The sequence below is a fragment of the Pinus tabuliformis genome, chromosome 6 (genome assembly GCF_031772625.1).
Source record: "Pinus tabuliformis cultivar Carrire ecotype Pingquan chromosome 6, CPIR1, whole genome shotgun sequence".
NCBI lineage: Eukaryota > Viridiplantae > Streptophyta > Pinopsida > Pinales > Pinaceae > Pinus > Pinus tabuliformis.
Window position 1 is genome coordinate 1,785,870,999 of NC_142292.1, and position 72,089 is coordinate 1,785,943,087.

The 72,089-nt window shown below is 33.9% G+C and overlaps 2 protein-coding genes and 2 pseudogenes across 2 annotated transcripts in view; 2 read left to right on the forward strand and 2 right to left on the reverse strand.

Moving 5' to 3' along the window:
- LOC149266151 (WUSCHEL-related homeobox 4-like) overlaps positions 1 to 7,076 on the reverse strand; it is a 10,438-nt gene extending 3,362 nt beyond the window's left edge. Inside the window, exons 1-3 of the mRNA XM_089407300.1 lie at positions 6,803 to 7,076; positions 6,573 to 6,637; positions 6,326 to 6,487 (exon numbers count right to left, since the gene is read on the reverse strand). Coding sequence (XP_089263426.1) covers positions 6,326 to 6,487; positions 6,573 to 6,637; positions 6,803 to 7,076 — 501 coding nt within the window. The remainder of the gene's footprint in view (positions 1 to 6,325; positions 6,488 to 6,572; positions 6,638 to 6,802) is intronic.
- A 23,486-nt stretch (positions 7,077 to 30,562) lies between these two features.
- On the reverse strand, positions 30,563 to 34,821 carry LOC149266152 (pentatricopeptide repeat-containing protein At4g02750 pseudogene; annotated as a pseudogene).
- Positions 34,822 to 48,766: 13,945 nt separating this feature from the next.
- On the forward strand, positions 48,767 to 51,526 carry LOC149266153 (ABC transporter C family member 10-like). Its single transcript, XM_089407311.1, has 8 exons — positions 48,767 to 48,811; positions 48,939 to 49,103; positions 49,207 to 49,501; positions 49,609 to 49,823; positions 49,920 to 50,222; positions 50,321 to 50,384; positions 50,501 to 50,740; positions 50,890 to 51,526. The coding sequence occupies exons 1-8, from the start codon at positions 48,767 to 48,769 to the stop codon at positions 51,018 to 51,020; spliced, it is 1,458 nt and encodes a 485-aa protein (XP_089263437.1). The 3' UTR covers positions 51,021 to 51,526.
- LOC149266154 (uncharacterized) lies at positions 51,114 to 53,352 on the forward strand (annotated as a pseudogene).
- Positions 53,353 to 72,089: the final 18,737 nt, after the last annotated feature.

The window sequence follows — 72,089 nt, forward strand, 5'->3', positions numbered from 1 at the left end:
CATCTTGACCTGAGTTTTTCAAAGTTTGCAAGGTTCAATTCCCTCGAGGTTTTTCAGGATGAGAAGGGCTCAATTCTGGTACAATATTTTTCCTGTTCTTGGAGACGTTTTCAGGATTAGCAAGGTTCAATTACGATGCAACCGTTTTTATGCTCTTGGAGGCAAAGTTCATGTTAAGGTACTAGTAGAATATGAAACTGTTCACTAGTAAATGTGGTATTCAAACAGGTAAATAGAAAGATTATATTAAATGTTCTAATAACCTGCAGAATCATAATCCATTTCTATTTCAACAACTTTAAAAATTTCAATCAAATAAATGAGTACACTTGTTTATAGTCATACATGATCTCAAACTTCAAATTGTTATAAGAAAAGTCTCTGATTTTTCTTTTACAGGCCCACTTTTGTGAATGTTAGAGAGGCAACAGGTTCTTGTCAGCAATCAATAGCTTCAACAAGCCAGCCACCCACTTTTCACCTCAGGCTTGACTGTTTCTTCCTACCTAAGGTCTTGTGTGTACTGATATATAAAAAGAAACAATCATGATGCCTTAATATTTATTTTCGATGTTAATGTGGATCAGTTATTCATTACTAGATAGAATGTACTTCTCATCTGCTCTGGATCTTGACCTGAATGTGGTCGCAATTCATTGAGTGTAGTGGGAAAGCCCTTATTGTCTATGGGGGATGTGTGCACCTTTGTTTATGGGCATGAGCTAGCTGTCATGATTGTAGTTGGTCCGTGCCCAGGATGTCTTAAGATTTGTTTTTCATGTTAATGTGGATCAATAATTATTTATCAGATAGATTTTATTTCTCATCTTCTATGCATTTTGACAATAATGCACTTGCAATTATTGAGTGTAGTGGGCAGGGAGCCTGGCAAGACTTCATTGCCTATGAGACCTGTGTGTGTCTTTGTCTCCGGGCATGGGCCAGTGGTCGCATGGAAGCTCCTGAATTCCTTCATAATGAGTGCATTGTTTTGCGTAATGCCTTTGGGTAGGTTATTAACAAAATTGTCTTTGTTGATTTCTTTTAATTGTCATGTAGTTCGGAAAATGCAAATTGTTTCACACTAAAGGTAATACTCTGCATATTATTAAGTAATTGTGTAAATTGAAATGTCTGAAATTTGTATAGACTATAGAAAATATTGTTGCAACCAGAGGAAGAACTGTTGAGAAATGATTCTGCAGATGTTGCCTTGGAAGGAATGGCTCCTAAGCCAAAGAAAACTATTGGAAAAATTAAGGTTCAAGGTATAGTACCATGGCACAGGTACCAACATAAGAGTTGGAACAATCATTTTATGGGATTATTCTGGTTTGCACAACAAAAGAAACTAAAGAGCTGAAGCAATCGTTTTAGGGGATTATTCTGGTTTGCACAGCCAAAGAAACTAAACTAAATAAACTGTCTATATATCTATAGTGATTCCAAATCTCTCATAGATAATTAAGCTACCTTGGAGCCAGACAAATTGTCAAAAGATAGCATTAGAGACAAATTGTCAAAAGATAGCATTAGAGAGCCCTACTGAATTATGAAATTGAGATACCCGGTGGACAACATTACATGGGACGAGGGACTGCCTTGAGTTACACTTTTGGTCATACCAACGTTCCCTTTCTGTTTTTTGGTATTTTTCCAAACAACATAATTATATGTTAATGAAAGTATATGGATAGATAATATTAGAGACTGTTTATGCATATCAGAAGATAGACTATAAGTATGACTGATATTTTAAAGAGGATTGTTGTTTCATAGTTTTGACATATATAGCAATTTTTACATGCTGAACCAATTTCTGGAAATTGCATGAAAATACAATGCACATATACTGGTTTTATCATTTATAATAAAATAGCATTTTTTTCTTATGAAAAAAAAAATATTGCCTTATTGTGCTGCAATTATTTCCCACTGTTCTAAAATCAACATTTTTTCTTATGAGAAAAAAAGATTGCCCTGTTGTGCTGCAATTATTTCCCACTATTCCAAAATTGATTTCCCAACCTCCGTTTTTGTTTTATTTCAAGTGCCCGTAATCTTGTTTGTTATAAATGACACCAAGCTTTCCGTGTTCTCAATCATTAACATTCTTTACATGAGGCTTTTATGAGATACATTTCTTTATCTGAATCATCAAAGCTCATGGTTATTGATATGCACAATGACAACTTGTTACATGAAATTGCATAATTATATCAACTGGCTTGTGCATTTCTCCTTATGCTAAACACATGTTCCGTTATAGGCTCATTCATAAATGATGGGGCTTATTATGTTCAAGGATTATAAAAGTGTTGAATTTCTAATATGAAACCATAGATGAAATGTGAGAGGATACATCCTTGATGAAGGGGTTTTTCTCTCTCTTGAATTTTTACATGCTGAACCAATTTCTGCAAATTGCATGAAAATACAATGCACATATACTAGTTTTATCATTTATAATAAAATAGCATTCTTTTCTTATGAAAAGAAGATTGTCCTATTGTGCTGCAATTATTTCCCACTTTTCTAAAATCAACATTTTTTCCTTATGAAAAAAAGATTGCCCTGTTGTGCTGCAATTATTTTCCACTGTTCCAAAATTGATTTCCCCATACAATGACCATGACTAAAGATTGTGCTACAATTATTTCCTGCTCTTCCAAAACTGATTTCCCCATACAGTGATCACGACTAAAGACTGTGATGCAATTATTTCCCACTCTTCCAAAATTGATTTCCCCATACAATGACCACGACTATAGATGCTTTCCTATTCTATTTCTTCATGTGAGGCATGGTTTGTGAAATTTGAGGATAACATGACCTTAATTTCTAAATTTGAAGATAAAGTGATCGTGATATTGATTTAAATCAAAGCATGCACGTAAGAGGCTGTAAGCTATAACATAACAATGTAGATTGATTTTAAAGTATTCAAGACCTCTCCCATCCCAGATATAGAATTTATTGGAAATATTTGTTAAAAGAATGACTACAATTACAAGCCATGGTTCCTATCATTTTGGAGTTTAGGATTTGCTCATCTATTGTTTTTTTAGACTTTACCCTACTCTGCTAACTAGCACACCCTTCACATGCTAGGTTGCATTACAAATAAGTCAGTGCAAAGGATAAATTGAGGAAGTAGTCTGCAATCCCTTGGTGACTGTTTTTAGCTGTCCAGAGTGGAGTTTCACCATTTGATGATAAGAATTGGGCTGGATTCATAGCCAACTGGAATCAATGCTCTGCATAATTATTCAATTCTATGCTCCGATCTTCCTCATTAGTTCTATTTCCCCTCAGTGGATAGGGATAGCCGTAGTGCAACCTAATTTGAATGACAGTAAGGCAGCAAAACAGGACACTTTGTAGAGGGTTAGTGATGTTTGGTCTCAAGAATTTTTCTTCCTTATTTGAATGAGTGACTACTCAGGCAGTAAAGCATGACACTTTGCACAGGGTTAGTGATGTTTTGTCTCAAGAATGGTTCTTCCTTATTTGAATGACACTGCTTAGGTAGAAAAACATGACATTTTGCAGAGAGTTAGTGGTGTTTTGTCTCAAGAATGGTTCTTCCTTATTTGAATGACATTACTCAGGCAACAAAACAGGACAATTTGCACACGATTAGTGATGTTTTGTCACAATAATGATTACAACAGTATCTAGAGTGAGCATAGCTGGTATTAGGCTTTTATATGGATATCTTGCAGGGATGCTTGTCATATAGCCTTTATATGTTCAATGACTGCTCATGAATGAGGTGGGTGTTTTGTTATCATCTCTTGTTTCAGATATTTGACAAGAGATGTAACCCTGTATTAATCTATTTTTGTCAACTTATAAATTGTTATCTTGGAATTGGAACCCTTAGTGATGTTTTGTTTGATGTTTTGTTATGACCCTTGCTTTCAAAAATGCCCATTCACATTTCAATATTGTTCCACGCTCTATGCATTATAGCGTTTGCTTTGCAACATTAGGTGAAAATGCTAGTATTTAATGAAATTAATTATTTTCCTTCTAAAAAGAAACTATAGCAACAACATTAGGTGCAAATGCTAGTATTTAATGAAATTAATTATTTTCCTTCTAAAAAGAAACTATAGCAACAACGGTGCAGTTTCTCCATCGACAATTTTCAAAAAGGATAGTTAAATGAATACGAGACTGCGGTTTTCGTAAAATCATAGTGATGATATGTAATTTTATATCCTTTTAAATTTAATTAATTTTGCTACATGGACCAAATTCAATTATTTTTATTTATTATATGGTGTTCAACCATTTTTATTTACCTTATGGTAAAGGAATAAAGCATTGACCCATTGAACCAAAATTTTAGTGGTAAGTTTCTCTCTAATTTACAATTCCAAATATCAATACATGAATTTATTGGAGTTGGTTGGTTATAAATTTTGTGTTTTTGGTATATTTTTTATTGTTGAATTTGTTTAAATTTGATAAATATTTATTGAAATTATAAGACAGGGTTGTACACTTTATACGATTATAGTATCTTAATTTTTTTTTAGAGTAATAAATTTATATATATCATCATAGATCTATTTTAATCATAGATCTAATATGAGCTGCGGGGCTGCGGGGATCAGATTCCTTTACAGGCAAAATTACTTGAGAATGCAAAAAATAATTTATACTTTTTTTCTTATTTAAAGTGTATTTGAATGTGATATAGATTACATAACATGTGCATTGAGCCATTTTATCAATACATATTAAATTGATTTTTTTATTATTAATATAGTTTTACGTATACATGAATATTAATTCATTAAAATATTCTATACAACATTAAAATATTTTCTTTTAACATTTTATATATATATATATATATATGAGGTTGATGTCACTCTTTGATGTCAAGTTACCGGTTCAATTCCCCCCTTCGATAAACCATGATTAGGTGCTCTGTTAAAACACTCCTTGATGTCAAGTCACCAGTTTAATTCTCTGTCTCCATAGAAATGATCTATTAACCATGATGAAAATATAATCCTTCCATACTTACGAAAATACATCTATATATCTACATATACTTATAATTACTTTAAATAAAATTATATTAAATTATATAAATAACTATTTAAATATACATAACTCATAATCCTTTTTTGCTTAATAATAAAAAATTCATTTTAAATAAAAAAAATTCAACTAAAAACATAACTTATTTTAAAATTAAAAAGTTCCTAACTCTGAATAGATGAAACCGTTATTGTAAAGTAACGAATCGACCCATTATTTCACACCAATTTTTGAGAAATTCAAAAATGAATTTCCATTTGGTATGATGAAAACCACAATAAATTTATAAATTAGGAGCGCGGGTCGGAATGTTAAGCTGATCACTGAAAATCATATGCTTAGACGAAAATTATAATTATTAGCCATTGGAAATTATAATAAATATATAAATCTGTCATGCTCATAGAAATGTTAAGCTAAATACTGAAAATCATATGCTTAAACTAAAAATATAATTATTAGTCTCTGAAAATCATAATAAATATATAAATCTATGGGTGCTCATAGAAATGTTTAGCTAATTACTGAAAATCATATATTTTAACTAAAAATATAATTATTAGTTATTAAAAATAATAATAAGAAATATGTCAATAATAGTATTGATTTAAATGTAAATGTAATTTAGCAAAAAAATCATATATTTAAAAAAATAATATAATGATCTTAAAATGTATATTTTTGTTATTTATAATATCTATCTATATATATAAAAGTCAGATAGTTTTTATAAAAACTTTGAATAAGATTGGTACAATTTTTTGGAGAATATATATATGGAAGACTATCTTACATTATTAGGCTGACAAAAAAATCCTGGAGGATTTGAATCTTATTTTTATATTGGAAATGTATTCAGTATTATGAAAAAAAACTCTAGGATACTCTAAATCTTTAAACTTGACGAGTGTGATTGGGATTTTCTAAAATTTGTGACGGGGATTTTCCAAATTTTTTTAAATTTGAAACCTCATTAAACTAAAAAAACATAGCTAAATTATATAAAAAATATTTCAACATGACTGTTGGTAGATACATAGTCCAGCAAAATGAATAAGAGTTCTGTGGTTTCATGGAACATAGCTAAATTATATAAAAAATATTTCAACATGACTGTTAGTAGATACATAGTCCAGCAAAATGAATAAGAGTTCTATGGTTTCCTTCCATGAATAAATAAAAATGGAAACCATGATTATTGACATCGACATTTCAAACCATTTTGTTAAATTAGCTTGATTTGTCCATATTTCTTGGAACAAACTTTTTGGTCATCCCCAGCAACCAGGCAAGTGTTTGGCAGCTGTTCAAGTCCACCTCGATCCGGACGGAGTGGAAACAACTCCAGTGTTTGAAAGGTATTGCTACAACTACTCAAATCCTCCATAACGGCAAAATTCTGTCTGTCCTCCCCTCGATCTGCAATCTACATATCATATGAAACATGTAAAGTGCGAATATAATAGTGAAGCTTTTAGTCAATGCCAGTGGAAGAAAGAAAATATACTTACAGCTGAATCGGTTGTTCTTTTTATCTGCTTGCCTTTGGAATCGGAAAGAGTGGTGTCCGCTGAATCTGAAATTTAGTTTTAGTCACAAGAATTAGAGAAGAGAAATAAATAAACAGTTAAACGTTTAGTGTTAAAATATCTGTTCCTTTACTATTTCATATACAAATTTTATTTACCAAATACTTCCATACATACTCTATCACATATCTCTTACATATTTGATCACATACCTATTTCACTTAGCGAGTGTGATAATTCTAATGCCCTCTTGCGTTGCTGGGTCTCTCCAAATGTAGGTGTTTTGGTTTCAGATCTGTGTCTGGAGTTAAAGTTCTGAAACCAATAAAATACATTTTTCGCTTCAATTTCTCCATGTCGTTTTAGAACCGCTGTAATCCTCTCTATTTCTTTCACTTTGGGTGTATGAATACCGAGCTTGTATATATGCTCTAGTATTTCCCTCTGTTCAGTGGTCGGCTTCCATCTTTTAGTCCCACCGGTCATATTGTTCTCTGGACACCCATATCAAGAATCACACAAGATCATATTAAAAAAATCAAACAAAATCTAAGAAACGAAAGAATTTAGGCATAGATTTATGGAATTATGACCATAATAAAAATACCAAATCAAACTCCTAGGTGTTTAAAATATAGCATTAACAAAGATCTAGTCTACTTTATTAGGCGGGACATATCTCATATATATGTGGCACTGAAAGCACCTCCATTGGATTGTTAAAAATAAATAAAATTTGATATAAATACCCCCAGTTTTTCTCTCTATTCCTGGTTTCCTGTCACTTTCTATAATCGTTGATAGAAAAGAATGAATTTGACACCAAGACAACACAAGAGTGATGAACTTGAGATCAGAGTGAAAGTGAAACAACCATTTATATAAACATAGAACTTGTAGTTGTAGACAGAGGAGTAGGTTACAGCTCATTACACTGTGTTAAGATAACTAGGGAGACGAAAAAAACACATCAAATGTGTTTATCACTGCTGACATTTTTGATAAAAGTTTCTTGGGATTTTGTACGGATTTTGTTGATTTTTCAAGATTTCGATTTTCATGTTTTAGTATTTGCACAATGTTTGGGAAAGATTTATTGTTGATTTGTATGGAAAAAGTTTCTGAAATTAATTTATTAACTTTTTTTGGGAATTAATATTTTTGTATTTTAATATTATAATGTTAATGGGTTATTTTAAATATATAACTAATTTTTTTTTAATAAATATAGTTTAAAATTTTAGTTTTCTAAAGTTAAGATAGTAAAATATTATTTTAATGTGTAAAAGATGAAGAAGAAAAATTAATAACATTGTAATTAGATAAGATTATATTGGAAAATTCATGTTTAATAATTTTTTTTTATTTTTTTCACTAAAAGTTGAGGCATTGGTTGTCTTGCCTATTAATATTAAAGATTAATATCTTATTATTTAATGTGTACTTAAATGTCTAAATATAAAAATGTTCTAATAACATTCTCAACCTAATATTATTTTATACTTTTTATGCTAAAATTTAACATTTCCAACATCACCATGATAATATATAAAATTGAATATTTCCATGTTAAAATCTAGCTAAATAATGATGTTAATATATTGATGCAATTTATAGTTGAGATTGTAAGATTGTTTTAATTTATTAAACAATCTTAAGCTAAAATTTTAGTATTTCAAGGTTATGATGCTAATGAAGTTGGTTAGTTATAATTTATAATAGTTTTTCAATGTTACCATGTTATTATATACATTTTAATGTGTGAAAATTGATTTGTTAATACTTATAGGTTAAAATGTCTAGCCCTTGAATGTTATGTGAAAATGCATATTCTAATATGTGAAAAAGGTTTTTTAATCATGTTAATGATTATTTAGCACATTGTCTTGCCCAAGTTCTATTGGAGAATGTATTATGTACCTTTAAGGCCACATTTAACTCTCATTGGTGTTTGTAGTCTTGGTAATATCTATTGTGACAAAGATCTATATCATATAATGATCAATCCTCATGACAATTCTACAGTATATTGTGTGGGAAACCATGCTCTATTCTCAATACCAAGTATGGATATGTATACCTGGGGGTGTATTCTAAACATATTTGACTTTGAATTTTGTATCCCTTTCGAAGTTTCGTGTGCTTCATTCCTTCCATCTACCTGGATCACTAAAATTATTATAATTTATTTTGGCCATTGGCTCTCCTTTGACCTCATACATTATGTGGCATCTAATATAGCTTGAAATGTCACCCATAGGGTCTATCATAGCTCAAAATGACACCCATTTGGGTCTACTAGGGACACATCTAAAAAATCAAGGTTGCAATGCAAAAGAAACTCCATGGAAACCCTCTCAAACTCTTTTCCTCTCCAATGCCCCTAAAACACTAGTAGCGAGAGTTGCAACACTCTAGTTGGCCTACTAAGGAGAGTTGCAATGCTTTATTTACTTAGCAAAAGAGAGTTGGAGTAGATAGGATTGGCTAAGCGAATGGATAAGGATGGAAATGGTAAGAAATGATTATATATAGAAGATAATGATGATAAGATCATATTAAGGATGATCAAAAAAGTGTCTACATACATATGATAACTCCTCAAAGGAATCTACATAAGTAATGGTCTCCATGGAGCAAGAGGAGAATAGTTAGATATAATAAAATGATGTCAAATTGAGAACCCATTTTTCTTCATGATATTCTATAGAACATAGTGAGCTTGATTGTGAGCTATGGTGAGAGGAGGACCCAAGGACAAGGAACATGAAGGGAGCAAGATTATAATAGCTATTGGTATAGTAAAATGATAATGTTTTTCCTGTTAACAACATTTTTTTCTATGTTGTTATTAATGTATGTTTCTAGGTTATTATCATGGTAATGCTATCTTGGTTTGTGGGGATATATATATATATATATATATCGTGCATTATATGTGTAAGGATCATGTATGGAGTGATCGAGCCAATATTTATGGGAGCTTCATCACCAAAAGCACCAAGCATCCACCTTCCATGATAAGGTGCACTCCCTTTATATTATTTATTTACTTTTATCATGCATGCATGTGTCATTTTCTTTATAGGTTAATTAGATATTACACACACTGTATGTAATAGGAATTGGGAAGGTCTGTGGGTCAAAACTACTTTTTTACTGTATACTAATTTCTGTATAAACATCATTTTTCATATATTTATCTTCTTTTCATCACCTATATCTCCCGTATATCTCTCCTATTTATGACCCCTGCATAGTTTCCTCTTAACAAATGGTTAGAATGCTAAAATATCATAATGGATCAGTTTCATCATTCTTGGGCAATGAATGTAGAAATTCCCATTGTAGATCAACAGATTATGTAATATACTAAAACACAATACAAGATCTACTTCTATAACACTTTGCGGAAGCTTAATTGAATTGAGCAAGGTCAAGAGAACACATATAACTGAGAATAAGAAATCAATCACACATCGCATAGAAGAAATAACCTGGGGAAAGCCTTAGCTTAAAACCCCAATCTCTGCATTATCATACAAGTGGAAATATAGTCTGGATTACAAAAAGAATTAGCTCACAAGCTATCTTGCTCTCTCTGCAATCTATCTACTGCTCATAGATAGTCAAAGGCCTCTCTCAAACCTTCTCCTCTGCCCTCCAAGCCTCTTATTTCCTTGTGCAGTTTTTCCTAGGGTCCAGTGCTTCCACAAGTGTCAATTCCCACCTCACATTGCTCACTTGGCTCAGAAATCACTGCACAAACCTGAAGGAGATAATTCCTTCTACATGGATGAGTTTCCTTTATAGGAAAAATCCATCCAACTGATAGTAAACTATCCCTCCTCTGATCTCAACTAGGTCTTTCTTTGAACTGACATGCATGAGTTATTTATGAGAGAATATTCAGTTATCTAAAGTGTAACAGTTATATGCAAGCATGCATTAGCTAACTGAACTCACACTAATTCAACAAATTGTTTGAATTAATATAAATGGACTTGACTTAGTTAACTGAGCCAACTAATTACAACTCAATATTACAACTCATCGTTATCTCTTTAACTGATGGATAAATTCCTCAATCAATGGAGAAACTGTTGTGTGTCCTCACATAGACTTCAGGTTTGATTTCTTACAACTGATTAACTCATGGTGAATTAATTAATTATTTTTCAAACAGTTGGTAAGATCAAATTCGAATTTTACTTCTCAATTTTAGTCCAGGGATTGACTAAAATTGGAATCCATCCCGAATTGCTAAAAATAGCAATGCTATTTTTAGCACTTCCATTTTCATTCCTTGTTGCTCAGTCCAGCATTGGTACCTGTTGCTATTTTTTGCACTTCCATTTTCATTCCTTGTTGCTCAGTCTAGCATTGGTACCTAAACTACTATTTATAGTAGTTATATTTTTATCACTTCTATTTTTAGCACTTCTTGTTGCTATTTTCAACATTGAATAGCCATGATGTTTAGACTCCCTATACAATCATCGCATTTTTTCCTAGTTCCGTAGCTAATCATTAATTATTTATTAGTTCATACATACCTTTACTCATAGGTAGTCAATTAGTTCATAACGATCTCCTTGAAACCCATGGAACAAATATAAGTCATGCTTAAGAATCATTCAGTAGAGTTGTAGGACCAATAAATGTGTTACAGAAGCACACAACAAAATAATATTCTATCAGAGCCATTAAATCAATAATGTTGCAAAAATGTGCAAAAGGTGGTGGTGCAACATGACTTTTACAACCAAAAAACTATTGGAATATGTTGTAGCATGGTCATTTCATATCCTAAGCTATTAACTAAAATCAGTTGATGCGAATAGCTTTTGGGAAAGGACACTCCTACATTATACATACTTGGTACGAAAACATGGGATTCTATTTTTTGTGCATATGCCTATACCTATCCTAGTAAAGGAAAGTCCTCATAGATGTTATAACTCTTCTTTAGAAACATGATGCACTCTTAGGAGCTTTGTTCTTCCACTTGACAAAATAATCATTGTAATCTTTGTTTCAGTTGCTTCTCTTAACTCTATTCACTAAAAACTACTCTAGTTATTTAGTTGGCTTGATGGGAAACAGTTTCTTCTACCATTTAGGGTAGCTACATCATCTCTTTATCCTTTATGAAACTTATATAGGTAAAAATAATTGAAGATTAAGTAAAAATAAAGCTACTCTTGTAACTCCAACTTATAATCATCACTAGGAATTGGTTGTTGGGTATAATCTTTTAATTGGTGACAACCAATGTCATGTCATTGATGTTAAAGGTACGATGTATTGGATGTAAAATAAGGTACAATGGATTGGAATATCACTGATAATTTTTTGACTTATTAGTGATGTCAAAGGAGGTATAATTTATTGGATGTTAAAGGAGGTATGGTGCCTTTGAATCTCATTGACCATTTCTTGACACATTAGTGATGTCAAAGGAGAAATGATAACTTCAATATTATTAATAATTTTGTTGAAGTTATGGAAATGTAGTGAGTATGTAGAAAGTATGGTTTTATACTCATATTAGATGGATTTCCAATAGTATATTGCACTTGGTTAAACTCCTCTAGAATAAGAAAAAAATCTAGCTTGAACATGATATCCTAGAAATCATGATAGCCTGAAGATGACTCAGCATTTGTTATAGTTATGTCAATAAATGTCTTTTGCAAATGTTGTTGTTGGATAGTTCTCTCCATGAACTTTTCGTTGATATATGACACTTGATCAAAATCCCATTGGTTAACGACGAACATTGGTTTAAAGTCAAACATGTTTATAATGGAGAAAAATGGGTCAAACCCCAAATTCTCTAACCATCTTCCAGTGGATCTCTCTAGTTCAGGTGATTAATATTGATGACCATCATATTTGGAAGGGTTTTGTTTTGGTTCCACATGGGAACCATGTAGATACAACACCCATCCCACATGCCTTACAATAAATGGATCAAGATAATATATATTATACACAAAGGATATTGCATATATCTCGGGGGTTCAACAATTGATATGGAAGGTCTAACATCATTGGGAGTCCAACAATCTAGTGTGATATACATTGATGTGGCATAATATATATTTGACATGGTAGGTTTAATGCCACATTTGACATGGTTGACCTAACATAATATATGTTTTGATATGGGAGGACCACCTAAAATGGTTGAATAATAGACACACGTCATCTTCAAAATATGCAATATAACCTAGACAAATGGCATGGATGATGTAGTAAAATGGGTGACGTGTAAGCATGATGCCATGGATGCGTGGCATATTAATCATATGCTTTTGAGTGGCTAACATGGCCAATTTTACGTGACACATAGAACCACCCAAAGGGTGCCACATGGCGCAATGAAATCACCTTGAGGTCAGTAATCGATTAACTATGGACAGCTAGGGTTAGGTCATATGGCATAGTCACATGGGATTTTTTAGGTTTGAATCACATTTTGGTTGGCTCCATTGATAGTGATGGCATGGATTTTCCCCATAAGTCCCCCTTCCTACTATATATATATATATATATATATATATATATATATAGAGAGAGAGAGAGAGAGAGAGAGAGAGAGAGAGAGAGAGAGAGATATGTGGCATCATATTTTGGTAATGGTGTTACCATCATTGACCATGGTTGATTTTCATATTGACAATGATTGACCATGATTTATTTTAACATTGAGACAAGATTTGTCACAATGTGATGTTGGCCTATGGTCGACCAAGGTTGACCATGATTGTATATGGTTGAAAATGGTTGATTTTTATATTGAGAAAATATTTGTCACAATGTGACATTGAACCATGATTATAAACTGAAGAGATTTATACTAAAGCCAAGACATTTATATTAAACCCTAGGATTAATATTATAAACCCTATGAATAATAATATGCCCTAAGAATATTGACCTTTATATTAATACACCCAAGGGATTGATATATATAAACCCAAGGTCTAATAATAATAATAATTGATCCATTCTTTATAAATAAATATTTTTAATTAATAATAGTAAAAAATTGTGAATTAAAAGTGTCTTTTTGTTTTGGTAAGTGGATTAGTAATTATAAATGTCATATTATGTCTTTATTACTAGTGATTATAGAAATATCTACAATCCAATCGGAAATCATTAAAGAAAACTCTCAAATTGGTTTTGTGTAAGTCCAAATCTATTTTTTACAATACTTTGAATACCATCATCACACTAATTCCATGACATAGAAGGTTTTAGAATATATTCAATTTTGATATTTAATTACATAAATTTGAATTATCTTATTATTATTATTTTAATGAAAATATCAAATAAAAATTAAAGAACAAAATATTAAACCTTAGGAATATGAATCCTTAGATTAATAATCCCAAGGGATAAAAAATATCAAACCAAGGTATATAAACCCTAAAATAAATATTATAAATCCTAAAGTAAAAATGGTTGACCATGGTTGATTTCCATATTGGGACAATCTTTATCACAATGAGACATTGGACCATAGTTAACCATGCGTGACCATGATTGATTTTCATATCGAGACAACCCTTGCCACAATGTGACATTGGACAATGGTTGATTTTCATATCGAGACAATCTTTGTCACCATGCAATGTTCAACCATCGTATAAACATGGTTAACCATGGGTGACCATGGCTGGCCATGATTGTTCATGGTTGACCATCATAGTTATCATGATGAAAGCAATTTGAATCAAGATTGATCATGGTTGATGAAACTAAGCCATGGTTAATCATTGTTGACCATCACTAACAATGGCTAATCATGATTGACTTTTATATGAAGACAATTTTTGTCACAATGCAATTTTTGACCATAATTAATGATCAACCATTTTATGGTGGAAGAACATTTTATTAATATTTATTTAATTAATTAACAATATTTATATTAATAAATATTTATTTAAATAACGATATTTACATTAATAAAACATTATTAATAAATATTTATTTAAATAAAAAGGAAATATGATAACATTTTTCTTGGAAACATTTAATGTATAGTTAAATAACAAGTTTTCGGTTAGTAAAATTTTAAATTTTAATAAATAATATTAACAAGAAAGGAGTCACTAGTCAATTGACCATTAAATATTCCACGTTGGTAATTGTAGAAAATAATTTAAAACATTCAGAAAATGTGAGCGAAAAGTGTTGGGTTTCATTACAGGTTATTTAAGGTGGACACCTTGCAAGAGGACCCAAACCCGTTTGAGTGCTTTGGTTACAGATCCAAATGTGTAGGAATCCATTGATTTGATGGGGAAAGGAAAATAAAATAAAATAAAGTTATTTAAAAGGGTGGTGCTTACAGGGATCGGTGGGACGAGAGGACAAGATCATAATAAATATATAAATTAGTATTGCGGATCATAATGTTACGCTAATGACTGAAAATTATATGTTTAAACGAAAGATTTAATTATTTAGTCACTGATAATAAATATATAAATCTACAGTCCAGATCGAAATGTTAAGCTAATTGCTGACAATCATAATAAATATATAAATCTACAGTCCAGATCGAAATGTTAAGCTAATTGCTGACAATCATATGGTTAAATTAAAAATATAATCATTAGTCATTGAAAATAATGGTAAATATATAAATAGTAGTGCTTATCGAAATGTTAATCTAATTACTGAAATCTTATACTTTAAACGAAAAATATAATTACCTCAATAAAAAATTCATGAAACGTTGGCACTAACTTTCATGTTGGCACTAACTTTTGGAGAATATATATAAATGGGAGTGTTTGAATTATGTTTTGATTTTAGAATGAAAATGAATTGAATATTATAATATTTTTTTATTATTTTTAATCACAATTATTTAGATTTTTTAAAATTTCTAACCAATTTCTAACCAATTTTTATTATAATTTTTTCTATTTCTTTCACCTTGCATGTATGAATATAGCGTTTTATAGATATGTTGTTCAGTGATTAGCTTCCATCTTTTGATCCCACCGGTCATATTTCCCTCCATTCAATGATTGGCCTCAATCTTTTGGACCCACCAGTCATATTTGTCTCTAGACACCCACATTAAAAATCACAGAAAATCTAAGAGACGAAGCAATTTTCCATAGATTTATGGAATTATGACCATTATAAAAATTCCAAATCTAAACTCCTAGGTGTTTAAAATATAGTATTAACAAAGATCTAGTCTACTTTAATAGGCGGGACACATCTCATATATATGTGGCACTGAAAGCACCTCCGTTGGATTGTTAAAAATAAATAAAATTTCATATAAAGTGAAACAACCATTTATATAAACATAGAACTTGTAGTAGTAGACAGAGAACGAGATTACAGCTCAGTAGACCTTGTCAAGATAACTAGGGAGGAGAAAATCACATCAAATGGGTTTATCATTGCTGACATTTTTGATAAAAGGTTCTTTGTATTTTGCACGGATTTTGTTGATTTTTCAATATTTTGATGCTCATATTTTAGTGTTTCCACTATATTTGGGAAACATTTATTGTTGATTGGTATGGAGAAAGTTTTTTAAATTAATTTATTAACCATTTTTTTGTTATTAATATTTATTTTTGTATTTTAATATTAATGTATTTTTTCTTACAAAATAAATATAGTATTAAATTTAAGTCTTCAAAATTAAGATATTAAAATATTATTTTAATGACTAAGTGATGAAAAAGAGAAATTAATAAAATTGCGATTCCATAAAAATATGTTAGAAATTCATGTTTATTATTTTTTTGGGGGCTAAAAGCCATTGCATTGGTTGTCTGTGACATATTTAATATCAAGGAGTTAATATCTTCGTATTTAATATATTTAAATGTGTAAATATAAAAATGTTCTAATAATATTTTTAAGTTAATATTATTTTACAATTTTTTCAAGTTAATATTATTTTACAATTTTTTTAAATGTTAAAATCGAAGGAGTTAATATTTTTGTATTTAATATATATATCTATATATATATATGTAATTATAAAATTGTTTTAATAATATTTTATATTTTTTATATTAAAATTGAAGTTTTCCAACATCACTATAATAATATATAAAATTGAATATTTCCTAAGCTAAAATTTAACTAAAATCTACCTAAATAATGATGTTAATATATTGATGCAATTTATACTTGAGAATGTAGGGATTGTTTTGATTTATTAAACACTTTAAGTTAATATTTTAGTATTTCAAGGTTATGATGTAAATGAAGGTGTTTGGTTATAAATTAAAATTTTAGCTTTTCAATGTTTCCATGCTATAATATATTTTTTAATATGTGAAAATTTATTTGTTAATATTTATAGGTTAAAATGTCTATATCTTCAATGTTATGTTAATATTTATATTCTAATTTGTGGAGAATGATTTTTAATAATATTAATGATTTTTTTAGCACATTGAATCCCCCAAGTTTTGTTGGAGAAAGTATTATGTATCTATAGGGACAAATTTGAGTACTCTCATTAGTGTTCGTAGCTTTTCTAATATCTACTATGACAATTATCTATATCATATCATGACAATCCTGATGACGTTTCTATGGTATATTGTGTGGGAAACCATGCCGCATTCTATGAGTACCAAGTATGTGTACGTATACCTCGGGGATGCATTTTATATGTATTTGATTATGAATTTTCTAGGCCTTTTAAGTTCACTATCCTTCATTCCCTCCATCTACATCGATCACAAAAATTATTATAATTTTTTTCATCCATTGACTTCTCTTCTGACCTTATACATTAGGTTCCATTTGATATAGCTCAAAATGTCACCCCTAAGGTCTATCATAGCTCAAAATGAAGCCCCTTTGGGTCCACTAACGGGTCATCTCAAAATGAGGGCTGCAATGCAAGAGAAACTCCATGGAAACCCTCTAAAAAATTATTCCTCTCCAACGCCCTTAAAATACCAGTAGCGAGAGTTGCAATGCACTAGTTGGCTTACCAAGGACAATTGCAATAGTTTATTTAGTTAGAAAAAGAGAGTTGGAGTAGCTAGGGTTGGCAGAGAAAATGTATGAGGATGGAAATGGTAAAAAATGATTATATATAGAAGATAATGATGATAGGATCATATTAAGGATGGTAAAAAAGTGTCAACACGCATCTGATAACTCCTCAAAGCCATCTATGTAAGTAATGGTGTCCATGAAAGAAGCAAAGAAAAGTTAGATGTCAAATTAAGAACCCATTTCTCTTTGTGATAATCTTTAGAACATAGTGAGCTTCATTACGAGCTATGTTGAGAGGAGGAGTCAAGGGAAAGGACAATGAAGGGAGGAACATTCTAATTGCTATCGTTATAGTAAAAGGATCATGTTTTTCCCATCGACAACATGTTTTCTCTATGTTATTGTTAATGTATGTTCATGGGCTATCTATATATATATTATTTTCTCTAGATTATAGGTATAAGGAGTGAATGGTCCAAGATCTATAGGAGCTTCATCACCAAAAGCATCAAGAATCCACCTTCCATGATAAGCAACACTCCCTTTCTTTTATCTATTTACTTTTATTTTTCATGCATGTGTCATTTTCTTTCTATGTTAAGTAAATATCACACACACTATCCATGATATGCCTTGGGAAGGCCTATGGATCAAAAGTACTATATTATTGTAGAGTAAATTCCATATAAACATCATTCTTCATATATTTATCTTATGTTCATAACTGATATCTCCCCTGTACCTGTCCTATTGATGAACCCTACATAGTTTCCTCTTAAGAAATGATTCGAATGTTAAAATATCATGAAGGATTACTTTCATCATTCTTGGACATTAAGCATCAATGATGTTTAGACTCCCTTGACACTCGTTAATTTTTTGTCCGGTTCCATAAATAATCAATAATTATTTGTTAGGTGATCATTAACTTTACTCATAGGTAGTCCATTGATTCATCATAAGACCCTTCAGATCGTTGGAACAAATATAAGTCATGATCAAGAATCATTCAAGAGAGTTGTAGCACCAAAATAACATCTGGTTCATAGAAACATAACTTGAACAATGTTCTTATAAAAATGGTGTTGTATTAGGGGTGTGTTGTATCCACTGCAATAACCAATCCAAAATTTCAAGCTCCTCAAAATTTAGGATCCCCTTTACCCTGCAAGAGTTTTCACATCCTTCGAATCTATTTAAGAGCTAGAGAGCCCAAAAAAGCCTCATAAGGGCCGAAGGTTTTCTTTGAGGTGAAGCTAAGTCGCAATCTAGTCCAAGTCACACATTCATATCTTCATAATGTGTCATTTCTTGCATGTGACTAGTGCAACCCATGTAACCCGACCAACCTAATTCACAGAGGTCACATAGGTCAGATCTATAAAGCTTGCAAGTTGTCCGACTCTTGCGACCACGTGACCAATAAGTCCTTGGGTCGCAAGGTCAATTAGGTCACAATGCACATCTATCACGTCCATACGACCCTTGCGACCTTCAGATCTTTAGAGGTCACAAGGTCACATAGGTTAGGAGGTCTCACTCCTTCCCTACTCAGGGACTTGCGACCCATGCAACCCCCACACATGTGACCAAAACTATATATAGCAAGTCTCCAAGGGCTCATTTGTAATGGTTCTTTGGTCACATGAGAGACAAGGGAGACTTGTGACTAGGGCACGTGCGCATTTTCTCCATGTAGGTGACCTTTCCCCTCCCCTTGTAGTCATTTTCTCCATCCTAGTGTCATCCTCTTCTATCCCGACCCTACACATTACACCCTGGGGGGTTTTATCTTCATTTTGACCTAAGTCTTCACCTCAAGCATCAAATCAATGCCTCTAGCCTCATGCAATCCCTTTTGCCTCCCTCACAGCCATTCCTTTCCCTTCACCACCCCTCTTTTCTCCTGTGAGCCTGACCATTTGGCCTTGTGGAATGCCAAACATCTCCTTCAGTCTTAAGCATCCATTTTAGCTTACTTAATGATAGGTCGCATGACCTACAGTCGGGATAGCCTAAATCTTGTGACTATCCCAACCTCGTGACCCTTGCAGCCTCGAGACTGGCACGACCATATGACTGGTGTCACCTTGCAACCCCATGACTGGTGCAACCTTGCGACCAGTGTGACCTCACTACCAGTGTGACCCCTGTGACCCGTGACTCCTATACATAGTCGCTAAGTCACTCTCCTACCCTTGCAACGCTTGTGACTATTTTCCCTTCTGACTTGCCTAAAGCCCTCCTCACCACATCTAGAACCGATTTTATTTAAAAAGTCTCTGTTATTATTCTTTTTCATGCCGTCACTCTCATTGTGGGATTGTTTGTTCGACATGCCAAGTGATGTGGATCTTGAGTGCATCTCCATCTCCTCTTTTGAACACAAGATAGCATCCCCAACTACAAATATCACTCGTAGAAGCTCAAGAAGCAGTTCGCTAGAGATCTATCAGTATGAGCAACCACCCATCTATGGAGACATGACCTGCAATATCAGTAAGAATACAATGCTCTCCTAGTACAACATCTATCAAGAGTTCGCCAAGCTGGACATACTAGAAACCCAAGAAGATTACCAATGTACCTGAATGTTAAGAGGTCTGAAATCCACAAGATAACATCGAACCATCCTATCTTTCCATGTGTTGAAACTATCGATTGGGTCCTACAAAACACAAACACAGATTCATGGATGGCAAGGGACCATACTGGTGCACCCTTAGCAGTGATCTCTTCTGCAGATATTGCCACTTACTACAGGCTCCCTCAGAAGAAAGACACCTTAAATACCTGGTGGCTCTTTGGCTTTGTAACATTGACTAAAGACATCATGATGGAATGGTGGCAAGACCTATCTAAATTATAGGTTGGAGAATATCAAATGTACAGGACAAAAGGGATAAGAAAAGTCTACCAACTGATTGTCGCCATGATGTGTTGCATGTATGGAAAAGCAGGTTGTGATGTATTTCACAGTATGTGGGTCCCTCTCATGTGTGATGTCGCCACCCGTGGAATATTCTTCAACTGGACAAGTATTCTAATGTTAGCCGTAAAGACAAACATCATTTTAGGAAAGGATGCATAGCCAGAGAAGCCACCAGAATTTTACATGGCTTCATACCTCTTAGATGTCATTTGTGCAAGATACCAGTTCGATAACTGGAGATATAACTAGGATACATTAGCAGCCAGTCCCATGTACCACCACTACAAAGTATTTTGGGACACTACCTAAGAGGGTATGATAGATGTTATATCTCAATCTTTTATCGACCCACTATACCAACGAATATTTGGGGAAGAGCCCCCATGCATTTTGGAAAGGGCTATGGAAACTGTTGTCTAGGTGGCACATTGGTTCCCAATCCAGGAGGGTGTGTTCATCATAGTTTTTGGTACCCATAAGGTCCCTCATGGCCTACCTAGGTTTGTCACAGATAAAGTACTTTTGTGAGAAGTATACTACTACGTGGCGCAAGGTTTTTCGAAGGTACTAAGAAAAGGAAAGAAGAAACCATGGCCTGCCTTCCCACTTGTCATGGGGGCATATGTAGTTGAGAACTTTAAACAAGTGGAATAAAAAGCTAAATCTTTGAAGGGCAGTCACTTTGTAAACCTCAACTATCAGACATATGATCCTGAGAAATTCGTGGCTACCCACTGCAAGAAGGAAAAAGTTAACTGGTCATATTCACACACTAGACACGATCATGAAGACTGGGTAAAGAACTGGTATAACTCCACTACGGAACTTAGCTCTAGTGAGAAAAAGGCAAGGTATGAGGAGCTCCTCGAGCACTCCTAGGAAAATGTCAGTCTTCAAGCGAGAGCCTCCACCCTGAAGTGGAAACAACAGGAAACACAGAAATCCACCGGGAAATATGAGAAGCAAAGCAAGAAAGAGGTCGAAGATATTCCAAGTGACCGAGAAATGAAATACAATAACCAAATACTGGAACAAAGGAATGTCACCCTCGAAAAGAAGAAACTAGAGCTTAAGCAATCTCAAGAGTCTAGTGACCAGGGCCAGCTCAAAAAGAAGAGGCGACAGGAGGAGGAGGAAAATAAGAAACAACTAGAACAAAAGTAGTAGGAGGAACGAAGGGCCCAGGAAGAAGCAGAGAATAAAAGACAGTAAGAGGAACAAATGGCCAAAGAGGAGGAAGAGAAGAAGAGGCTAGAACAAGAGTTTAAGGAGAAAGAAGAAAAGCTTAAGCACGCCAAAGTGCTCAAGAGGCAACAGGAACTATCAGAACAAGAGAGGAAGTGGCTGGAAGAAGAACTAAAGAAGAGTAAGGATGAATAAAGTAGGAGAGTTGAACAGAGAGAGACTAGTAATATGTTTTAACTAGACACAAAACAAGATGAACTACCCCCATTACATGTTCCTCCTTCTACTCCCTCACTAGAGGGCACCTCCCCTTACAATATCTGGGCTTCTCAAAGGAGCAAGAAGAGGAGGTCCTAGATCTCACTAAGCTCACCTTTGACTAAGTCAACTGCAAAATTATGTAGGAAAGGAAGAAGTATTATGCTAGAAACCCAACAGAGCCCTTATCTGTCACCAAAACCAAGGAGATTGTGCTGGACACTACTATGAATCTAGAGATGATAGCCTCAGTTGGGATTACTTTTGTAACAACCACAAAACACAATGTGGCATAGATGATAAAACATATTACAGGCCTTCAGAATTGGCTTTATGCATCAGAACAAAGGTCTGCTAGATCAAAGCAGGAGAGAAAGAGAGAAAAAGAAGAAAATGCAACCCTCTATCTAATTCACTCTAGCACAAAGGAATTATAGGCAACAATCAAAGGAGAGGCAGAGACCCTTCGGGAAGCCATGGAGATGGTCTACTAGGAGATTTCAAAGCTACACCATACAGTGGCCCCAATCTTGGCTATACAGGCTCACACAAAAGAGAAATTTGTGATGCTAAAGGAAGTCGTGGTTGCTCTAGATAGTATGCATGAGTGGTCGGTCAAATACCTAGGAGCACCAGTGGTAGTCCCGAAGAAGAATTGGATCACCATGAAAAATGCCAAGGTTCATCTCCACATCAAGATCAAGTCAAAAGACAAACTAGCCAAATACGTGGACAACGTGTTAGCTTCATACAAACACCTTTTTAGTGACATAGAGTCTATGATGAAAATTCATTTAGTTCCATCCATTGGGGAAGTCGAACATGTAAGGAAGGATCATGATATCTCAAGGTAAGTACATGCCTTCATTGATACATATAAACATGCATCTCTTATAGAAGATATGCCCGTTACCAAAGATAATATCACACGCTGTGTGGTGGAATCGATAAGGATGTACACCAAACTCGTAACTTTGAGTAATCAAGTGAACGCCAAAAGGACCACCCTCATACTAGATGCACTCGAATTCCTGCATAGACATGATGAAGAGTAGCCACAAGTCACCCCCATTGCAACTGAGTACAAGTTGTGGCACACATACCTAACGGAGCAGCTCAACCTAGATATCCATGAACTTACTATTGTTAAATTGATAGATTAGATTAATAAATTATTTTGTGATTTTTTGTAATTAGATAGGATAAGACATTTTTGGAATATGGAGGGTGATAAGGAAGTCCAAGAGTCACCAGGTAGTTGAAAGTTCATGACGAAGCCCAAGAATCAGGGGTAGGCAAAGAGACATCGTGATTCTATAAATACACCCTCATCACACATTGGAAAGGAGTTTTAGCTGAGGACATTTTGGGACATATTGTTTGAGATAACTTATGCTCTTCTAATTGATGCAAGGAGTAATTGTTGTGTTCCACTATTGGATTCCACAAATATTTTGTGTTGTAATTCCATGAGTATTTTTGCTTGATGGATCAGATGTTCTTGAGAACTCTTTGATGTACGGTCTGTTCATGTGTTGGCTCATACTAAAAACCTTGTTTTGGTATGCATGGATGGTATATGATTTTCTAATTCTATGCTTATGTTGGTGAACTGCTTCATTGAGATTGGCATAATCTATCTAACTCTATGCTTATATTGGTGAACTGCTTCATTGATATTGGCATAATCTATCATTGGTTCTATGTTTACTTATGCTCATAGATGTTTAATCACTGTGGACTTCTTTACAGTTGTTAAGAACTTTACTTTATGGACATGAGTCTTATTTGAAGTCTGTTGACAATTAATTTGTAAGGTTTATGTTTTTTATAATCTAGTTATTCATGGTATTCACGTTATAGGATATTTGTCAATTATTTCCTTGTGTTATTAAAGTTGATGCATTCAATTGAGACCTCATTCCACTTTTGTCTGAAGCAAGCTCAACTCATCTAAATGACAGAAGGGCCTACACGCTGGACGAGATCTGTAAATCAAACGGTGAAGGGTCTAGTTGGGATCCTACACCAGGGAGATCTCCTTTTATTTTGGCAGAGAATTCTAGCCCGCCAATTGGGTGTTACAATAATGTTTTACAATAGAGATGTTGTAGTAACATGTTACAAAAAATGTGTTACAAAAACATGGAACAAAATAATATTGTAGCAGAGCCATTAAAACGATAATGTTGCAACAATGTGCAATAAGCTAGTCTTGCAATACGAGGTAGCTCTGCGGCTCTGCGGCTCGTCCACCATTCTGCGGCTCTGCGGCTCGTCCAGGCTGGCTTTGGTGTTCTGCGACCCGTGTGCACGCACTCGCTGGATGAGTTACAGTGGTATGTAAATGGTGCTTTAATATATCTGCGGCTCTGCGGCTCGTCCACCATTCTGCGGCTCGTCCAGGCTGGCTTTGGTGTTCTGCGACCCGTGTGCACGCACTCGCTGGATGAGATTTTCAGATTTCTTCATTCATATTTTGGAGGCTCTATGAGAAAGAGTATCTGCGGCTCGTCCAAGCTCATCTGCGGCTAATATCTGCGGCTCGTCCAGGCTCGTCTGCGGTTCGTATAGTTGACCGGTATAAATTGGGGCATGGGTTATATACAACGTTTTTAATTCATTGCAGCGTTAATTGATATACATTAGATATAGAGCGGATCTAGCTTTTCTGGTAGTGTATCGAAGGCCAGAGTAACGCAGGAATAAAGGGAACAGTTTCATCATCAGACCCAGCTTTGATTTTCTTTTTATTTTTGGCCGATCTGCGGCTTTTTATATGCTCTACGGTTCAGATCTGTGGCTCTGCGGCTCTCTAGATCTGTGGAAACCCTAATTCCATAAAGTCAAAGCTACCTCGCTTGCTAAGGAGAACATTCTCTAGATGGCTCCTAGCTTCGCGAAAATAGCTGCTGGCTCTCCGTCCACCTCTGAGGGGCAAGCTCCTGCCCATATAGTGAGTGAAGCCCCAGCTCCCACTGTCCAGGTGGTTCAGGCTTCACTCGATGAAGCTTTGAAGTTCTCTGAAAGTGCCCTAATATGCCGATTCAATGGTTTTTGGCCGCGGCTAACAGCTCTCCACAGTTGGATCTCGGAGGTATGGAAGCCTCTAATTCCTGATGCAATTAATATCTACCCCTATGCTAGGGGTTTCTTTATAGTAGATTTTGAAAACCGTGAAAGCAGACAATGTATTCTAGATTCTGGCCCTTGGTTCTGGGATAAATCAGGCCTATTCATGAAGCCATGGAACCCATCTTTCGATCCCTCAACAACAGTCATAACCTCAGCACCAGTTTGGGTGAGATTGCCAAATCTACCGTTGCATCTCTGGAATTTCTCTTCGCTAGAAGCCATTGGAAATGCAATTGGGAAATTTTATTGCAGGTGTCCAGAAACAGAGGAATATGCCAGAACCACGTATGCACGCATCTGTGTGGAAATGGACTTCAGTGCCGGATTCCCAGCGGAAATACACCTAACAAGTAAAGACTATGTGTGGAACCAGAAACTCGATTATGAAAGTGTCCTCTTCAGATGTCGATCTTGCTTTGAGACAGGCCACCTAGCCAAAAATTGCCCAAAAGCCTCCCAAAAAAATTTTGCTAGAAAAAATCACCACAGATCTACATGGTGGGAAGGAGCACAAAAAGAACACTACACTGTCATCCAAGAAGAATACTCTCGAGAAAACTCTGAATTACAAGAAATCAGGCAAGATAGAAACGACTTTCAAGACAAGCAGGGGGAAAGCCCTGCCCAACAACAAAAATGTTAACTCAACAACCCCTCAAGCATCGACAGTTATGAGGTTTCGAATAACACGCAAAATAAATCTTCATTTAACAGCGAAGCAGATCTTCTAGACCAAACTTCTTCTCCGACTATCTCCAAAAGGAGGAACACAATAGATCGCGAAGCTAAGACACCAATGTCCCAAGAACCAGAAGAGATGAGGGAGATGCAAGATAAAGGAAGTTGGAAGACTGTAGAGAAGAAAAAGAAAGCTACATCACCGATCTCGCCAAGAAAGACAAGGAGCCAGACAATTAGAAATTAAGAAATTACAGGTCCGATAGACCAATTTGGTCTCAGTGGACGTTAACCACCACCATCATCATCATCATCAGTAACACAACTATGGGACACTATTGTATCATGATAATTTCATATCCTAAGATATTAACTCAAATTAATCGATGTAAATATCTTTAAGGAAAAGAAACTCCTTCATCATACATAATTGGTAAGAAAAACACGGATTCTAGCTTGTGTCGACATGATTGTACCTATCCTAGGGAAGGAAAATCTGCATAGATGTTCCAAATCTTATTCACACACCTGTGATGCATGCTTAGAAGCATATTCTTCCACTTGACAAAATACTCACAATAATCGTGTTTCAGGTGCTTCTCTTGACCCTATTCACTAAAAACTACTCGATTTATTTAGTTTGACTGATGGGAAATTATTTATTCCACTCATTTAAGGTCACTCCATCATCTCTTTATCTTTTATGAAACTCATATAAGTCAAAAACATTAAGGATTAAGGAAAAGTCAAATTCCTCTAGTATCTCCAACTTAGGAATATTCTTCAGGACTTGGATGTTGGACATAGTGTTGATGTTTATGTTAAATGTATGATGTATTGGATGTAAAAGGAGGTATGGTGCCTTGGAATATCATTGATTATTTTTTGGCTTAGAAGTGATGTAAAAGGAGGTACAATGTCTTGGATGTTAAAGGAGGTATGATGCTTTGGAAGCTCGTTGATAGTTTGTCGACACATTAGTAATGTCAAAGGAGCTATGATAGCCTAAAGATTATTAAGCATTTGTTGAAGGTATGAAAATCAAGTGAGTATGTAAAAGATCTTGTTGTATATTCCTCTTCGATATATTTCCAATATTATATTGTGCTTAGTCAAAATCCTCTGGGATAAGAAGAAAATATAGTTTGATCATGATAACCTAGAAATCATGATAGCCTCAATATTTCTGAGCATTTGTGAGGCTTATGTCAATAATTATCTTTTGTAAATATTTTGGTTGGATAGTTCTCTTTGTGACCTTTTCATTGATATATGGAACTTCATCAAACTCCCACTAGTTAAGGAGGAACATTGATCTTAACTCAAGCACATTTCTAATGGAGAAAAAGGGGTCAAACCCAAATTCATTAACCACTGTGCATCATTGCTAGTGGATCTATCTAGCTCGAGTGGCTAACAATGATGACCAATGGATTTGGTTGGGTTATGTTGAGGATCCACATGGGAACTGTGTAGACATGACACCCATACCACATGCCTTACGACAAATGGATCAATGGAAATATATATTATAAACCAAGGGATTGGAGCCTCCACTAGGTTGGTGCCTATAAATTAATTTTGAGGGTTAGTAGACGCAAATTGACATTGGGGATTGGTGTCTGTAGTAGGTTGGTTCATACAAATTCATTTAATGAAATATTGGATAAGATAAGAATATTTAGAACAATTTATTAAAATAGTTCTATTTGCCCATATTTCCGGGAATAAACTTTTTAGCCATTTTTATTCAAATCCAACTTGAAAAGGAAAGAGTAGAAACAACTCCAACATTTGAAACTCACTGCTACAACTACTTAAATCCTCCATAACTGCAAAATAATGTTTCCCCTCCTGTGGTTGTGCAATATAAATATCATATGAAACATGTAAACTCTAAATACATTTATGAAACATGTAAACTGTAAATACATTTATGAAGCTTTTAATGAATGGAAATACAAAAATATATGTACTTACATCTGAATCTACTTTGCTTTTTATCTGTTTTCTTGTGGAATCAGAGCGTGTTGTGTCCAACGAACCTTAAATTTAGTTGAAGTCACAAGAATTAGAGAAGAAACATAAATAAATAGTTAAATGTGTAATTATAACATCTCTAGCTTGTTACTATTTCATAGACATATATATTTTATCATGTACCTTCCGTACATTATTTATCACATACATGTTCCGCTTAATGAGTGCGATAATTCGGGTACCCTCTTTCATTGCTATCTCCCTTAAAATGTAGGTATTTTGGTTTCACATCTCTCGATTTAACATTTTCAAACCAATAAAATACATTTTCCCCTTCAACTTATCCATACCATTTTATAACCGCTACAATTCTTTCTATTTCTTTCACTTTGGGTTAATGAATTCTTCTTTTGTAAATATGCTCTGGTATTTCCCCTGTTGAGTGGTTGGCTTACATAGTGTAGTCTCGCGACTCTTTTGATGGGGCATCTTCAAACAATATATGGGATAGGGGTAGGTATATATATGTCTCTTTTAATGGTAAAAAGATGATACAGGCTTAGATATAACACGAGAAAATTGTGAATCATGGTGGCATAATTGATTGTAGTATGGGTGTTACTTTTTATTTGCTAGTCATATGGTGTTAATCTAAACAATAAGATGCAAGATATTAAAAGTAGATTAATGGACCAAAAAATTTATATTTCAATAGATATCTTTTTGAGATCCAAATTTATTTGGCAATAAATATACTTGTAGATAAAATAAATAAATCTTTTTAGTTAAATTACCGAATAAAGCGCTCAATTCCTATAATAACTAATATCTAACCTACTAATTACTATCTCCAATAAGATCATCAAAATGTAAAATATATTTTAATTTTTGTAATTTTTTAATATAAAAACTAACCTTCTTAATTTTTAAAAATAAAGTCTTTAATAAGAAACTTGCTAACATTTTGTAACTATAAATTTTTAAATATAAAAGTGTAAAAATTCCTCGGACATAATGGACGGGATGGATTTTTAAATCTTGGGGGATTCACACGCCGTTTCAGAGCGTCGTGCCCCCCCTGCTGAACCTCGTTGCTCAGAATCTCAAGAGGGCGTTCGAAGTTCTCCTCGAACCAAATAACCACGCATACCATCAAACTGGAGTTGATTTCAGAAAACAAAAATTTAGTACCATATTAAAAATGAGCGTATTATAATGCGGACTGAACCGTAATAACGTATTTTCCAAAATTTTTTGGGCCGTTTAATTTTAATCGGGTTGTTTTTAGTGTGTTTTTTGGATTTTTTGGTGTAGGAATTCAGCAGAAAAAAATTGAGGTGAAATTTTGATAAACTGGTTTTTTTTGACATTTTTGATGGTACAGGAATTACCCACCAAATTTGTAATTTGAATAAATTTCTTCTAAATTTTAAAGAAATTAAAACAAAAACCTACCTGAAAAACATAAAAAAAAATCTCACTAAAAACAACTCAAAAAAATAACAAAAATTAAAAAAAATAAATAAATACAATTTTGTCATTTTTATAAAATTATAGTTTTACAAACCATTTAATAATAATATATAGTTTTCTATCTTTTCAGATATAAATAATTTATTCTACATTAACATGTTATTTACATAAATTTTAATAAATAAAATCAATTCAATCATTTTTCATTTACCTTATAATAAAGGAATAAAGTATTGACAGACTGAACCAAATTTGTAATGATAAGTTTCTCTCTCATTTATAATTCCAAACATGAATACATGAATTTATTATTGGAGTCTGTTGGTTATAAATTTTAAATTTTTTTTGGTATATTTTTGTTAAATTTGATGAATATTGATTAGAAATATAAAATAGAGTATTTTGAATTTTCAATGTTTAAAACATTTTATAATATTTTAAATAACAAAAATCATAATTTAATTATAATTTATTTACAAATTTTAATGTTAATTTATTTAAAAAATTCAAATATATATATATATATATTAATAGGAAATAGAGCGATTATTTCACACCAATTTTGAAAGAAATTTAAAAATGAATTTCCGAATACTAATTATGAGAATCATAATAAATGTATAAATTACTAGTGCGAATCAGAATGTGAAGCTAATCACTGAAAATCATAAGAAATATATAAATCTGCAGTCCGGATCCATAGGTTAAGCTAAAATCATATGCTTAAACTAAAAATATAATTAATACAATTAATAGTCATTGAAAATAATAGAAAAGTTCAATAGTAAACATATAAATAACAGTGCTCATCGAAATGTTAATCTAATTACTGAAATCTTATACTTTAAACGAAAAATATAATTATCTCAATAAAAAGTTTACGAACCGTTGGCACTAACTTTTGTATAATATATATAAATGGAAGACCATCCTACATAATCACGCTGCGAAGAAATTTGTCGGCACAGCAAAAAAATCGTTGGGAAATTTGATCGGCAGTGTTTGAATCACGTCACGTTTTGTTTTAGTAAAAACGGATTTAGCATTATTAAAATTATTTAGAAATTTCAAATATTCACAGCTATTATTTAAATTTTCAAAATTTCTATCAAATTTTGTAGCAATTTCAATAATTTCAAATCGCTTAGGAATGCAAATCCAAGGTCAAGCATGGCTGAGTAATATTAAAAATATCTGAACATGTCCGTTGGTAGATACATAGTCCAGCAAAATGAATAAGAGCTATGTGGTTTCCTTCCATAAATAAATTAAATGGGAAAACATGATTATTGATATCGACATTTGAAACCATTTATTAAATCCGCTTGATTTGTCCATATTTCCCGGCACAAACTTTTCGGTCATCACCAGCAACCAGACGAGTGTTTGGCTGCTGTTCAAGTCCACTTCGATCGGGACGGAATGGAAACAACTCCAGTGTTTGCAAGTTATTGCTACAACTACTTAAATCCTCCATAACTGCAAGAGCATATTAAGAATCACATAAGATCATGTTAAAAAAAACCACATAAAATTTGAGAAACTAAACAATTTAGTCATAGATTTATGGAATTATGACTAATGTCCCAAGGACCAGAAGGGATGAAGGAGATGCAAGATAAAAGAAGAATTGGAAGACCGTAGAGGAAAAAAGAAAGCTATAGCATCAATCTCGCCAAGAAAGATAAAGAACTAGTTATAGGTTCGCTAGATCAATTTAATCTAAATGAACGTTAACCACCTTCATCATCATCAAAAATACCAAATCTAAACTGCTGGGTGTTTAAAATATAGTATTAACAAAGATCTAAGATATGTGGGACTGAAAGCCCCTGCATTGGATTCTCAAAAATAAAATACTAGCATTTGCACCTTATGTTGCAAAGGAAACACCGTAAGGCATAGAGTGGTGAAGAATAGGGACATGTATAGAGTGGGGAAGAATAGCATAGAGTGGGGAATAATAGGGACATGGGAATGGACATTGTTGAAAGCAAGGGTGGATGATAATGAGTTACAATTGCAATAGTTAGTTATGTGTATTCTGGAAATGGATATTTTGTAAATAATAATTGTTTGTGAAAGAATAGCAACATGTGAATGGACATTGTTGAAAGAAAGGGTGGATGATAATGAGTTAGAGTTGAAAGTATTAGTTATGTGTATTTTGAATATAGATATTTTGTAAATAATAGTAGTGTGTGGAAAAATAGCAACATGTGAATGGACATTGTTGAAAGCTAGGGTGGATGTCTCTGGCATTCCGACATTGGTGGTTTGAAGCTCTGCAACACCACAGCCCTAGGCCTGCTCCCATTGACCTTAGGCCGCTAGCGCCACGTTTCTCTGAGCTCCTTTCGCTGGAATTCTCTCCTTGTGAGAATTCTAGTGGCGTCATTGTTCATCGCCATAACCTCCATGAAGAATTCAAACGGACTCTACCTGGAACTCCTACGTAAAAAGCGCACATATGTGGAGCGGAGAGCATTGTTCATTGCCATAAACTCCACTAAGAATTCAAATGGACTCTACCTATAACTCCTCCGTAAAAAGCGCACAGATGTCGAGCGGAGTTTTTTTAAGGGTATTTTAATGTTTTAAAACATTTTTTATTAAATTAGATGGATGATTTTTGTTCAATCGTCTAACAAAAAATCTAACAGCTACGATTAGGACAGAAGGGCATTTGGGGGAGTTCATTTCAGATGGAAACGCCTTACGGCGTATATATATATATAATAAGTTTTTATTTAATATAATAATAAAAATTTTATAAAATAAAAAATATTAAACATAAATTTTAAGAATGATTTATCAACTCCTTCGCACTATGTCCCTCGGTTTTGTGCATATGACTGATAATTCGAGTTGCATTCAAATATATTTGCATCCACATTCAAATATATTCAGTATTATATATTATATATTCAGCTTACATAATATGTCCCTCGGTTTTGTGCAAATGACTGATAATTCAAATATATTTGCATCCACATTCAAATATATTCAGTATTATATATTTTGTATTCTTCTTACATATTTTTTTTGTTTGTTATTTTTAGAGTAAATATATTTATATTTTATCTATTTTACAAATCAGAAAATTATAGTTTTATGATATAAATTTACAAAAAAGACACAAAATTCATTTTAGGATTAAAACATACAATTTAAATAAAAGCCCATCACTGTCTCATGAAAAAAATCATATCGCCAAATTACAAAGGGAAAAAAAAAAACAAAATGTTTCTGCATCCATCTTCTATCTATCAAAACATCAATTACCTACCAATGTGGAAAGGTCAAACACCCAATTCATGTTTTTACTCAGATAAACCCTGACATCTTGTAGATGAGGGTTGGTGTGGGCCTCTTAAGCAACGAAAAGACTGTCCCACAAAGTGAAAGTTCCACCAAATGTATTGTAATGATGTACTCAACGACAATGAACATCTTATCTTTTTGGGTTTCCTGTGAACTAATGTACTTGATGATGTTCAATGAAACCAGCCACTCAAATCAATAGAAATTACAAGTATATCAAGGTAAAATCATTTATTAATCTCACCTATCGGGCTCCATAGACAACTTGTAGTTGGCCTTTCAGAGGGATGACATGGATTTACCATGGTGTACTGGTAGTCTGGAAAAGGTGCCCTCTAAGCAACATAGTACTGCAATGATGTAATATTAATCTCCAACTCAGTTTGTGGAGGTTATCTCTGGAGCTAATCAAGTTATCGACAACAACTCATCTTTTTGGATCCCATCAACTAATATAATTGATGAGATCTAATGAAGCCAACACCTCATCAATAGAAATTACAAATTTTCTTGGGAGGGTCACAGGCAAAATTGTTTACTAATCTCGCCTATCGATTTCTATATACAACTTGTACATGGCCTCTGTGGCCTCTCATAGGTGCTAGCGAAATGGTGCACGGGTTGGATTAATCCATGATGTATCGCTAAATGCTTGTAAATGATTAAGAGAGGTTAAAAGTACTCAGGGGTTGATATTTCACATTTGCATAAACAAGCCCATACTCTGAAAGAATACTCAATATTTATTACAAGTACACTACAATGAAGTCGTACCAATTTTAGAGATTTTAATTCATATTGATTCATTTACAGCAATTATTGAAGATAAATCTCATCTTGGTTGCAACTTTTCATTCTTCTCCAAGGGCTTCACTCTGAAGTTACAAAAGGAAAAAGTATTTAGATTCTTCTGAATAGCGCATCATTTATAATGCCATCTAATAGGAGTTAGAAAAGGGAAAAAAATGCCTAGATTCTAGCAAATAGCACATCACTTAAAGTATATACATGGAAAACATTTCCTAGCCTTTTGATTACTGCTTGTTATTTTGAATGCCCTTTAGTTCAAAAAGATATCATCCATGCTAAAAATGGTGGCCATCTTTTGCACGCAATGAAAAATTTCATCTGTAGTGCAAATAAAGGAGCTCTCTTCCTTATTAGATCCCCAACATCCTGTCCCCAAGTGTTGTTAGTTAAAACCCAGATATGCTTAAATCTCGCTGCAAAAAGAATTTGTTGATTCAGCTCCTCGAGGATTGAATTTGAAGACTTCAATAACCTCCAACTATCATTTCGCTCTTCATAGATCGATCATGAATATTTCCCCTCCATTAGAAAAGCTGCATTTGAATTTTACTCCAATTGGTAGGAGATATTGGTTTGATTTTCACTTTTTGGACCGTGAGTATTATTATTGATTTTTGGAGTTGACAGGTTAACTTCTTCCCAATGGCAAAGCCTTTTCCATAAAAAGGAATACCCTGCCCTTTAAACTTCATCTCTGATTCTCCACAGCATGCTGGACAAATCATGCTGCAATGATCTGCTTAAAATTATTTTGTGACCATGGATTAGTTCCAGCTTTTTATGTTATAGCGGGTGCAACCCATTTCGTGCAAGGAAAGCATGCACCTGCTTGTTGACTTCAATCCAACTGCATCCAGCCGTTGGTTTAATCCCCCTATCTTTCATGGTTTTTCTCAGCTTTTCAATACCATCCCATCGGCCCACTGAAGCATAGATATTTGAGAGCACAACATAAGTTGCTGCATTTTTCCAGTCCAACTCAAAAAGGTGTTCTGCAACATATTCTCCTAACTCTGTATTGTTATGTATGATATAGGCACCAAGCAAACACCCCCAGACTGTAGCATCAGGGGTTATTGGCATTTTGCTTATCAAGTCTTTAACCTCTTCCAGGTGCCTAGCACGGCCAACAAGGTCAGCCATGCAGCCATAGTGTTCTATCACAGGTGTGATCTGGTAACATTGACTCATAGAATTAAAGTACTTTCGGCCCTCATCCACTAGGCCTGCATGACAGCATGTCGACAACACATTGACGAAGGTAACACTGTCCGGTTTCATACCAGATTGTTGCATTTCTTGAAATAGTTTCAAGGCCTCCTTGCCACATCCATGCATTGCATATCCTGCAATCATTGAATTCCATAAAACCACATCTTTTCCATGTATTTTGTCGAAAACTTCATTTGCCTTGTCTATGCTTCCACATTTTGCATACATGTCCAGAAGCGCGTTACACAAAAATACATTGCACTGAAAACCACTTCTAATTATTTCTTCGCACTATGTCCCTCGGTTTTGTGCATATGACTGATAATTCGAGTTGTATTCAAATATATTTGCATCCACATTCAAATATATTTAGTATTATATATTATATATTCAGCTTACATAATATGTCCCTCGGTTTTGTGCAAATGACTGATAATTCAAATATATTTGCATCCACATTCAAATATATTCAGTATTATATATTTTGTATTCTGCTTACATATTTTTTTTGTTTGTTATTTTTAGAGTAAATTTATTTATATTTTATCTATTTTACAAATCAAAAAATTATAGTTTTATGATATAAATTTACAAAAAAGACACTAAATTAATTTTAGGATTAAAACATACAATTTAAATAAAAGCCCATCACTGTCTCATGAAAAAAATCATATCGCCAAATTACAAAGGGAAAAAAAAAAAAAAAACAAAATGTTTCTGCGTCCATCTTCTATCTATCAAAACATCAATTACCTACCAATGTGGAAAGGTCAAACACACAATTCATGTTTTTACTCAGACAAACCCTGACATCTTGTAGATGAGGGTTGGTGTGGGCCTCTTAAGCAACGAAAAGACTGTCCCACAAAGTGAAAGTTCCACCAAATGTATTGTAATGATGTACTCAACGACAATGGACATCTCATCTTTTTGGGTTTCCTGTGAACTAATGTACTTGATGATGTTCAATGAAACCAGCCACTCAAATCAATAGAAATTACAAGTATATCAAGGTAAAATCGTTTATTAATCTCACCTATCAGGTAAGAAAAAAGCAGCATTTTATCTATACTATACTTTGTCAACCTCATGAAATAGAGCCCTAATCTAAACGCTCACTGAGACGTTTAAGTTTCTTTCGGATAATCTAAACGCTCACTGAGACGTATCAGTTTCTTCGGATTATCGATTTATAGTTTTTGATACCTTACTTGATTTGAAATATCTGGCATCGCGATAATTTTAGAGATCCCCGAATCCCCATGGGGTAGTTAGCAGTTGCACAAAATTTCAAATGTTCTGGGATGGAGTCAGTGTTTCGGATTTCTAGAAAATTGAAACAAAAATTCACAGGAAATGCGGGGCGTTTGAACTAAACTTAGGGTAGACCCTGAAATAGACCGAATAGTAAAATCTGCACTGTAACCAAGGGATGGATTGGTGAGAGCTTACTGGCCACAAGTTAGGGGTCCAACAGCGGATTATGGGAATTTGATTGATTCATTTCGGCAAAAAACCATGAAAAGATTGGACTACTGAAACGACTATACCCCATCGCCTTTAGAAGAAAGCATTCATAAAGCCGTAGAGGCAATGTAGGTTTCAAAGTTCTTTCAGAAGGCCCACATCACCTCCACCAGGAATTCCTTTTCAATGACAAATCATAGATGGTGTCCAATAGATGTTAGGACTTTTCCCCACACAAGGCGCTTTTAAAGGTACAAACATCAGTCGCCCTGTTCATTCAAGTCGGATTCATGTCTGCTTCTCAGTGCCAAATAAATAAACTGATCAGTGCTTGAGCAGTGGAAATGGGCTTTCCATGTTCCTTTACCACTAATATTTGTTGTCGAGTGAGTTGTAGTTTCTTTCTATATTTGAAGGTGCATTTTAGCTAATATAGACCCTGTTTACCTAAAAGATTGGGTTTCAAATGGATTTTATAAAGTGACTACACAAATATGAATCAGTCTATACAAAACTTGCTTCAATGGATCCTAAATTTGTTTAACTTCAGCCTAATGCACTACCCATTTCTGGATATCCATCCCCAGTTAACTTAATATCATCCCCATCTTTCTATATCCATCCTTGGCATAGTCTAATAATCTAATTGATGTCTCAATCAAAGTTTTATGTTTAATCAGTCTATAAAATATAATTATCAGGTTTCTGGCAGTCTACCAATTTATAAAGTTCCATACTTGGTCCCATTCATACCCAACTCTGAATTTCCATCCCCAGTTTGTAATATGACTATCTCAGAATGCAAGCATATACCCATCTATGATTTCCATTCTTAATCAGGGTTGGATACCTATGTATGAATATCTATCTTTTGCCTAATACCATTCCCATCCGTGAGTATCCATCCTTGGCTTAATCGAATTCCTATCCATGGCCTAGTGCCCCACCCATCTGTTGCCAATTGTCATAATAGCATGGGTGGATGCTACAGATGGGTTTATAAGCTTCTGTTTTCTGTGATTATTTTCTGTGCTTTGCATATGGTATTTTTATCAGTGATTCTACATTGGCATTGTTCTGCTGGCCCGGTCTCACTATTTGTGAAGGTGGTGTGCTGGAATCTGAAGTTAGGGTGGAATATTGCAGACATGTATGTTAGTTTCTTTCATATCTAAATGGAAACCTTTTTCTTGCAGTTCTCTCTGTGTACGAGGCCTTCCTTTTATTGAGGCCCAAACCTGGGCTATGATCTATGCGGAGTCCAAATTTAGGCAGTTCACTATTATTTTACTGTAATTTCTGCTCCTGGTTTCAAGAATTATAGGATGAAGAGGGCATGGTGGCAAGGATGAGTTTGTTGATAGGCTCGATGACTTTTTAGTACGCAAATGGACTAATTACAAATGCATGGTCGATGATTAATGAAGTGTCAAGAAGTGAGTTAAATAGTGTAAAACTCTACAAATTCTTTTTAAATCTAGTAAGAACTTTGTTGGAATTTATAGTTCCATTTGATTGATGGGAATTTTAATTACAGAGCATTGCTTTTAGGAGTTTAGATTTATTTTAAGATGAAAATGATATTTGAAAGAAAAAAAAGTAGATCAAGGCAGAAAATTATCTCACTGCAAAACATAAACAGAATAGAGGAGCAGTACAAAACTAAGCTAAAGTCATCATCAAGGAATTCTATTAAGCATTTATCAAGATGGTGCCTATATTTCTTAAGAGGTTGGTACCTCATCCTGATTGGTGCCAGAAAATCATTTTAGGAGGTTGGTCCTTCTTTTGGTTGGTGCCAGAAAATCTTTGTGTGCTTCATGTCAGAATTATATGGCTTCTACATAAGTGCAATCAAAGAGATCCCAGTCTCTTTATGCTATCCAATTTCAATGCCCCTGCTTCCATAGATTTTCATTAATCTAAGTTGGCTCCGAGAACATATCATGTTTTAACTTATTGCACTAATTAAGCATTTAAAGTTCTATATCACATGGCATGCCAGGAGCACATCCAAACTCCTTAACTCTCTCTGCATTCCACAGTTGCTACTCTTAAGATCTTTTACAAAATCAAGTGTGGATTCTGCCTGAGGAAGGAAATTACCTTGGTCACAAAAGACAATATTAGGTTTCTTTTTTTCCAAAATCAAGTGTGGATTCACCAACAGGACATTGGTTTGCTGGTGAGGTTGACAGAACATTAGACCATCTCCCATTGTTTCATTCTAAATGTGGTCCACCCCACCATAATGACACGTCAAAATGTGCTGAAGAAGGGTGCAAGCTGCAGAAGAATTTGGTGGAATCATTACTCCTCAAACCTGCCCCCCAAGTGAAACTGAATGTGCTTTGCGGTGCAGCTAGGAAGCTTAGTGCATGTTAACATGTGGGTTTTACCTGATAGGGAATTCCACAGTTGCAGGGTTAGTCTAATCTTTGATGACAGATTTACTGTCCTTCTGCAGAAGGACAGAAGTCATACCAACCAACTGTTGAGCAAAAGATACCAACAATAAAAATTAGCATTTTCCAAAACTTTTAACGCCACTTATAACACAATTTCGGGTTGTTTCTAATGGACCATTGGTGAGTTAAGCCATCTGCCAGGGTTCCGTTCTGGTTGTGCCCTGCCCCATTCAAATGGCACGTCAAAAAGGAAGGATGTGGACATGTCAAAAAGGATGGGGTTACGTTCGTGCAAAATAGAAACCTAACAGGCCTGTGTCGTAAGCCAAAGAAAGTCCGTATTATGCAGTTCAACCATCGACACCAGAGCATATTTTCCGAAGCCAGGGAGCGATTGTTATCGCTGATCAGAATAAAATGAAAGGAATTGTTTATTCCATCACTTGTAATCTTCAGCACACAATTTAACAGTTTTCCAAGTGCAGTAAAATACAGTAATATTACTAAACTTCGCCACAAAGGGATTTTCAATGCGTGATATAAAGAGTAAAACCCGAGTTCCAGCCTCTCTAACAACACCCGGAATAGAAACCAGTACCTCAATAACACTCAAGGTTTCTCCTAACATCTGCAGTATTTACAGAAGAATGTGCAATGCAAACAAACCCGCCGGTGATTCAGGATAATTATAATAACTCCAACCCCAGTTATCATAATATGGTCGAAATCGATAAGGAAAATAAAAGGGGAAAACATATGAAATTCATGACACCAGTAGTAACACATAAATTACTGGAATTCGAACGCGCGATCTTCCGCCGCCTGCACGACGTACTGTCTGTGTCTTCACACCCTACCAACAACAAGATTGACAGCAAAACCAGAGGTCGAGTCCAGGCAGAGCCCTAGTTGGCAGTGCGAGCCAAGCACATATCAGCTGCGAAGCTGGCGGTGCATCCGTCCCGCTTCTGCTTTCTCATTAACCGTTCAGTTTCGCTTCCTCATTAACCGTTCAGTTGAACAGTTTTGGATCAACGATCACAGTTCATTCAATCGTCTAACACCACAAATCGACGGTCAACAAAATAACACAGTGGCGGCTGGGGCAATTCATTTCAAATGGGAACGCCTTACGGCGTAAAAATTTGATATAAATACCCGCAGTTTTTCTCTCTAGTGCTTGTTTCCCGTCACTTATCATATATCATAGCTGACATTTTTGATAGAAGGTTCTTGGGATTTTGCACGGATTTTGTTGATTTTTCAACATTTCGATGTTGATGTTTTAGTATTTCGGGAAAGATTGATTGTTGATTTGTATGGAAAAAGGTTTTGAAATTAATTTTAGTACTTTGGGAAAGATTTATTGTTGATTTGTATGGAAAAGGTTTTTGAAATTAATTTATTAACCGTTTTCGGAATTAATATTTTAGTATTTTAATGTTATAATATTAATGTGTTTTTTTAAATATAAATATCTATTTTTTTGAATAAATATAATTTTAAATTTTAAATTTTAGTTTTACAAAATTAAAATATTAAATATTATTTTAATGAGTAAAAGATGAAAAAAAATTAATAACATTGTAATTAGATAAGATTATATTAGAAAATTTATGTTTAATAATTTTATTTTTTGGGCTAAAATTTGTTGCATTGGTTGTTTTACCCTGTTAATATTAAGGGGTTAATACCTTATTATTTAATATGTAGTTAAATGTGTAAATATAAAGATACATTTTCAAGTTAATATTATTCATATTTTTTAATGTTAAAATTTATGTTTTCCAACCTACTATGATAATATCAATATATACAATTGAACATTCCCATGTTAAAATCTAGCTAAATAATGGTGTTAATATATTGATGTAATTTATACTTGAGATTGTAAGGATTGTTTTGATTTATTAAACCCTTTTAAGTTAATATTTTACTATTCTAAGATTATGATGTTAATGAAGTTGTTTAGTTATAATTTATCGGTTAAAATTTTAGTTTTTCAATTTTTTTTTATGTTATTATACATATTTTAATATGTGAAGAATGATTTGTTAACATTCATAGGTTAAATTATCCGTCTTGTCAATGTTATGTTAATATTTATACTTACATATGTGGAAAATAACTTTTTAATAATATTAATGACTTTTTTAGCACATTGCTTCTCATGTTTTGTTGGAGAGAGTATTATGTACCTTTAGGGCCACATTTTAGCACTCCCATTGAAGTTTGTAGCATTGCTAATATCTATTGTGATATATATCTATATCATATCATGACCAATCCTAATGATGTTCCTATGGTATATTGTGTGGGAAGCCATGTCTTATTCTATCAATACCATGGGTATGTATACCTCGGGGCTACTTCTTATATATATTTGACTATGAATTTTGTATGACTTTTAAGTTCTATGTGCTTCATTGCCTCCATGTACCTGGATCACTAAAATTATTATAATTTGGTTTGGCCATCGAATTCTCTTCTGTCCTCATATATTAGGTGCCATCTGATATAGCTCAAAATGTCACCGCCAAGGTCTATCATAGCTCAAAATGACACCCCTTTGGGTATACTATGGAATCATCTCAAAATAAGGGTTGCAATGCAAGAGAAAATCCATGGAAACCCTCTAAAAAAATTTTCCTCTCCAATGCCCCTAAAACACCAATAGGGAGAGTTGCAATTTACTAGTTGGCCTACCAAGGACAATTTCAATATTTTATTTAATTAACAAAAGAGAGTTGGAGTAGCTAGGTCCAACAAAGAAAATGGATAAGGATGGAAATGGTAAAAAGTGATTATATATAGAATATAATGATGATAGGATCATATTAAGGATGGAAAACAAAGTGTCAACACACATTTTATAACTGCTCAAAGACATCTGTATAAGTAATGGTCTCCATGGAGTAAGGAGAGTAAAGTTAGATGTTTTAAGAACCCATTTCTCTTTGTGATAATTTACAGAACATATTGAGCTTGATTGTGAGATATGGTGAGAGGATGAGCCAAGGGAATGGACCGTGAAGGGAGTAACATTCTAACTTCTATTAGTATAGTAAAAGGATCATGTTTTTCCCACCAATAACATATTTTTTCTATTTTATTGATAATGTATGTTTATATATATATATATATATATATATATATATATATTATATTATTTTTTATTTTCTATTGATTATAGGTGTATGGAGTGAATGGGACAAGATCTACAAGAGCTTCATCACTAAATACACCAACCATCCACCTTCCATGATAAGGTGTACTCCCCTTCCTTTGTCTATTTACTTTTATTTTGCATACATATGTCATTTTATTTCTATGTTAAGTAGATATCACACACACTATCTACCATATGCTTGGGGAAGGCCCGTGGGTCAAAAGTACTCTGTTATCAAAGAGTAAATTCCATATAAACATCATTCTTCATAGATTTACCTTATGTTCATCACAGATATCTCCCCTCTACCTCTCCTATTGATTATTGATGCATAGTTTCCACTTAAGCAATGTTTGGAATGCTAGAATATCATAATGGATTAGTTTCATAATTCTTCCAAATTAAATAGCAATGATTTTTATGCTCCCTAGACAATCATAGCTTTTTTGTTTGGTTCCATAACTAGTCAATAATTCTTTGTTAGGTTATCATTAACTTTACTCATAGGTAGTCCGTTGATTCATCGTGATCCCCTTCAAACCTTTGGAAAAAATATAATTCATACTCAAGAATGATTCAGCAGAATTGTAGCACCAAAACATCATCTAGTTCATCGCAACATGAATTCAACAATGTTCTTATAAAAATGGTGTTGTATTAGGGGTGTTACAATATATACATTATAGTAACATGTTACAAAAATAAAGATTAAGTAAATTCCAAACTCCTCTATTAACTCCAACTTAGGACTATTCATTACGATTTGGTTCTTGGGCATAGTGTTGTTATTGATGTTAAAGGTATGATGTATTGGATGTAAAAGGATATATGGTTCCTTGGAATGTCATTGATATTGTTTTGGCTTAGCACTGATGTAAAAGGAAGTACAATGTCTTGGATGTTAAAGGAAGTATGATGCTTTGGAATCTCATTGATCGTTTGTTGACATATTAGTGATGTCAAAGGAAATATGATTTCCTAAATATTATTAAGCATTTTTCGAAGTTATGACAACCAAACGAATATGTATAAAGTATTTTTATATATTACTCTTCGACATATTTCCAATATTATAATGTCCTTGGTCAAAATCCTCTCGGATAAGAAGAAAAGATAGCTTGAACATGATACCCTGGAAATTATGATAACCAGAAGATTACTCAACATTTGTGACGGTTACGTCTATAAATATTTTTTGCAAATAATTTTGTTGGATAGTTCTCTCTATGACCTGTTCATTGATATATGGTACTTGATCAAACACCCACTAGTTAAGGAGGAACATTTATTTGAAGTCAAACATGTTTCTAATTCAGAAAAAGAGGTCAAAGCTAAATTCACTAACTAGTGTGCATATCTGCCAATGGATCTATCTAGTTTGGGTGGCTAATAATGATGACCAGACAATTTGGTTGGGTTATGTTGTGGTTCCACATGGGAGTTGTGTGGACACAACACCCATACCACATACCTTACCAAAAATGGATTAGGGAAATATATATTATAAACCATTGTTAACAAATATATATGGTGGGTCCAACAGTTGATGTGGCAAGTCTGACATCATTGGGAGTCCAAAAATTTGGCATAATATACATTGATACATCATAATATATGTTTGACATAGCAGATTTGATGCCATGTTTGACTTGGTGTACCTGACGTAATGTATTTTTTGACTTGATAGGACCAACGTCTAACCTGACTGAGTGTCATACACACATGTCATCTACACAATATGAAATATAATTGAGACACATCGCATGGATGATGTAATAGAATGGCTGACGAGTCATCTTGATGATGTGGACATGTGGCATGTCAAGGAAATGATTTTGAGTTGCCAACAAGGCTAATTTTGGGTTACACATGGCACCATCCAAAGGTGCCACATGGTATAATGACATCAAACTGAAGTCAATAATCGATTGGCCATGGACACATAGGGCTAGTTCATATGGCATAGTCACATGAGACTTTCCAGATCTGAATCACATTTTGGTCAGCTCCTTTGGGAGCTGATGGCATGGGATTTCCGCATAAGCGCCCCTACCTCATATATATATATATATGGCATGAATAAACATATTCATTCATTTAACACAGGTGTGAAAACATATGTTTGTCTCTGCATTTTGGTAATGGTTTTATAATTATGTGGCCTCACGATTGAGCTTGAGTTCTGTTGTCATGGTTTGTGGTTTGATAATGCATACATATATACATATTGTAAGGCCCTAGCTATGTGAATATATATGAGTTGGTGTCACTCTTATTTTGTTATGTAATGAACATAGGTTCGAATCTGTCTAGAAGGTATGTTTCATGGTCTGTGGTTTGATAGCACATGTATACATACATACATACATACATACATATATAACAGGGCTTGGTTATGTGATCATAGTGCATAACCGAGTTCGTTTTGGGCCTACATTGTTTTGTGGTGGTCATAGGTTCGAGTTTGGTTGGCAGGCATGGTTTCATAACACACTCACAGACACACATATATTTTTCAAGTCTAGGATATGTTAACGCAGTGCATATTCAAGTTTTTGTTAGACCTATTTGGGTCTGTAGTGGTCACTAGTTCAAGTATGCGGTTAAAATATTTTTGGTGCTTGGAACTAGTGCACAAAGAAGGGCATTTTATCAAGCTTGAGTTGTGCATTCTATTGAATGAGTGGGGTACATTTTTTCAAGTGCACACAAAAAGGTGCATTTTATAAGATGCAATCAATAGGGTGCATTTTTTCAAGTACATACGAAAATTTCCATTCTATAAAATTTTATCAAAAAGGTAGGTCTTGTTGATTTATTAGGGCCATTTTGTTGAAAAGCTTGTTTTTATAATGTTTTGGCGGTCATTTCGAGGCCCAAATTGATTTTTGAAGAAGGAAAAATAGAAAGAACCTTTTTTTCAATTGAAATGGGGACATGAAAAGTATGAAAACAAATTCTTAATGAAAAGGTGTTATATTTATTTTTTGGTTGTAAAAATGTCCTTGGGCTTATGAACATGTTTAGTCTTGGTGATCAAAAGGAGACATGGAGAAGCTGCTAGTAATTAATGATTGAACAATAGGTTGAAGTTGTGTTGATATTATTAGATTTTTCATGGACATTTATTGCGTTTTGATCTTGTCCATCCATTTTAGAAGATTGTGAAAAGTGTTAAGCTATGTTTTATTGAAGGATATTGGTGGTCCACTTAAGTTGGAGCCTACAACAAGTAGGTGATTTTGGATTTTGATCAACCTAGAGGCTATAACAGGTAGGTTCTTGTAGATTTTATAGTTCATGCCTAAATAAAGTTGGTGCCTACTAAAAGGTGGTGCTTGCATATCTTTGGGGGTTGGTTCCTTCAAACTTACTATGGGGGTTGGAACCTCCACTAGGTCGGTGCCTATAAATTGAGTTTTAGGGTAAGTGGAAGAAAATTGACATTGGGGGTTGGTCCTTCTAGTAGGTTGGCTCATACAAATTGATTTAATCAAATATTGAATAAGATAGACTAATTTAGAATGATTTATTAAAATATTTTGATTTACCCATATTTCCGCGGACAAACTTTTTGGCCATTTTTGTCCAAGTCCACCTCGATAGGGAGAGAGTGGAAAGAAATCCATCATTTAAAATTTATTGTTACAACTAAAATCCTCTGTAACTGCAAAATTATGTATCCCCTCCTCTAGATTTGCAATCTACATATCATATGAAACATGTAAAGTGTAAATATATTTATAAAGATTTTAATGAATGGAAATACAAAAATATATATACTTACATTTGAATCTACAATGCTTTTTGTCTGTTTGCTTTTGGAATTAGAGAGTGTTGTGTCCCATGAGCTTGAAATTTAGTTTAAGTCACAAGAATTAGAGAAAATAGATAAAAAAATATTTAAACATGTAACTATAACATCTCTAGTTTGTTACTATTTCATAGACATATATATTTTATCACATACCTTCCATACACAATTTATCACATACCTATTCCTCTTAATGAGTGTGATGATTCAGGTGTCCTCCTACATTGCTATATCTCTTAAAATGTAGGTACTTTGGTTTCATATCTTTCTCTTGAGTTAACATTTTGAAACCAATAAAATACATTTTGTTCGTCAATTTCTTCATACCATTTTAGAATAGCTACAATGCTCTCTATTTATTTGACTTTGGGTTTATGAATTCGAACAAGATGGTGGCTATCTCTCCGCTCTGGATTTGGATCTGTATCCGCGTTAGTTGCCAAAGTATTTTCATGGGTAAGAACATAATGGAAATCTTGCCCGCACCTCAATTTTGGGATAAACAGAGGGACGGAGTCACTCACTATTCATATGGTGAGGGTGCGTTAGCACACTCGACTGTCAAGGCCGCCATCGCCCTGCTTTTGTAATTATACTATGGTATTTCCCTCTATTGAGTGGTTGGCATCATGTAATCTCATAGATCATATTGCTCCCTGCACACGCATATCAAAATCACATAAAATATAAGTTTAAGACAACAACATTCGAAAACAAATTCAACTATATCTTGAGAATTGATCTAAAAGAATGATGTATATAGTGTACATATAAATACATAAAGTAACTGTTGATTCATTTTCTGGGTCTTCTTGGACTCTAATAACTAATCACCAAACCAAATATTTGAACTTGTAGCAGACCATCAATTCCATCAGTTGGCCTCTTGTCTGAAACATGGTGAGAAGATGAAGTACTCTTTATCATTGAAAGGCTGGTCAATACTCTGACACATATCCTGTGGTATGACTTGTAAAAATTCTTGGTTGTCTTGAACCAATGCCAAGAAGCAATCCATCCAAAATTTCATTTCTTTCTTGCAGTACTCTTATTTCTCGAACATATATTTAAATGGTGATTACTCTTTCCATAATGCTCATATGGGTGAAGATCAAAATATTTATCTTTCATATGTCCAACTCTGTCAAAATTTTGGCATTGATAATTTTTTTTCTAGAACAACACCATCCATAAATCGAGCACTACGAAATTGTATAGGTTTAGGAAAATGAAGAATATGAAAAGATACATCCAAGACATCCTTGTTATATCTCAAACGAGTTGTGTTTTTATTGTGTACAATTTCTTCCCACATTCTTATGAAGGTTTTGGGAACATAAGCCTCAGATTTGTATGCAAACGAATCTTGCATACCCTTTCGTAAACATGAATTTCTGTTGCATCCAAATTTTCTCATGAACTGGCTTAATTACTCTTCAACTTTTGTTTGGAATTAGGACTATCTCGTTGTACTTGAGAGTCAATCAAGAGTTCAACTGTCTCCAGTGAATCATGTAAACATACTCTAATATCAACAAAACTTAATTTGCTAATATTTATAGTTTCATAAACAATATAAATAATGATATTGTTTAATATTCCTAATACATTTTTAATTTGAACCATTTTAGTCAATCTCGGGTGTCATGTTCAACCAAAAATGCACCTGTTTTACAAAGTAACATGAAAAACAAAAATTCTTCACATAAAAACTAGTGACATGCTCGGATAAAGTGGAATTACTGTAACCAAAATGTCCTCTTCTTTCCGTCGAACGAGTAGTGAGTACCACAAACTCCAAATTTAACTTCCCTTTTGTTGTGTAAAAATAAAGTTACCAATCACAAGGATATGACCTCATGATCTTTAATATACGAAATGAACTATTCCAACTGCTATTCCTTTTATTTTCTTTATTCGATACTCATAAGTTGTATAATTTAAACTATAGCAAAACAAAATCAAAGCTCAAGAAAAATAAAAACCCAATGTCAACTTCTTGGCTATCGTGGCATTTTGTTGGTGAAAAAATCAAGGCCACTGACATTCAAACCTTCACCGTTGTTTAGGATGGAGAACAAATTGCGTTCATTTTATTATGCCTCTTATCTCTTTAGAGCAGGCTTGGAAATCTAAGGAGAACCTAGATATATTCTTCCAAAGATTGATCTCAAAGCACAAAGTCGAAAACTTCAAAATTATACCTACAATGAGGCATTTAAAATGGCTCAGTCAAAAAAGAGGAGAAGATAAAAATATAACAGAAAATTGTTCCGAGATTCGAACCTTCCACCTTAAAGAGGTATTTTTCCAAAAGCATCAAATTCTCCAAAGTCCATACAACACCATAAGATGAATATACTATAGTAGGCACGCATTATGGTAAAAACGCACTGTGAGAAACAATAGAAGGCGTTGACTTCTCAAGAAAGGTAAACTTGAGTATATGATTGAATTCAAAACTTGCAATGACATTTTGTCTTGATTAAGGGCCTGTACGACATACATTTACTGTCATTTCTCTGCATATTAACCACATAAGTCAAGAATCATATACATATTTCATTGCAAAACCCCAGGTAAAATGATACAAATTACTAATTTTCACAGTCTTCGTATTTCATAATTTTGTGCTATTCTTGTGACATATATTTCATGTGCACACACTAGAAAATTATATATTCATCCAAAAAGGAGTTGTCATTAACTAACTTTTACATCAATGTACTTTGTCAAATTGATAATCTAAAGTTCTTAAGGGAACTTCGTTACCCAACTTCTTATGATTGCACCTTCTGAAGCAACATAATTTCTGAGAGATCCAAAAAGTCAAACCGCAAATTAATATGGGGAAAATAGTAGATGGGTGACAACTACTAGTTTGGAATCATGCTATTTCACACTATTTATGCTCCGAAGCATATATTTAGGCCAATAGGTCTTCCTATGCATCAACAATTGTCAACACTTTTGACCTGAACCGTTTGATCAAGTTTGACAGTTTCAACCGTTGATTTGAAGTTGACTGCTTTTTCCAAATATTTGAGTTGCCTTTTTTTCACCTCCAGTTCTGCTGTGCATTGAAACTGGCCCTTTGAGTTGCATTACTGTTTTTTCCAATTCTTTTGTCACTCTCGAAGATATGCATTACTGTTTTTTCCAATTCTTTTGTCACTCTCCAAGATATTTTCACTGCTTTTTCTTTGACAGTTGTTGTTGTTGTTCTCTTTTGGCAGCTTTTTGGCAAGCACTAAGCTTCATCTACCAAGCCTCATCTACCATCACCTTTGATGGGAAACTTAGAACATTGACCTGATGGCATTCTTTGATGCAACTCCATTGGGAAGAGTTCTCAGCAGAGTAAGTTGTTTACGTAATTACGATAGGCTTCATTCTTTACGTAATTAAGTCTTTGACAAAAAGTGAAATTTAACATACATGAGGGTAGAAAGCTACTGACATTTATCTTGTCGACCTCCTTTTCCAGGTTTCTTCAGATTTCAGCATTCTTGACGTAGACATTCCTTTCAGCTTTGTCATGTGCATGTCATCTACCATGATTGCTTACAGCAGTCTTGGAGTTGTGGCTGTTGTGACATGGCAAGTTTTGTTTGCAGCCATTCCATTGATTTATTTGGCCTTTCGACTCCAGGTAAACCGCTAATTCACACAAGTTTCTTGAGAAGACTCTTTACTTGACTGCCAATATTGTGAGAGAAATTATAACTGATTTTTTGTTTGTTCATTTTAATCAGAAATACTATTTTTCTTCTGCTAAAAAATTGATGAGACTGAATGGTACAACGAAATCACCTATTGCAAATCATTTTGGCGAGTCCATAGCAGGAACAATGACCATTAGGGCTTTCAGGGTTGAGGATCAGTTCTTCAAGAAGAACTTAGACCTTATTGACAAAAATTCGAGCCCCTTTTTCTACGGTTTCTCAGCAAATGAATGGTTGATCCAGCGTCTAGAGATGTTAAATGCAACTGTTATTTGCTCCTCTGCTCTTGCTATGGTTCTACTCCCAAAGGGCAGCTTCAATCCTGGTATGAAGTTGAACAATGAAACTAAATGTCAACTGTGTGAGATTTCTGCTGTTACTGGACACTTTTATATATAAGTTAATCATGCCTAACAAATTGAACTGGTGCAGGTTTCGTTGGGATGGCCCTATCTTATGGTCTATCATTGAACATATCGTTGGTTAAAAGTATTCAAAACCAATGTACACTTGCAAACTACATTGTTTCTGTAGAACGCATCAAACAGTATATGCACATTCCTAGTGAGGCACCAGCCGTTATAGAAGATCACAGACCACCAGATAATTGGCCTTCGCATGGGAAGGTGGAGTTACATGACTTGAAGGTATCTGAGTTGTGTTTTCTAAAAAGATGACTGTTCAAATTATAAATTTGAATGGTTAATGATGTTTTCAATCAAATATATTTGATACGTGTGCAGATTAGATATAGATCCAACAGTCCCCTTGTTTTACGGCGCATTACATGTGCATTTGAAGGAGGGCAAAAGATTGGGATTGTTGGCCGAACGGGAAGTGGGAAAACCACTCTCATTAGTGCTATTTTTCGATTAGTTGAACCTGCAGGGGTAGAATCCATAGATGGTTTGGATATTACCTCTATTGGGCTTCATGATTTGCGGTCACGCCTTGGGATTATTCCTCAAGAGCCAACTCTTTTTCATGGAACTATTCGCTTCAACCTAGATCCATTATCTGAGCACTCAGAGTTAACAATTTGGGAAGTATGTAAATTCTATTCAACATAATCTCTAACTGAGTTTATCATATGTAGAATGAAAAAATAAATAATGCCATGAATTTATTTTCTGCTTTGATTAAGGTTCTGAACAAGTGTCAACTTGGAGACATTGTAAGAGGGAAGGTGGATGGCTTAGATGCACCAGGTTATTTTTGTAGTAAATATATATTTTTGAATGCAATAAAATTCTTTGACATGGCCATGAATTTGGCTGTTAGATTTGGAAGTTTTTTGTGGCTCTAAAAGATCAATAAAATGCAGTGGGGAGTGATGGAGAGAATTGGAGTGTTGGGCAAAGACAATTGTTTTGTTTGGGACGTGCATTGCTAAGGAAAAGTCGAATCCTTGTTCTAGATGAAGCAACAACATCAATAGACGATGCTACATATGCCATTCTCCAAACAATAATTAGAAAGGAATTTGCAGGTTGCACTGTAATTACTGTTGCACACAGGATACCTACTGTTATAGACAGTGACATGGTTGTTGCCATCAGTGATGGTAAGGCCCTATCATTCTATCTTATCTTTGTGTTGTATGCATGGATTGGTTTCATCTGAATTTGTTGTAATCGAGGAAATGGACGGTACTGAAAGTAGATCTATTCACCTGTATCTAATTTGAACTATTATGATCTTGAATTCATGCAGGTGAGATGGTGGAGTGTGATCATCCATTGAAACTGATGGAGAGAGAAGGATCGTTATTCAGGAGGCTGGTGACAGAGTATTGGTCCCACACATCAAATGCTCTTCTTCATGCAACAACCAATAATGAATAACCTTTCGATCTCTCTTCCTAGACCATAAGATCTTCGCTCGATGCTTTAATCCTTAGATGATGGGCTAATTGTACCATTAGTGACCTTACGTTGATGGTCGCTAAATTGATGTATTTTCTTGTCAGATAAGATCTCATTGTAAAGCCATTTATTTACAATTGGCTCATCCTTATTGTAACCTGCATTTTTTATGCACGAGCATCATATTAGATATTTTTTCCTCCACTTAGAGCAGAAGTCCTCTTCTCTTTGTGATATTTTGATTTAGGGAATCTGGTTAGTTAGGAAGTTATGCGAGGGTGTCCTTAAGGGACAGATGTAGCAAATTTGTTAGGATTAGGTGGAAATAGCTTCTAGAAATAGGGACAGATGTAATTAGGGGAGACGGCCAAGATAATGGAAATTAGGGCAAATAGAGAGGTAGGAGGGCTTCTAAGTTTGTAGAAATTATGTGTATGTTTGTCTGTGTTAATGCAATTGCTGGCTTGAATGTAGCTCGTATTATCAACGAACCCACAGTTGCAGCAATAGCTTATGGCTTGGACAAGAAGGGTGGAGAGAAAAATATTGTTGTTTCTGATCTTGGCGGTGGCACGTTTGATTTCAGTGTTCTGACTATTGACAACAGAGTTTTTGAGGTTTTGGCTACAAACGGTGATACCCATTTTGGAGGTAATCTGTCTGAACTCTGTCTGGCAGTTTTACATTACGAATTTGAATTTGAATATGTGCACAGTGGTTATCATTGACTTTTTTGGTTGGCTTTCGAGCTTTGAACTTACCGGGATGTACACTAATATGCAGGTGAGGACTTTGACCAAAGGATAATGGAATATTTCATCAAATTGATCAAGAAAAAGCACGGAAAGGATATTAGTAAGGATAGCAGAAATAAAATAAGACATTCAATGTGTTCCTTGTAATATAGATATAAACAAAACATCTAAAGAAAAGTAATTGCACGATGATCCAGTCCAAGAAAACAAGGTTTTCCACAAACCAATTAACTCTTCTAGAAATATTCAACAATTCCAATTTAATAATTCTATCGGCCTCTCTTTGTACCTTTTGGGACAATTGCTAGTTTTAGGCCGATAGGCCTTCCTATGCATCAACAATCGTCAACACTTTTACCCAGCTCCATTCGATCAGGTGAGACACTTTCAACCGCTGATTTGAAGTGTGACTGCTTTTTCCAAATATCAGTTGAGTTGCCTTCTTTTCACAAGATATTTTTACTGCTTTTTGCTTTTAGTTTGTTTTAAACTTTATTTGTAGTCTAACTTATTTTAATTTAGTTTTATATTTTGTATATAATTTTTATTTTTATTTAGTTTTATATTTTGTATATAATTTATTTATGTTTTAATTTTAGAATTGTTTATTGGCTATAATATGTCTAAATGTCTAACTTATTTTAATTTAGTTTTATATTTTGCATATAATCTTTATTTTAATTTAGTTTTATATTTTGTATATAATTAGGCCGATAGGCCTTCCTATGCATCAACAATCGTCAACACTTTTACCCTGCTCCGTTCGATCAGGTGAGACACTTTCAACCGTTGATTTGAAGTGTGACTGCTTTTTCCAAATATCGGTTGAGTTGCCTTCTTTTCACAAGATATTTTTACTGCTTTTTCCCATTCTTTTATGTCACTCTTGGCCTCAGAGTTAATCGTTTCTTTGGTCTGCCAGTTGTTGTTGCTGTGCACGTCAGCACCTCCGTCTAGCCCTGCTCCCTCGTCGTCGTGAAATTCGTGGAACACTGCCTCCTCACCCCAACCCCGAACCCCAATCCCGTATACACCCAAATATTCCAATTCAAGAACAAACGCGGAATCGAACTCAGGATTGGCTACGGCATTACCGGAATGGGCCTAGCCCTGCTCGGCCTCAACGTGGTCTTGACCGACATCGCACCTGTTCTACTCGCCCTCAAACGCAACGTGAAGAAAGACATGGCGATGACCTCCCTCGCCTCGGCCGGAAAACAGGGATCCGACGTTGGAAGAGTGAAGATTCTAAGCTCTATTGGAACAACGAGAAGCAAATTCAGGTACTGAAGCCTCCATTTGCTTTCATTGTTGTCACGGATGTTGTTTATTTGGAGAATACTATGGAGCCTTTGATTTCCACCATGAATGCCCTTTCTGGAGCGAATATTGTAATTCTATTAGGTTATCAGATACGATCTCCAGAAGCCCATCAGATTTTTTGGTAGATTTGTCCTAATTATTTCACTGTGGAGAAAGTACCCCATGAGGATTTGCATCCGGAGTATGCATATGAAGAAACTGATGTGTATATTCTTAGGAAAAAAATGACCTAATTATGGGTAAAACAAGGTTTTCCAGGGTTTAGGGGTGGGGCACAAATTGTATATGGGTTATAAAGTAGAGGGCGCATAAAGTACCTGGCCCTATTATGCAAAAAATCTGATCAGATTTCCACTCGGGGAAATCTTAGGCAGATCCTATTTCCGGAACTGGGTTGTCCAATTTTGTTCTGCCGCAGGACAACGTTGCAGCTTTTGAAGTCGACATTCTTCGTTATGTGTGTGAGCATGAAGCCTCCCGGGCGAAAGGCGGCCAAAGAAGGCCAGAAAAAGGGTCACTATCATCTCCTTAACTGGTCATCGTCTTTATTTTCTTGATTTTCCAGATGGCAATGATTGGTTTGCGCAGTCAAGACTGTGGAACACTAGCGTTTATATTTGCTACTTCTTTGCTTTTGAATGGGGATAATGCTCTGGCATTGCAGGGCTTGGTTTTGTTTTTTGTGGTTCTGTTATGGCTCATGAATGGATGTGTTTATGGATTGAAATTTAAGGAAAATATGGGTTTACTGTAGCATATGAATGGGATTCATCCAAGCATTGAAATTTCAGAAGTTCGGTTTATTGTGCATATAAAATGGAATGTGTTCATGCTTTTGAAATTTTACTCAGAGAAAAGAAAAGATGGATGTGGTGTTGCATATAAATGAGATGTATTCTTCATATATGCTTGGCCATCTATAAAGGTTTCTTGATTTTGGGTAATTAACTTAACCTCTTGATTTTGGGTAATTAACTTACTCTAAATATGAAATAAGACATTCAATGTGTTCCTTAAAAGTAATTGCACAATGATCCAGTCCAAGAAAACAAGGTTTTCCACAAACCAATTAACTCTTCTAGAAAAATTCAACAATTCCAATTTAATAATCCTATTGGCCTCTCTTTGTACCTTTTGGGAAAATTGCTAGTTATACATCCAATATATGTCCAAAAACGTTAACAGGACCTTAATTGACGAATGATAAACAAAACATCGGTGTTATCTTTGGCTGGATATGGAAGATCGGGTTATTATAAAAATAGAGCTTACTCGATGGGCTGTAAACTATTTCCTTGTTTATAGTCTTCGACGACTAGTTGCTTTGTTGTGAGTCTTACTCGCGGGCCTCATGTATGGTGAACTATTAAATGATTTTACTTCTACTGCAACAGTATTCAGGACATCGAACAATTGGGATTTTACATATTCCACACTTGTGCCATTACATGAATACGTTACCCCTCACTGTTCCTTGATTCCACTAATGAAAAGGCTTTGACATGCTCGGATGACCGTTGCAGTATTCATTACTCTTGATGTCTAACTCTTTCCTCTCTCCACAACGCTAGTACTCATGAAGGCCATAAAACAAGGGGCTCGTGTATTCAACAGAGCAGATTCAACTATATATTAAGAATTGATCTTAAAGAATGATATACATACTGAGCATATGAAACTATTTATTTAGTTTTTGGATCTTCTTAAATTTTAATATCTAATTACCATTATACAAACTAACCTAAATCATAACCCAAAAATTAAATTTGTAATAAAAGGAACTGTTGAGATTTTCTATTTTAAATAAAATAGGCAAAAATCTCAGTGTGTGACAACAATAGGAATTTGTTGCTAGATTAGCTCCAGGTTGTTGGGAGAGAGTTAAAGCATCCTAAATTTGATGTGAAAAGATTTATGAGGCAATTAGATTCTCCTTGCTATAAAACAGGTATCCATACGGATGGTTTGAGAGTGGTGTGAGAGTTTGTGAGGATTTGATTAATTATGTAATCTCCTGTTTGATTAATAAAAATTGCCGATGCCTATGTTTGGTGGACGTAGCCCAGATTGGTTGGGTGAACCACGTTGAATTGCTGTGTCTCCTGTGCTTGATTTTATTTTTGCTGAGTATATGTTTACTCTGCTATGCATCTTAGCTCTAACAATTGGTATCAGAGCAATGTTGGGGGTGAAGCGCAGTTGATTGCTGGTGGTGCATTGGATCAGGCAGTGTGCTGGAGCGCAGGTGTTGCTAGAGCGCTGGTGCGTGGAGGTGTTGCCTGGTGATGTGTAGAATTGCTGGTGCGTGTTAATGCGTAGGGTTGAGCGTTGAACATCCTCTACGTGGACCTGCGCGTATACATATTAAACCCGTGAAGTGGTGCATGTAATCACTGTTGGTGCATCGCTGGAGAGCTGGTGCGTGGAGAACCAAATCAGTATACAACTGCGTGGAGGTGCGTTGAATCGGTATTGAACTTGCGCGCTGTGTGATTGAATTGCTGCCTGGAGGTGCTGCGCAGAGGAAACTCAGTCCCAAGTTTGAGCCTGCATGCTGTGTAGTGAACCTGCGTTGCTGGTGCGTGGAGTCTGTTATGACAGCGCTGGTGCGTGGAGGTATTATATATCAGAGAAGCTGCGTTGCTGGTGCGTATGTGATCACTGGTGCATGGAGTCTGTTATGACAACGCTGGTGCGTGGAGGTATTACATATCAGAGAAGTTGCGTGGAGGTATTACAAACCGTTGCTGATGTTAATGCGTATAGATTGATGCTGGTGTATTAAAAACCTGCTGGTGCGTTGCGTGGAGGTATTATGCCAAGCACAACAAAAAGGTATACATTGCTGCGTGGAGTATTGCGCTGGTAACGTTTTGTTTTAAGTGCGTATTCTTTATGCTGAGTTTTTTGTGTTGGCATTGGCACGGAATTTGCACAGCCAAAGAAACAAAATATTTGTTTTTGTTGCTTATCAGTTTGCAAGATCAATACAAAGATATGTTGAGATAAATGGGTATTCTGCATATCTTCGGTTAAGACAATCCCTGAAGAATTGTTTTTTTTCTGGGTGCGCAAACTGTTAGAAAATGGTCATATATAATGCTTCAGCTATACAAACTGTTAAGAAATGGCAATATATATGAATTAAATTTTTTGTTTTAGGTAGTGTACTATAAGGCATAGGCAGTTTTTTTTTTAATTGTTGGTATTTAAAAGTTGGCTTTTGGAGATTATTGTTTTTTGGTTGATATAAGATGGCGAGAACTCAGAGTGCCCGGTTTGAAATTGAGAAGTTTAATGGAAAAAATAATTTTGAGATCTGGAAGGTGAAAATGTACGATTTGCTTGTCCAACATGGTGTGGCAAAGGCGTTGTTGGGCAAATCCAAATAGCCTTACAACATCACAGATAATGAGTGGGCCAAGATGGATGAAAGAGCAATCAGTGCTATTCGATTGTGTCTAGCTGATGGTGTCCTGTTTAATATCGTATCGGAGACAACAACTGCTGGTTTGTGGACGAAACTGGAGAAGCTGTACATGACTAAATCCTTAACCAATAGGATTCTCCTGAAGCGACAGTTGTACAGTTTGCGAATGAAGGAAGGTACATCAATTGTTGATCATTTAAATGCTTTTAATACTCTTCTTGTGCAATTACAAAGTATAGAAGTAAAAATTCAATCCGAGGATAAAACTATTACTTTATTGTGCTCGTTGCCCGAATCATGGGATCATTTTGTTACTTCTATAAGTCTTAGTTCATCAGAAACTATTGATTTTGATGATGTAGTTGCATCCTTATTATCGGAAGAAACAAGGAGAAGGTCGCATTCAGAAACCTCTACATCAGAAGCTATGATGGTTAGAGGTCGTTTGAAAGAAAGATGCCCCAAGAGGCCAATCGACTCACGTTCAAAGTCGAAAGGGAAGAAGAGTAAGCTAAAGTGTTGGTTTTGTGGCAAATCAGGGCATTTAAAGGACTGTTGGAAGCGACAGCAGCAAACTTCAAAAGCAGATTCTTCGATAGAGAAGAAGGAGGCAAATACGACAGATATAGGTTTGGCATCTGGTTCAGGTATGAGTGATGAAGTATTATCAATTAATGTGTCAAATCATGGCAAACATTGGTTGTTAGATTCCGGTGCATCAAACCACATGTGTATTCATAAAGACTGGTTTAAGACATATAAATCAATTGATGATGGTGTTGTGTACATGGGTAATGATGTAACATGTAATATTGTGGGGATTGGGAGTATACAACTGCAAATGTTTGATGGGACAACAAAATATTAACCGATGTGAGGCATGTACCAGATTTAAGGAAAAATTTGATTTCATTAGGAGCACTTGATTCAAATGGATATAAAACTGTAATTCAAGGTGGAGTAATGAAAATTTACAAAGGTATTTTACTAGTTATAAAAGCTAAGAAGATAGGAAATCTATTTCAGTTAGAAGGAAGTACAGGGTCAGATTATGTGTCTACCGTGTCTGAACATGATAGTAGTTCCATTCACTTATGGCATCAAAGATTGGGGCATATGAGTGAAAGAGGGTTAAAATTTTTGGCTAATCGCAAGTTACTTCCAAATCTAAAGTCTGGAAAGTTAGATTTCTGTAAGCATTGTCTGTTTGGAAAACAAAGTAAGCAAAAATTTAAAACAGGCAAACATACTAGTAAAGGAATACTTGATTATATCCATTCATATGTTTGGGGACCAGCCCCTACAACCTCATATGGTGGCTCGTCTTATTTTGTATCATTTATTGATGACTTTTCTAGGAAAGTGTGGGTCTACATGTTGAAAAGGAAGTCTGATGTTTTTTCAGTTTTCAAGCAGTTTAGAGCATAGGTAGAAAACAACACTCGTAGAACAATAAAATGTTTAAGAACTGACAATGGTGGTGAGTTTACTTCCAAGGAGTATGACAGCTATTGCAAGGATGCAGGGATCGAGAGACATAAGACCACGATTTATACTCCTCAGCAGAATGGAGTTGCTGAACGCATGAACATGGCTCTTCTAGAGAGAGCAAGGAGTATGCTGAGTAACACCAGTTTGCAAAAGGAGTTGTGGACGGAAGCGGTGGCAACAACTTGTTATGTGATAAACCGGTCTCCATCAACGGCGATAGGCTGCAAGATTCCGCAAGAGGTATGGAAAGGACAGCCTTGTGACTATTCTAAACTCAGAGTGTTTGGTTGTGATGCATATGCTCTAGTGCCTAAACATCAGCGAACCAAATTAGATCCAAAGTCTAAAAGGTATATCTTTGTTGGGTATGGTGTTGGAACAAAGGGATATAGATTGTGGGATCCTACTACCCGCAAAATCATCATCAACAGTGATGTAAAGTTTAATGAATCCTCTCTTGTACAGTTAGATGTAGATAGTAGATTGAAACAGGATGATGTATCTGATTTTCAGCACATTCAGTTTGATAGCATTTCTAATGATAGTCATGATGACCATAGTTTAGATACTAGTCATGAACAGGTTTCAGAATTAGAACATGAACAGGGTTCAGGTTTAGATCATGAACAGGTCTCAGACACTGATCATCAAGAAGTTCCTACAGATAGTCAACCAATCGAGGAAGCGCCAGAAACATCCTTAAGGAGGTCGACAAGAATTAAACAGCCACTGAGAAGGTATGATGATTATGTTACTTCAGTTGCATTTACTGCTAATGACGATGAACCTTTGTGCTATCAGGAAGCAATAGAAGGTTCGAAAAGTGACAAGTGGAAAGTAGCCATGAAGGATGAAATGATGGCCTTAGGTAAGAATGGCACATGGGATCTGGTTGAGCTTCCGAAAGACAGGAAAACTGTGGGGTGTAAATGGGTTTTCAAGCTGAAACGGGGTGTGAATGATACGGAAGACAGGTACAAAGCAAGGCTGGTTGCAAAAGGGTTTTCTCAGAAAGCCGGCATTGACTTTCATGAGATTTTTTCACCAGTATTTAAAATTGTTTCAATTAGAATTGTGTTAGCATTAGTGGCTTTGCTTGGTTTAGAGTTGCAGCAGTTAGATGTTAAGACTGCATTTCTACATGGAGACTTAGATGAGGAAATTTATATGGAACAACCGGAAGGGTTTGTTCAACATCACAATGAGAAATTTGTCTGCATGCTCAAGAAGTCATTATATGGTCTGAAGCAGTCGCCTCGGCAGTGGTATAAGAAGTTTGATTCTGTCATGATGAGTCAGAAATATGTTAGAAGTGAATATGATCATTGTGTTTATTTTAAACAGTTCAATAATGGCATATTCATTATCTTGGTATTGTATGTTGACGATATGCTTTTAGCAAGAAAAATCATAGAAGAAATCAACAGGTTGAAGGCTCAAATGGCAAGGACGTTTGATATGAAAGATCTAGGAGCAGCAAGACAGATTTTGGGCATGGAGATTTTCAGAGACAGGAGAAATGGTAAGCTATGGCTATCACAACAGAAGTATATTGAGAAAATACTTTTGAGATTTGGTATGAATAAAGTGAAGCCTGTGTCAGTCCCTTTAGCATCCCATTTCAAGCTTTCTTCCAGTTTATGTCCTAATACAGATGAAGAAAAGGATTATATGTCTCGAATTCCATATGCAAATGTAGTAGGATGTTTGATGTATGCGATGGTGTGTACGCGTCCAGATATTTCACATGCAGTTGGGGTTGTCAGCAGGTATATGGCAAATCCGGGTAAAGAACACTGGTCAGCAGTGAAATGGGTGCTTCGGTATTTGAGAGGCACAAGTAGTTATTGTATTACTTACAATAAGAGTAGTGAATCTGTTTGCAGATATGTTGATTCTAATTTTGCAGGTGATTTGGATAAGAGAAGGTCAACTTCAGGGTATGTCTTTACTCTTGCAGGTGGAGCTATTAGCTGGATGTCAAAGCTACAAAACATTGTTGCTTTATCCACTACTGAAGCAGAATACATTGCTGCTTCGCATGCTTGCAAAGAGGCGGTTTGGTTGAAAGGTTTGCTTTGTGAGTTTGGTAGGTTACAGGACAACATCAGGTTACTTTGTGATAGTCAAAGTGCAATACATTTGGCTAAGAATCCGGCCTATCATAGTAAATCAAAGCATATTCCAATTAAGTACCATTTTGTAAGACATGTTATCACTGAAAGGGGAGTCTCTCTTGAAAATGTGCATACAAAGGAAAACTGTGCAGACATGTTCACGAAACTAGTTTTGTTGGAGAAGCTACGCTGGTTTTTGACTTCTCTAGGCTTGCAGAAAAGATAAAATAATAAACAAACATGGCATCAGGCTAATTGTTGTCAAGGTGGAGATTGTTGAGATTTTCTGTTTTAAATAAAATAGGCAAAAATCTCAGTGTGTGACAACAATAGGAATTTGTTGCTAGATTAACTCCAGATTGTTGGGAGAGAGTTAATGCATCCTAAAATTTGATGTGAGAAGATTTATGAGGCAGTTAGATTCTCCTTGCTATAAAACAGGTATCCATATGGATGGTTTGAGAGTCGTGTGAGAGTTTGTGAGGATTTGATTAATTATGTAATCTCCTGTTTGATTAATAAAAATTGCCGATGCCTATGTTTGGTGGACGTAGCCCAGATTGGTTGGGTGAACCACGTTGAATTGCTGTGTCTCCTATGCTTGATTTTATTTTTGCTGAATATATGTTTAATCTACTATGCATCTTAGCTCTAACATGGACTACAAAATGTTCACAATTTACGGAGTTATGACCATTATAAAAAATATGATTAACAAAAATCTATTCTCGTTTATTAGACGGTACACATCTCAGATATCTATGGCAGTTTGAAAGCACATCCTTCATTGTATTCTTCTAAAAAAATTCATAAAATGCCTGCAGTTTTTCTATGTATTGCTTACTTCCCGTCCCTATCTGCAATCGAAAGGATGAATTATCTACAATCGTAAGGATGAATTTGACACCAAGATAAGATCGATGAAGTTGATTTTAATGAAAGTGAAACCAATATTTATATAAAAATAACTTTTATACGGATGAATTTGACACCAAGATTAGAGTGATGAGGTTGATTTAATCAAAGTGAAACAAACATTTATATACATATAACTTGTATGGGGAGAGAGAAGCAATATAAAATAATAGGAAGGATTACAAGTCATTAGAATTGTGTAGGTTTTTATCATTGCTGACTTTTTGATACAATGTTCTTTGGATTATTCTTTTTTCTCGACATTTTCGATGTTAATATTTTTATTATTCGAACAATGTTTGTGAACGATTCAATATCTGTTGACTTCCATGGTAAAAGGGTTTTGAAACTATATTGATTTATAATTTACATCTAAGTATTTTTATGTATTTTTTATATTTAAATAGAGATTTATATTTTAATATTTTGAAGTTATTTAGGTTAATATTCTTATTTTAATAAAAAATTAAAATTGTAGTGAGTAAATAGATGAATAAGAGAAATTAATTAAATTTACAATGTAAAGTTTACGAGTGTTAGTATTTTTTTGTTAAAGGTGATTGTATAGATTGTTTTCTTTCCTTAACAATAATAGGATAATATTTGATTATTTATTATATGTTATTGTTATTTAATATATATTTTTGAATAAAGAAATATGGTGGTTTACTAACATGTTAATATATAAAATTAAATATTTTTATAATAAAATTTTAGTTTTTTTAATGGCTTCATATTCAAAAATACATTTAATTATTTCATGTTTATATACGTATTTAAATATGGAAATGGTGAAGTGATTTGTTTTATTAACAATGTAGTTTATTAGGTAAATAATGATCATATATATATTATTAGAGAAAATAGAGATTTATATTTAAATATTTCAAAGTTATTTATGTCACTGCATATATTTTAATATACATTTAGAATTATAAATTAGAGGTCCTATCCTCACCCCCCACATCTAGAAGCTTTCCAATCAAGTGGTCAAGCAAGGGTTCCCTAAACAATGGCCTCACAGCCTCATTAGCCCTATTTTTAAATGTGGAGATACAAATAACCCCTCTAATTATCGGACAATTATGATCAAGCCTCTCTTTGCCAAGTTATATGGTATTATTTTGGAAAAGAAGTTGAGCATATGTCTTGAAAGTAAAGGTAAGCAGGCTAAAGGCTAGGAGGGTTTTAGAAGGTATCACTCAACAATAGACCACCTCGTTACACTTAGGATCATTTTGGAGGAATGTCGCAGTGATAAATCCAATCTAATTTGTTGCTTTGTGGACTTTAGAAAGGCTTTCGGTACAGTTCCTAGAAACAACCTATGGAATAGATTAGAAGAGCTAAAGGTTCCTTTCGAGTTGAGAGGTGCTGCTATAAGGTTATACGAGAATGTAATTACCAAGTTAAAGAGAAATGAGGGGTGGTCGAAAGATATTAAGTGTAATATTGGAGTTAAACAAGGTTTCCCCCTCTCCCCTACCCTATTTGGCATGTACACCGACAAGCGAGAAGTTTGTTTAGAGGAAGCAGACTGTGCTAGCACGATCTTAGCTGGGATAGTCATCATCCTTCTTCTTTATGCTGACGATATTGTTCTTCTCACAAGGTGCCCATCTGATCTTGATAAGAAGCTTATAGTCCTTAAGGATTTTTGCTCTATGATGGGTATGACTATGAACACTAACAAAAAAAAAGTTATGATTATCAAATCCAAGAAGGACACTTACGCTAATTGTATGTATGACAATAGTAACTTGGAGGAAGTGTCTTCTTACAAGCACTTAGGAATTGATATTCATCACAAGCTCAACTAGAACTATAGCATTGAGAAAAGGATTAATGGAGGGTGGAAAGCTTATTTTGGTCTTGAAAATAATTGTAAAATGACAAACCTCATCATGTGGGAGAGAAAGGAGTTCCTCTTTGAAACTTTAGACACGCTTGTTATCTTATATGAATGTGAGGTTTGGGGTTGCGACATCTCTAGAGAATCCTAGAGAAAGATTGATTGAATCCAGAAGCATTTTATAACGTATAACCTCAAAATTAAAAGCAATACACCCTATCCTATTTTCCTTATAGAATTGGGTCTTTCCCCTATCGAGAGCCTAGCTATGACTAGGCTTCTATTTAAAACCACAAACTCAATAACATAGGAGACCATAGACTTCGTAATCTAGCTTTAAATTCCAGCAAAGACCACCCAAGGCTCAAATGGGGTTGGTATAAAGACACTAGGGCCTAGTTAAACCATTGGGATATCGACGAGAATGTTGCATTGCAAAACATTAATAACATTAAAAATATTGTTCTTCTAAGTTCAAAGAAAAAATGTGGTGTGAGAAAGATTTAGCAACTAAAAGAAAATTAAGATATTATAAGGAAGTCATCAACCCCACCCTAGAAGATCAAAAGTATAGTATCTCTCTGTTTTGACCAGCTCAAAGAAGAAAATTAATATAGCCAAGATTATAAAGAACTCTCATGAGCTTCATAGTGAAACAGGTCATTGGGCAGTTCCTAAGACACCATGGATGGAAAGAATCTGCTATCTTTGTGAGAATATGAACATCGAGGATGAAAATCACTTCCTCTTAAAGTGACCCGCGTACAACCACATTAGATCTCAGTTTCATAATCTTTGTTGTAATACTGAATTTCCTAGCCTTTTACGATGTCAAAATTATAGTGAGCTCGGGAGGCTTCTCTCCAAGCTTTTTGAGCATAGGAATAAAATCTTAAATCAAACTAAATAGTTCATTTATTTAGGTCCGATAAACCAAAATTTAGTCTCAGTGGATGTTAACCATCAACATCATCATCACCATAATGAGTTAATAGATCAATAAAAAAAATATTTATAATTATAATAGAAAGTTTATGACTATTAATCTTTTTTAATTAAAATTTGTTGCGTAAATTATTCTAATTTATTAACAGTAAAGGGTTAGTATTTTATTAAACAATATATATATTTAAATGAGGTAATATGAAAGTGGCTAATAACATTTCTAAGTTAATATATAGTTTTCCCACATAATTATATTAATATATAAAATTGAATATTTTTTTTTTATAAATTTTAGTTTTTTTAACAACATCATATTCATATATGCATTCAAATAAAAATTAAAGTGATTAATTTTATTAGAAACTTAGATTATTATGTAAATAATGATGTCAACCTATTTATTGCTTTGATTTATTAAATATTTTTGAAATTAATATTTCAAAGTTAATATTAATAAAGTTATTTTTTAATAATTCATGTTAAAATTTCAGTTTTCCAATGCTACCACATTAATTTGTGAGAATTTATTTGTTAAGAATCATGCGTCAGAATGTCAATTCTCCATTATTATACTAATATGCAGATTTTAATATTTAAAAATAGTTTCTTTAATAACATTCAAGAACATCTATTTAATATATTTAAGGCTATTTATTTATTTAAAATAATTATATTTTTATTAATGAATAAATAATACTAATAATATTTTATTAATTTCTTAATATTTTATGGTTAAAATGTTAGTTAATATGTACATTCTAATATGTGAAAATTGTTTTTTTAAAGTAACATTTAGGGGCAAGTGTTTAATATATTTGAAAAATAGTTTTATTTTTTAATAATAGTGATAATAATTGAGTTTAAATGTAACATTCAAATTAGACAATAATTTGGAGTATGTGATCTCCTTTTTATGGGATAAGAGACTTCTCATGTAAAAGGATTACATTCTGAACACATTTGTAGAGCATTAGAGTTAGAGATAGAAATATATTTTTCAAAAATCTATATATAATGATTGTGTTTTACATGTGTTATGTAATATAGTAACACTAATAATAATTATGTGAAAAGAAAAACTTTAAAATAGTAATCTCATTATTCAAAACAACTCTCTCACACTAAAAAAACCTATAGGATTTTACTTGGTCTCAGTAAAAATCTTAAAATAAATAAAATTTCAATACCAACATATGTATACATAACTTTTATTTTAAAAAACATGAAAAAACCCAAAAATTGTGCTCTTACAATGCACTTTTGATATATATCTTAGACGTCTAGTGCTAGATGATCTTCAACTTATTTGATCCCCCTTACAAATATGTAATTACAGTAGAAGGTATGACAAAAAAATAGGCCTACAAAATTTTCCAATCTGAAAATGCAATAGCATGTTCTCAATCTTGTAATTTCCCTTCATTGAATTTAGAATCACCTCATAGTTCGTATACTTATAGTAGAGAGATCATTTGGTCCCACACTAGTTTCAATAATATTCTTAAATCTACGAAACTCCAAGTTATTTTTTGAACTCTGAAAACACCTATTTTAAATATGAATAAACATTTTCCATTAGTAGTAAACAGAGAGCCTTCAACATTGCACTAAAAAATCCTTTTCTTTTGCTAGCTCGTTCAAATTAACCTTAAGAAATTAATTTAAACTTTTAATTGGTTCAATCTTATATCCTTTTATGGTTTTGAGTAGATATTGAAATTCCAAATAATAGATAGCATATTGGATTAACATTATTATGACAGAGTATATCGATCTTGAAAAATATTCCCCTCACAATAAAAAAGACACAATTGTGAAGGATTATAGATATTTATTCTATAACCAATCATTTAGAGTCATTTTCACTATTTTTCCATATCAACACCACCGATAAGACGTCACTCAATCTATTTTTTGCTACACCATAATAGCTTAAAAATAAGAATGTCAGAAGTAATCAATAGATTTACCATCTTTCTTACATGCCATACATCACCTTAGACCATTTCCACTACATCTTCTGATCACCTATTAAGTGAATAATTTGTTCCAATGAACAAGAAATGTGCATTCACCTTCCATAGTAACTTTCACTAGTACACCTCCTCATCTCCATTATTATTTTTTACATATAACTTTGTATCCCGATCTTAGAGTGTAGTCACTTATAACAAGATTCCTAAACCAAGCTAGAGTATCCACATCCTCTTTTAGTTTGGTATGGTATCTCTTTAGAGATATCTTTAGTACAGTATTAAGTTAAAACTTACACTACTTTTTCCTCCAACCCTAGCATTGAATAAATACCCATAACAAGGCCATAAATAATTTATTGTTTTCAATTTATACTTGTTGGAAACCATAAGAAACGAATTGGCCAACCACAATATCCTTGCATTTTCTTCCTTCTAGTGATATGCATTAATTCCGCACCACAAAAAAATTATTATGTACCATTACACTACATTTTTTTCTTTTGTACAATTCTACATTGTTTTCCTCTTCCACTATGGCACTTCGTACACTTTATCCAACAAAAATAGTAGAGTAAAAACCTATTGGTATATCTTTCATATTTACAGATTAAACTCAAACTGAATATTGAAACCATTAGGAAATAAACATATTGTTGTCATGAAATTTTTTAATCAAGTTGTGTTTACATGAACATCCACCTTGGGGTAGAGAGTAAATTCCATCTACTGTAGTTTTCGTTATCTCAACACACCATCGTATGCATCAAATAATGTCCATTATTAGATATCATATATTTTAGTATTATTTCCCTAGTAAAAATGTATATGTTGTTTTCCTTGTAAATTTTTTATCCACTAACCAAATATATTTAGAAATATTACAAAGTATGAAGATATGTGGAACACTTCCACTTAACTTCCCGCATAATATGATTCTACTCACAAGTTCTTCCAAAATCCTGTTTGCAAATTATCCTAAGGATAATTAATTTAATAGAAAACTACAAAAACACTCATATTTGCATGGTAGCTTCAAATTTCCAAAACATATCCTATATCCAATTCTATTGTTATAAATGTTCTTTTTCATAAAGATATTCCAATTTTTACCTGTAATTAGACCCAATCTTATTAGCTACCTACATCGTCATATCAAGGTTGTCTATTATCCTATTGAAACATGTATGAATTACTTACATATAGGTTACAATCAACAACTAATTATCCACCAAATCTCAACTACTACATGTGCTTTTGAAAATAGAACACCACCCCTAACATTCTTATCATTATTTGCAAGGAGCTATAAATTTTGAGAGGGTAGTTATGTTATTGTGTACAATGTAAGATGTGAAGCTAAATCTTGCTAATCCATGTAATTATAATTATTCTTATATTCTTCTCATTTCCTACGTGCCAAGGACAATTATTTGCAATAAGGCCAAGGACTATTATTTGCAATAATGGAGTACACTTCTACCAATGTTCCCCAAATAATTTATTGCTTTCCAATGTCTTTATAATATTTCCTATTCAATGTTTTAGGATTAGGTGGGGTTAATATATTCTTTTATCTTAATTTTTAACCATAATTACAACACCTTCCAAACTCCTTATTGCTAAGGCCATGGAAACAATAAGTATGCCCTCAAGGTCTGTTGACCAAATGGACCAAATCATCTAAGTTTAGATTGTGTCAAGAAGTCACCATAGGTTGAGTTAGTATTTTTTTATTTCCTTCCCACATATATCCATAATAACTATGCTTATTTGGATAGGATTCCTTCTCTCTTTCTTTTCTCTAGTCTAGAGGAATCTATAAGTGACCATGATCCATGATTTCTTGGGTAAGGTTTAGCTTCAAATCCTACCATCCCCCAATATAAACATTATACTAATATTTAAAACATGCAAACAAATACTTGTAATAAAAAAGTACAACTTAAACAAATTATAACCCATGACAATTAAGAAAATCCCACTCATAAGACATCTACCCTTCTAACCTTATAATAATAATAATTATCCAATTTTAAAGTCATGACTAAACTAAATACAAAATTGATGTATAAAAAGCTTCCTACTTTTAAGAGAAAAGACATTCCTTTACACATAAATTTATCTTCTAAAATCTCCAATAATGTAGGTACTCTATCCCTCCTTGATTTAAACGTATAACTTCAAAAATCCACATATTCTTCACCATTATTGTTCAATAACTCTTTACGTATAATGAAATATAAAATCAAAAAAACTTTGAATATTTTTTGATCACATATATAAATTTAACGTTTCAAACAATGTCGATACCTATACCAAATATTCGAAACAAGCGAATTCCAAAATATTAGGACATCAATTAGTTTTAATATTGAATAAAATTTAAATTTTATTGGATTATATTTAAATTTTGAAATATTCAAATCGGCAAAAGAATATTAGATTATTTTAAAAAAGGTACTATCTGAATTTAATGCGGTTATTATCCGACCATTTTAAGTTTTATTTTTTTCATTAAATTATATTTTTTATTATTTAAAATTTATTTTAATAATTTTTTAAATAATTAAATTTTCTAAAATTTATAAATAAAAATTATAATTTCAATCCATAATAATTTTATGTATGACAATAATAATTTGGAGGAAGTGTATTCTTACATGTACCTAGGAATTGATATTCATCACAAGCTCAACTGGAACCATAGCATTGAGAAAAGGATTAATGGGCGGTGGAAAGCTTACTTTGGTCTTGAAAATGATTGTAATAGCAAACCTTGTAATGTGGGATAAAAAGAAGTTCCTCTTTGAAACTTTAGTCACTCCTGTTATCTTATATGGCTGTGAGGTTTGGGGTTGTAGCATCTCCAGAGAATCATGGAGAAAGATTGAGCAAATCCAGAAGCGTTTTATAACTTATAACTTGAAAATTAAAAGTAATACACCCTATCCTATTCTCCTTATAGAAGCAGGTCTTTCCCCTATTGAGAGCCTAGCTATGCTTAGGTTTCTGTTGTACAAGCACAAAATCAGTAACATAGACAATCATAGACTTCCTAAGCTAGCTTTAAATTCTAGCCAAAACCACCTAAGGCTCAATCGAGGGTGGCATAAAGACACAAGGGCCTGGTTAAACTATTGGGAGATCAACGAAAATGATGCATTGCAAAACATAAATAACAATAAAGATATTGTTACTTCTAACTTCAAAGAAAAAATGTGGTGTGAGAAAGAGCGGCTAAAAGAAAATTAAGTTATGATGATGATGATGATGATGATGATGGTTAACGTCCACTGAGACCAAATTGGTCTATCGGACCTACAATTTTCTTAGTTTTTACTTGTCTGGCTCCTCGTCTTTCTTGGCGAGATTGGTGTTGTAGCTTTCTTTCTTTTCTCTACGGTCTTCCAACTTCCTTTGTCTTGCATCTCCTTCATCTCTTCTGGTTCTTGGGACATTGGTGTCTTAGCTTCGCGATCTATGGTCGGAGAAGTTTGGTTTTTGGAGATCTGCTTTGCTGTTAAATGAAGATTTATTTTCTGCGGTATTCAAATCCTCATAAATGTTGATTTGTTGGGGCGGGCTTTCTCCTTGCTTGCTTTGAGAGTTGTTTCCTTCTTCCTTGATTTCTTGTGACTCAGAGTTTTCTCTAGAATATTCTTCTTTGATGACAGTGTAGTGTTCTTTTTGTGCTCCTTCCCACCATGTAGATCTGTGGTGGTTTTTTCTAGCAAAATTTTTCTCAGAGGCTTTTGGGCAATTTTTGGCTAGATGCCCCGTCTCAAAGCACGATCAACATCTAAAGAGGACACTTTCATAATCAAGCTTCTGGTTCCACACATAGTCTTTACTTGTTAGGTTTATTTCAGCTGGGAATCCGGCGCTGAAATCCATTTCCACACAGATGCGTGCATATGTGGTTCTGGCATATTCCTCTGTTTCTGGGCACCTGCAGTAAAATAAGGTCATCAACCCCACCCTAGAAGATCAAAAGTATCTCTCTATTTTAACTAGCTCAAAGAAGAAAATTAATATAGCAAAGATTAGAACGAATTCTCATGAGATCCATAGTGAAACAGGTCATTGGGCAGTTCCTAAAACGCCATGGACGGAAAGGATCTGCCATATATGTGAGAATAGGAACATCGAGGATGAAAACCACTTCCTCTTAGAGTGCCCCATGTATAACCACATTAGATCTCAGTTTCAAATTCTTTGTTACAATACTGACCTTCCTAGCCTTTTACAATGTCAAAATTATAGTGAGCTCGGGAGGTTTCTCTCCAAGCTTTTTGAGCATAGGAATAAAATCTTAAATCAAAATAGATAATTTGTTTCTTTAGGTCCGATAGACCATTATTGATCTCAGCGGACATTAACCATCATCATCATCATCATCATCATCAATAAAAATAAATAAATAAATAAATAAATAATAATATCAAATAATCCGTCAAAACATTTATAGTAAATACTTTTTAATGTTTAAAACAATTTCATTATCTATACCAAATCTCTAATAATTAAACATATTTTAAACTGCAAATATAAAAGTAATTCTTATATTCAATAAAATATACTTAAAAAGTATACATTAGAAACCAATTAAATTTTCAAAATAAAATTGAAATAATTTTAAAAAAATATTTATTATTCACGATGTAAATCAAATGACTTAATTTTTTTTATTTTTTATTTATTTTTAATGGAAATGAAATGACTTAATTTTTTTTATGTTTTTATTTTTAATATGTATGAACCAAAATTGGGGTTGGAGGTATCATTAGTCTACTAATGTTATTATTTTTTTTTAAGTTATATAAAATTAAAAAAATTGTACGGAATTGAGTTTCAATACTATACTTTTTGATTATGAAAAAATTCTAGCGTATTATTTTTGTGGAGGCTATTTAGAGTAATATCATTAGATCTAAATATATTAAAAAAATAAAATCTATGAATGACTGTGGTGTTTTCTAAAATCTATTCACCTAAATAATTTTATCCTTTGGAGGTGTATGCTTGAGATTATTTTGTCTATTATACAATATTTTTCTTCACAAGTGGAAAGTGGAAGGATGGTTAAGATAGAGATATCTTTCCTCAAAAGTTTAAAATGGAAGGATTGTTAAGATAGGGTCTGAGTCCATAGTGGTGTTTTGAAGATCACTTGTTTATCTTCTATTCTTATTCCAGATTTAAATTCTCATGGTTTTATATATTTGGAGCAAGGTTATCATTTGGATGCTTTGTCTCTAATGGCTCCTTTGTAACTATTTTATATTCATATTGGTCTTCAGGGGATGTTGCAGCTGAATGAGATTCGTTTATCCTACCTTTGTCTAAGAGGGGCATTATGTTAGGAGTTGGAATGGATCCCTTGGTTTAGTCTATGGATCATTTAACTCAACAAATTTATGCAAAAGCTATTTACAATACTCTTTGTAGTAATTCTCTTTCACAGGTCAATGTCTGGTCGTATAAGAATATTTGAGCCTATTCCTCTAAAATTTAAAGTTTTTAGACGGTTGACATTGAAGAAAAAGCTCCTTACTATTCATAATCTCTAGTAAATAGGATTTCAGGGGCCAAATATATGTGTTCTATGTGTTGTGGATGGGGAATTTTTTCCACATCTCTTCCCTTAATGCTCCTTTTCTTGTGAAGCATGGAGAGTGTCACATATTTCGTTAAAACTTATGGGTTCCATTTTTGACAACAATCTGGAGGGTTCTTTATATTGGTGGGATTCTCATATGGGATTGGACTATACATGGCCATTTTTTTTATTGTGTGGGGGATATGGAAATCTCCAAATTGTTTGATTTTCAAAGGCGAAGTGCTGAATCTACATTATAACATACCCCAAATACATGGTTTCTTTCAGGAATATATAAATCCCCTAAGGATTCATCAAATCATGGGTTTACTTGGGCATCTTGTTTTGGTAGTTTAAAATCACGACCTTTTTGATGGGGCATCTTCAAATGGTAAGGGGGGGCAAATATATATACCTCTTTTAATGGTAATAGGATCATAAATGCTTGGTGTTGGTATATATCTCTCTTTTAAAGGTAACAAGATCATAATGGTTTTTATAAACATGGGAAGATCATCAAACACACTATAAAATTTATTGCAGCACAACATTTACTTTTTATTTTCTCTTCATACGGTGTTAAGGTCCTTTAGGTTTCAATGATTCTATGTGTGTGATCAAATGGATTTCAGGGTGCTCTTCTCT

Bases quoted from the DNA above. Each gene is read 5' to 3' on its own strand.
- LOC149266153 (XM_089407311.1), top strand. From the start codon at position 48,767: ATGGCATTCTTTGATGCAACTCCATTGGGAAGAGTTCTCAGCAGA. The intron at 50,385-50,500 runs GTTATTTTTGTA...AATAAAATGCAG, and splicing joins GGATGGCTTAGATGCACCAG to TGGGGAGTGATGGAGAGAAT. The intron at 50,741-50,889 runs GTAAGGCCCTAT...GAATTCATGCAG, and splicing joins GGTTGTTGCCATCAGTGATG to GTGAGATGGTGGAGTGTGAT.